Raw genomic sequence first — 72,089 nt, forward strand, 5'->3', positions numbered from 1 at the left:
GGTAAAAACCAGTGATGACATATATAGGCAATTTTTCTTCCATTTTTCAATCTAACGGAGAAGCTATCATCATTGCAAATTGGATATGTCAAATATCCTTTTGTGCTCCATTCAGATAAATTGTCATATGCTGAAAAATTATTAATTATCCATATTATCATCGCATGCAATCAATTTTTTTTTTTACTAACTGAATCATATGTTACAACACCAATCTCTTAAAGTTCTCTCAATTCATCGATTAAGGGTCACATATAAACATCTATCTCATTACCAGGAGCTATAGGTCTAGAAATAGGCAATGATAAAAATATAAATGATTCTTTCATATATTTTCATGATGCAACATTGTAGGCATTAGCATAATCGGCCATATACTATAAGCATTGCTCATGGTTCCGAATGAATCAAAACCATCAGATGCTAGGCCAAGACAAATGTTGCATCGATCATTAGCAAAATAAGGATATTGTTTGTCAAATTCTCTCCAAACTATAGAATCAGCTGGATGACTAATGATGTTATCCTCAGAAATTCTCATCTCATGATGCCATCTCATCACCTCGATAGTCCTCGATGACTGATAAAGTCTCTGAAGTCTTGGTGTTAATGAAAAGTATCTCAAAACCTTGTGAGACTGCTTCTTACATCTTTTGAAATCTTTAGCATATCTTGACTCACCACATTCTGGGCAACAATCCAAATGTTGATGCTCTTTATAAAATATTGCACAATCATTCTTGCATGCATGTATTGATGTATAACCCAGTCCAAGTTCATGTATATACTTTTTTGCCTCTGAATATGATTTTGAAAGTTTTTTACCATCCGATAATGCCTCCTTGATTAAGTTCAATGTACAATGGCTCCTTGGCATCTCTCATGAGTTTTTCAAAATATCTACTATTTGTATTATCCACACTGTCAGAAGAGTTGTCAGGAGGGTTTTCAAAATGTACCCCTTCATATAAATCATCTAACATCTCATTGATGCCAATTGATTCAAACTGTTGACCTGTATATTGGTCTTTTGTGTTTGTAGGTCTACATTCCTCATGCCAATCCCAAATAGTATACTTTGGGTCCATACCCTAATTTAACAAGTGCTCCAATGCTGTATCTGTAGGCTAAAAGTAATTGTTGTGACATCTCCGACAAGGACATCTGATTTTATTGGGATCATCAACTCTTTCTCATACAAATCTTATAAAATCCCTAACACCTTGTCAGTATTTAGGTAAGATGATGGAGTGAGCATTCATCCAATTCTTGTCGATATGTTTCATCTATTCATGAGAAATATACATCATTAAAATATGTGTTATAAAAAGATTTTAAAAATGCATGATCCTATCCATTTCTAATAACAATAATAAGATTAATGAATACTAATTCAACCAACTCTTTCCTAATAGGTGTGGTCCTATCCTTTTCAAAAATGCATCACTTTTATTGTTGCCACAGCTTTATTTTTTGTTCCATATCCATAGAAAATCTACCAGCATCTCCCTACAGTTCTCCAAATAGACGATATAGATGGATCATATTTTAACCACATCTAATATAAATTCGAAGAACAAATAAGATAACTGTGATGAAATTTTCCATAATAGAATAAAAAACACCATGACAACAATAAAAAATTGATGCATTTTTAAACTGCCCAAATCGAAACATTTAAGAGCCATTCACAGAGTCTATTTTGGGGACTTTGAGATCGACTCTTGAATGAAAGTCTAAGGTTACATCAATGCATGCATTAAATCATGACTGGATCAGGACTCAAATCCCGACCTAGATCCGAATCTATTATTTTATGCAATACAAATTTTGTAAAAATAAATATCTAATTAATCAATTAAATTAACAGATAATTATAAAATATAAATTCATCAATAACAACAGTTCATATACATTAAAAATTCACTGAAGGATTTGGCTAATTCTAGTTAAAATATTAAATCATAATTACAATAAAATACAAGAACTAAATAAGCAAAAATATTAAATTATAACAAACAAAAGCAATATGTATGAAACAACAGGGACTCAATATAACTTAATGAAGCAAATGAGGCTCAGATTTTGGGTTAAAACCCAAAATCCAAAGAAGCAGACATTGTGGAAAGAAAGCTATGGTATGAATATGAGGGTTTGCGACAATCACAGATATACCAGTATATTTACTTCTTCTATATAACTCACCCTTTCCTCTCCCTCTCACTTATCTCAATCATAATGAAACTATACAACCAATAATCCGAGCCATGAAAGCATTCAGTGAGGTAGTGATATGGAATGTTTTTAGGATAGTTTTATTGCTACTTTTCGATGGTATTAGTCGAGAAATGGCACATCCAATTGGTTGCGGACTGGCATCAGTGCCAACTGGTCCTCCGCCCCCAACCTCAACGGCCGTCTCCTCCCCCTCGGGCCCTGACGGTCCGCCCCTGGCCTCTGCACGACTAGCCCTCTGGATGTCGATGCTCCTCCCCCTGTCAGTACCCCCCTCACATTTTTTAAATTATTTTTTTAAAAATTATATTTTATCATTATTTTAAAAATATAATTTTTTTTATTACAAAAATTAATTTATTTTTAAATATTTTTAAATATTTTATTTTAACAACTTTATCATTATTATCTTTTAATATTATTATTATTTTTATTTATTATTATTAATATTATTTTATTAATAAATTATTAATTTTTAAAAAATAATTTAAAAAAATAATTCTTTTATTTTTTTCCTTCCCCTCCTTTCCCTGCATGCCACAACCCTCCCAAACCCAGTTGCTCCACCCCTGACCGTCCGCCCCCCGCCCCGACGACCGTCCCCTCCCCCTTGGGCCCCGACAGCCGTTCGCGGGAACACAAAACCCTCTGGGCCCTGGCGGTAGTCCATGGGAGCACAAAACCCCCCGCCTCCCATCCTCCACCCCTTGGCCACCTGCACAGCCCCTCGACCACCCACACCGTGTGCCTCCCCCCCTCGCTGTGCCCCCCCCCTCTCTCAGCCCGTGGCTTCACCCCCCTCCCTCTAGCTAGTTGAAATGAAATTAAAAAGAAGGAAAAAGGTCTTATCTTTGATTGGCATGGATCGAGGGTGAAGTCAAGCAAAGCTAGGGAGTGGGAGCAGTGGCAGCAGCAATGGCGGTCGAGGCAGCGATGGCAGCAGCAGCAGCGACGATGACAGTGAGGATTGATGGCGAGAGAGGGAGTGAGAGAGCTGAGGGAGAGGGAGGGGGAGAGGGAGCACGATCGGAGATGAAAATGGAGGAGAAAAAAATTAATAGGAGGGCGTGCATGGGTTCGACAGGAGATGAAAATGGAGGAGGGAAGTGGGGAACAGCCCATTTGGCTTTGCTTTTTTTATTATTATTTTTATAAATATTTATCGACATAGAATTTGCATAGGTAAAGAGCATAATTACCTATGCAAATATTTTGCATCGAAAAATGACCTATTTACCTACGCTAGTTTAGCATCGACAAATATTTTATGAAAATTAAAAAATTAATAAAAAATTTAATCATTTATCGATGCTAAGTTAGCATAGGCAATTAACCTAATTACCTATGCAAAAAGAAAGCATAGGTAATTAGGTTTATTGCCTATGCAAATTTAACATCGATAAATATTTTTTAATTAATTTTTTATTTTTATAAATAATTTATTATTATTTAAATAATTTATCAGTATAATTTTAGAATTTTAGGTTCATCTTCAGCATTCATTATCTAAATAATTATCGTTAAAGTATCATTATAAATGACCACCTCGATTTGGTTGCCTTAGCTATGTCGATCCATAATATTTGATTTCGATGTCCACGAATGACCGTATGATAATCTGATGGATAGAGATTATCGATGGATCTAAAAATTTATAATAATAATTTTGATGATATTTGTAGTATAATACCAAAATTTTACTTCAATTGGACATCATTATCATGGTCAATTTAGCATGAAATGATTTCAATCATTTAATAAAAATGAGTGCTCAAAAAGCTAAATAGCATCTGATTAAGATAATTTTTTAGATGAATAGTCTTTGCTACTACCTTCATCATTTCTACGGTGGTGATCGTAAAATCCAAACCACACATGTATGAACCATCCACGTTAAACATATCTTACAAAAGTACAAGTATAATTATCTAAGGACTTTAAAAATGAGTATCAAGAGACATATAATTTTGGATCATTCATATACGTACAGTTTAAATTTTATGATCACCACCATACAAATGATCAAAGTAATAGCAAAGATCATTTATCTAAAAGATCATCTTATAATCGGATGCTGTTTGACCTTTTGATCATTTATTTTTTATTTAACAGTCAAAATCATCTCATGCTAAATTGACATGATAATAATATCCGATTGAAATAAAATTTTGATAGTATACTATAAATATTATTGAGATCATCATTATAAATTTTTGAATCCATCAATGATCTCCACCTATCAGATCATCATACAGTCATTCATGACTATCGAGGTGAAATTTTATTGATCGACATAGCTAGGGCTATCGAATCGAGATAATCTTTTGTGATGATAGTCCAATGATAATTATTTAGATAATAAATGGTGAAGATGGACTTTAAATTTTAAAATTATAGCCATAAATTATTTAGATAATGGTAAATAGTTTGTTAAAATAAAAAATTAAGAAAAAATATTTGTCGATGCTAAGAAAGTGTAGGCAATTATGTTAATTACCTATGCTTCTATTTCACATAGGTAATTATCCTTATTGTCTATGGTTATTTAGCATCGATAAATATTTTGCCAAAATAAAAAAAAATATTTATTGATGCTAACAAAGCATAGGCAATTACACTTATTGCCTATGCTTACTTAGTATCGAAAAATAATTTATCAAAATAAAAAATAATAAAAAATTTATCGATGCTAAAAAAGCATAGAAAATTAGATTAATTACCTAGCTTCTAGTTTACATAGGCAATTACCATTATTGCCTACACTTATTTAGCATTGATAAATATTTTATCAAAATAAAAAATTAATAAAAAATAAAAATATTTATTGATGCTAAATAAATGTAGGCAATGACCTTAATTGCCTACGCTTCATGTTGCGCAGGTACTTATCCTTATTGCCTATACTTACTTAGCATCAAAAAATAATTTGCCAAAATAAAAAAAATTAATAAAAAAATATTTATTGATGTTAACAAAGCATAGGTAATTATGTTAATTGCTTACGCTTATATTTTATGTAGGTAATTACAAGTATTGTCTATGCTTACTTAGCATCAAAAAATAATTTATCAAAATAAAAAAATAATAAAAAAAAATACTTATCGACACTAAAAAGCATAGGAAATTAGACTAATTGCCTATTTTTATATTTTATGTAGGCAATTATCCTTATTTTTTATGTTTTTTTAACATCGATAAATAGCTTGCCAAAATTAAATAATTAATAAAAAAATATTTGTCGATGCTAAAAAAATGTTAGTACTTACATTAATTACCAATGGTTCTATTTTTTACAAAAAATAAGGATAATTGTTTACAAAAATTTAGCATCGACAAAGAGTTTACCATAATTAAAAAATTAATAAAAAAAAATATTTGTCGATGCTAAATAAATGTAGGTAATTAATTTAATTACCTATGATTTATTTTTTCATAGGCAATAAGCATAATTACCTATGCTTATTTAGCATTCATAAATAAAAAATTAAGACCACCTATTATCGATGCTTTGGTTTAAATACCGACATAATATTTGCATCGATAATTATTTTTTGCAATGTTTATTTTTAAGCATAGCTAATTAAGCCTCTTTTACCGATATTTAGAATTTTGCATAGCTAATTGCACTCTTTACCTATGCAAAATTTTGTGTAAGTAAATATTACGTTGGCAAATATCCTATTTCTTGTAGTGAGCATTAAGAATATGAAGAGATGCATACTTATGAGAAGCTAGTTGCCAAATTTATGAGACTTATAGGATCTTAACAACTAGGTCAACTATTAGGCAAAATAGTATTGATCCTCGTAGTCGATATATGCAGTAGCTAGAAATATTTATACCTATATTTTCTAGCTATTTTAAATTATTGAATCATGTTTGTAAATATGGTTATATATATGCATGTTTCCTTTTATGTTGTGTTGACACATGCATAGTTAAATTCTTTTATTAATGCAAGTTTAACTATTCAATTATATTTGATTAAGGGGGAGCAACTATTAATTGAATAACATATATGTTTATTTAAAAGTATTATTGATAGTAGATGATAAATAATGGTGTTCTAACATAAGATATGGAGGATGATCGAAAACATCATGAACTTTTGATTCCACTAATGCTAAGATTATCATTATTTATGCATGCTACCAAGTTAAATAAATATGTGTTTGGGGTGGAAATGTACCAGTATTCATTTTGTACTAAATGTCTATGTAGTTTGAGATGATATTAAAGAATATTATTGCTGACCTTAATAAAGGTAGAAAATTGGATGACAAGAACTATAATATCTAACAGACTAAGATCTACTATGTTCTTGACGAACAAAAGGCTTTGGAAGCCATCAACCATGCCATGGCTGATCCTGGTGAAGGGAATGGTGCTCAGAACTGGAGAGGTTAAAAGGCTTATCATGCCTGGAAGGCAAAAGATATAACCACACATAGTGTTCTGATAAACATAATGGTGTATGATCTTGTTGATGAGTGCAAAAAAAATTTCACTGCTTAAAAGATGTGGGTGCACCTGACAGAGAAATTTGGTGGAACAACTATGATCAAACTGAGACAACTAACCATTAAATTTGATACATAAAAGAAATGCCCTAATCATATAGTAAGTGAGCATCTGAATGAAATGTCAAAGATAATTAGAAAGCTGAAAATAGCAGGTCATGTCCTTATAGATGAGTAGCAAGTTCAGATAGTGATCTATTCTCTTCTTAATAGTTGAAAGTACATGAAGCTCAATATGACCCATAATAATAATGTCAAAACCTTCACAGATGTTATCTGACATGTTGAGCATGAGAAAGAGTGCCTTATATTTGAGAGAGGCACTGAGAGGGTCTTCCTAGTTAGATTAGGTTTGAAGGGAGCTTTGAGCTCCAAGAACAAGGGGAAGGGTCAAATTTGAAAGGAAAAGAACAAGAAAATAAAAGAAATTGCTCGTGGACCTAAGAAGAACTTCAAAGAAAACAAAAAAAGGCAAACAATATAAAGGAAAGGACAAACCCAAGATGATGCATTTTTAGTTGTAGAAAGATGGACCATTTTGCTTGTGAGCATAATGAGCAGAATAAGGTAGCACCTCATACTAATTTGAAAGGTAATGTTTGTATTTCCAATACAATATTACTCACTAATTCTTATCCTACATAGATTGTTGACTTAGGAACCATGGATCATGCAAGTGCAGATCGAGGAGTGTTCATGGAGTACCATCACATCCAAGCAGAGACAAGATAGATATATATAGATAATAATGCAAAACTGGAGGTCAAAGGCATTGGAACATGTAAGATGACTTCATATAATGAGAGAATCTTATACCTACATGATGTCTTCTATGCTTCGAGCATAAGGCACAATTTGGTCTCCGTGAAAGTTCTTCTTAGCTTAGGATATGTTTTATATTTTTATGGCGATGTTGTGGATATTTACCATGATGATATTTTAACTACTTCGAATATTGTGGATGCGAATGTATGACATGCTAGACTAGGTTATATTGAACAAGAGATAATGAAGAGATTAGCTAAAGAATGACTTTTGAGTCCAGTTGGCAAAATTGAATTAACCAATTGTGAACATTGTCTAGCTGAAAAAACAACTAAGAAGCCATTTGGTAAAGGAACAAAGGCCGACTATCCATTACAACTAGTCCATTCAGACATCTGTAGTCCAATGCTAGCTAAGACTAGACACGGTGCATATTATTTCACCACTTTTATGGATGACTATACCCAATTTGGATATATCTATTTGTTTTCTCATAAGTTAGAAGCATTGTATTGCTTCAAATATTATATCAACTTGGTTAAAAATCAATTAGACAAAAGAATTAAAACTTTGAGAACTAATTAGGGAAGAGAGTATCTATCAGAACAGTTCAATGAATTATGTGATGAAAAATGAATAGATAGATAGTTTACCATTCCTGAAACTCCATGGCAGAATGGAGTGGCTAAAAGAAGAAACATGATCCTATGGGAAATAATCAAATCTATGATAGCATATGCCAATCTTTCAATTTCTTATTGGGGAGATGCTTTATTAATGACTCTATATGTATTGAACCATGTGCCTTCTAAATCGATTATATCAACTCTATATGAGTTATGGACATATAAGAAACCTAACCTGTCTAATCTGAGACCCTAGGGATTTGTAGCATACGTTCATGATCCTTCTCACAAGTATGAAAAATTGGTCTAAGAAGGAAGAAATGTAACTTTATAAGATACCCTGAACACTTGAAAGGATATGTATTCATAGATGAACATTCAAATAAAGGAATAACTAAAATTAAATCATGAGATGTCACATTCTTAGAGAATGAGTTTCCAAACAGAGAAGAGATGGATCAAAAAAATCCAATAATATGACTTGAATGAGGCTGAAAAAAAGAAACCTAAATCTTTTGATCCGAGTGGAGCAGTTCTATGCCTCAAGATAAACTTTCTCAAAATCCTCAAATACAAAAGAGTGCTCGTTAGAGCATTCCTTGCAAACATTTTGAGATTGAGGGTGAGGCATTTATGTTGGCTTTACATAATGAAGCAGAACCAAAATCAGTTGATGAAGCCTTATCTAGCTCTGCTAAAGAAGAATGGAAGATTGTAATGGAAGAGAAAATGAAGTCAATGAATGCAATTTATATTTGGGACTTGGTTGATTTGCTATAAGGGCAAAAGGCCATTGGGAACAAATGAGTTCTCAAAATCAAAATAAAGGCAGATAGAATAATCAAGAGGTATAAGACATGATTGGTAGTGAAAGGTTATACCCAGCAAGAGGGTATAGACTATGAGAAAATCTTTTTTTTCAGTCATTAGGTTTCCCTCAATTCACTTAATACTGGCCATAATAGCTCCAATGGATATAGAGCTACATCAAATAGATGTTAAAATAGTTTTTCTCAATAGAGAATTGGATGAAGAAATCTACATTGAACAATCTATAGATTTGATGGCGAAAGATCAAGAGGACAGAGATTGTAACTTAAACATATCAATATATAGCCTGAAGCAGTTATCTAAATAGTGGTATTTGAAATTCTACAAAGTTGTATTATCCTATGATTTTGACATGATTAATGAAGATCATTATGTGTACATCAAACATGATGGAGGTAATTTTGTTTTCATATGTCTCACCGTATGTTGATGATATTTTATTGGCCGATAACAACAAGGAGTTTGTGAATACCATCAAGAGATGGTTAACATCAAATTTCGAGATAAAAGACATGGGAGAAGCTATATATATTTTGAAGGTCAAAATTCACAGGAATCATTTTAGGAGACTTTTAGCTCTCTCTCGAAAACTTTACATCAAGGAGGTTCTGAAATGATTCTACATGTAGTATTATAATCCCATTGATACTCCTGTAGCAAAAAGTGTAGGCTTTAGTCTCGATATGTGTCTTATAATTATAGAAGAAGAGAATGAGATGGCCAAGGTTCCTTACTCGAGTGTTGTTGGAAGCCTGATGTATGACACTATGTGCACTAGGACAGATATTTGTTTCATCGTTGGATTAATAAGTCACTATCAATCAAAGTCTGAAAGAAAATATTGAAAAGCAGCCAAGAGAATTATAAGATATCTCAAAGGTATCATCGACTATTTTCTATGTTATGAAGGAGATTGCTTGCATTTGGATAGATATTTAGATGTTGATTGGGCAGAAGATTTAGATGAATGTAGCTTAACATATGATTATGTTTTCTTACATAATGGCACCATATCATGGAGTAGCAAGAAATAAATCAGTATTGCACTATCAATCATGGAAGCTAGTTTATGGCTTACTCGTCAGTAGTACAAGAAACTATATAGTCAGAAAGATTTGTGTGAAGTCTAGAAATAATGAGTAACTTGACCAAACATGTAATAATGTACAGTGATAGTCAAGCTACAATAGCTTATGTCAAAGATCTAAAGTATCATGGAAGAATGAAATGCATAGATATTAAGAATAACTTTGTAAAAGAGATATTGGTACAAAATGAAGTAAATTTGAAATATATTTCTATGCAATGAATGTTAGCTGATTTCTTTACTAGGCCCATTTCAAGAGATGTATTTGTTACTCATGTAAATTCTATGGGACTATATAGAATATAAATTATTTTGTAATGCTATATTTTGTATAAACTTTAATATTATGAACGATGCATTTTCTTTCTAGTTGTGATGTTTTTGAATTATACTAGCACATGCACATATATGTTATGAGGAACAAAAATATGTCATCAGCTTGAAGGTTGGCTTTCTCATATGAGCGACTGCCTCTGATGTAAGAGTTGCAAACAGAGATAAGATGTATGTACACCTAAGATACACAGATGATTGAGAGTTAATTGCATATTTCTTATATATCATCTTGAACAAAGGGATCAAGATGATGTCCAATTTTATTATATGGATCAAACACTTTAATTCCACCAAAGTATTAGCCTGAAAGAGTATTGGATTTGAGTTTGGGCATAATAGCACTAAAAGAAGCGAATAGATGCTAAACTCAAGCTAGATATGAGAGAATATCTAGACTAAAAATCCGTATGGTAGTAATATATGAAATGATAATAATATACATTCTTTTCTGTTGTGAAAAGAAAGACTACCATCGCATATATTTCATACTACATGCGTAAAAATGACCAAAAGAAAAAGTGATATATATATATATATATATATATATATATATATATATATATATATATATATATATATATATATATATTAATAGTAGTAATAAATTTCTACAATCTCACTGTGTGAGTTTCCTAAGATAAATAAATTTTAGTCTCACTATCACCCTTATGGACTTTCGACTATGTCTTAAAGTGATAGGTCAATGTTTGCTATCTTAATATATTTTCGATGGTGATGAATATAATTAACCTTAAGAGACATGTTAGGAAAGTAGTTGATTTGAAACTAAGAGATATGAGTAGGAAAGGAAGGCCATTGGTTACATCAGCAATGTATATATATTCACCGATCAATCAGTCATTTTTACATTAGCTAAAGTTAGCTTCTTTTATATGATTACGAATATATATCATGGAAAGAAAATTTAAAATGACTTTTAAGGGATTGAATATGCATTAATTATTGATATATGTATTAATGCATGTAGGGCAAAAAATGACACTCAAAAAAATATCTCTGTATCAATTTCAACTAAATGGCAATTGTGATATCCCTAACAGGTGCATAACAATATGCCAAAAGTGTTCACTAATCCCATGACCTAATTGCCTATATGAATAATCACTAAAAAGATTATGTTTTGGGTTGAAAATATTGCTAAGCCCATCATTGTGCAAATGGGAGATGTAAGACATTATGCGCAATTATGGGCTAAAATAGAAAATAAAGAGGTGGGTAATTTCTAAACTATCCACACAAAAAAGTGGCGGGTGGTTGCTAACTCACCCATAAGACTATAACTTTCATACAAAAGGAAAAAATTTGATTTCAAGTGGATCTCTCTGAGACCCCTAAAAAACTATCTACAAAAGAAAAGCAACATTATTTCTGTACGCAATACCAAGAGGAGCCACAATAAGTGATTAAGAGGCTTTGAAGCTATGGTAATAATTTTCTTTCCATTTTGTGATCAAAAATGTGACTGGAATACCAAGAGAAATGATATTTAATCTATCAAAGTAATTTTCTTAGATCTAATGATTTGGGCCTACAAGAGATAAGTTAATTTTCACTATAATTCTCTAGTTTCTACAAAATCTATTCTATTTTTTGATTGAAGATAAAAAGTATGGAGGCATCATGGTTTAAGAAAGTTAGCATAAATATATACATTTATGTTATGTTTATTATGTATTACATACTTATATAATATATATGTTTGAAAATAAAAAAAATCATCCTTTTTTTTTTTATTATCTTGATTAGATGACTTATATGATCGATTATAGTTGTTTCTCATCCTTGTCATTTATATGTACTCTTATGATAGAATTAGTGGAGTTAGTATTGTTTGTAAAAGTTATCTTCAATAATATAGTTCAAATCTACACTAAGGTAGAAGTTCAGATATTGCCATATTTTTGATGTGTATAGTAATTAGAGAGGGCGAAAATATATACCTCTCACGTGTCTATAGCTGGTGGATATTAATTCCTTTGTACCCAATAAACATCATAATGTATGAATTTATATATTAATAGAATAGGGCATTTTCAATCTGGACTTGAACTCATGCCCTACTATGTCCAACCAATAGTTATGATTATGAGTTCTTTCATATTATTCAATTTTTATTTTATATATATAGAGAGAGAGAGAGACAGAGAGAGAGAGAGAGATTTGCCATATAATATTTGTTGGTATATTATTTGCATCATTCTACTAATTTTTTATATCTTTCTTCATATATATTTGGTTATCATATGTTTCATCTCTTCTAATTTAAATGTAGTTGTTGTACATCATGTCCACTAGTAGGATTACTGAAGTTGTAAATGATATAGCAGTTGACCCTATAAACAAAATGAATGGCAAAGAAAATAAAAAAGCTAAAATCTAGAGTTTGGCTTGATTTTACATAGTATGAAGAAGAAGAGGAAGTAGATGAAAAATTTGTTAAAAGTGAAGAAGCAAAATGTAATCATTTAATGGATCTAATAATTTGGGGACAACATATTTAAAAAATAATCTTATTAGTAGTTACAATTTTTTGAAGAAAGTAGATATTGAAAGCCAACTGTCGGGTTGCAAATCTGATTAGGTCATCCATTGATGGGCTAGTCTGATCATGATCATCTAAATTCAAATTTTAAAGAGATCAGTTAGAGGAGAGAAGAAACTATCAGATAGTTTCTCTTTCTTCCTCTCTCATATTATCATAATTCTTCTTTTAAAGAAAATTCACATAAAAAGACTCCCGAGAGAGAACATCTAAAAAATTTTTAAATACTCTTTTTTCATCTTATTCTTACAATTAAAGCACTTGAATGGTAGATTTCTTTGAAGTCTTTCAGAAATGAAAAATATATGATTTAATCCTACGGATCCTAAGAGTTTCAATTTTCACGAATTTTCCAAGATAACTTTCAAAAAATCCAAATTTACATCAAGTTTTATTTAACATTCATATTAGAGCCCCAAAGGTTGAATCTGTGATCCATGTTTGATTTATAGGTTGTTGTAGAAGTCTCATGGTTGAATGTTATATTATTTTTTCTATGATTTTTGCAATCATATATTTCTTGAAACCTAGTTAATGGCATTTGTTTGTATACTTGATGTTAGGTCAAGATCTTATAGAAATATGCTCTTCTATTTGTGTCCCTTTAATTTAGAAAATCTCGTAGCCTAACACCCTTTATGGAGGGAGAAATATTTTTCTTAGATTAAAAAGGCTAAATTTTTTTATTAGATATAACTTCTTATATAGTCATCATTTTGTCTAAATATCGGTATCATTGGAAAGCTCATAGAACAATCTTTCTAATGGTATATTATATGTATTTTTTGGATTTGCGTGAGGAGAGATTTTTTTTCTCTGAGAATTTTATTTTAAAACTCTATTTGAGGAGGAAGATGATCACATACACTAGTGTGATCGCATCACAAGTGTAGCCCTTCCATTAGTAGTTGACCATCATTTTATATGTTTTCCTCTTGGTTGACTGCTAGCTTGACCTCTTATTCCCTAACAACAACTCTTTTTAAAAATTATTTGGGGTTGCAAGTCAAAAGGATAAGGTTCGATCACTTGCCCTAATCCTTTATTTAGTATGATGGATGAATTGAAGAAAGGATAGATAGAGATGAAAGGATGGATGAGTGAGAGGACGGATGGATCTTCCATCCATACTTTCATATATTTGATTAAATATGGAAGAATGTATGAAAATAATCTTCTTTTTTATTTGGTATAAGAGAAATGAGAGGAAGGATGGATGATATTTATATAATATTTTTACTAGACTATATTTTAATTAAAATATCACTATTATTAATTTATAATACTTATTTATACTAAAAAAGTAAATAATATATATATAAATATATAATTATTATAATCTATAATTATATAAAAAATTATATAAATATTTAATTTTAATTTAATAAATGATTTATAAATTAAATATTAATGAATTAATTATATATAAATAAATAAATAATTTATAATTTAAGTTAAATAGTTAATCAATATTATGCAAATAGTTAATTAAAAAATAAAAAATAAAAATAAAAAATAGAAGATAATTTTACTTAATTAATTATAATTATTAAAATTATATATAAAATTAAAATAATTAGTAATAAAATTTAATAGTATATGATTAATAGTATATATAAAAATATATATAAATAATATGAATGGATGTGCATGATTTCATGCAAAGTTGTGCTATCACGCATTTTTTTTGTATCTTATTTATCCTATATTTGATTGAGATCATAAGAGGATGGATGGATGAGGTTGAAAGGATAGATGGCTTTCATCTACTATTTTATTCTAAAATTATAAAAAGTATGAATGAAAAAGGAAGAATTATCCATCCATCCTGATCTACCAATTTACATCCATCCATCCTGATCTATTAATTTGCATCCTTCCAAATTGAAAGAACATAAGGAAGGATAGATGGAGCATTGATGAGTAAATTTTTGTATTGATAAAATTATCCCTTATCCAGTCCTATGCTGCATAAACTTACACTCACGCATCAGTAGGCTAGATGTCCTGATCGTGCACATCCGCACATGATGGCACACACCTGAGCGTTTTGGTGTGCTATGTCTTGATCGCACATGATAGTGGGGCCCAAAAATAATAAAAAAAATCATGCATCAATTACTGGATACCCCAATCACCTGCACTCGCACCTAGGTGTCGCATGCTTGCATGGTGCACACACCCATGCCTAGGTGCAGCACGTCTGCATGGCATGTGTGCCAGAGCTTGGGTCGTTAGTTTTTTTAATTAAAGAAGGCATAAACCCTATTTTTATGAAAAATATGATTATGCATTGGATTAAATATAATAATAATAATATGACATACACCATGCATACTTTTTAATATATTTCTCTTATATGCATGTAGTGTAAATTGGATAATGGATCACAAACAAATTATGAAGAACACAGAAATTATAATATGCATTCGGAATACACTATACAAATGAACTTTGGAATATTGGATAATTTAATAAGATGTCTTAGATGTGATGGGAGCAATATTCCTATTCGAGAATAATTTATTACATTGTTCAACCTATATCAATAGAATGAGAAATTGTAACACTTACTTTGTAGGAAAATATAAGAAAAAAGAAATTAAATCTTTCTACGAAATGATCTATGAGTTTGAGTTGACTGAGGAGCACCGTATACTATCTGAGATTAGGTGAACTATAATACTATCTCAGTTTCTAAACTTTTGCAATGCAAGATACTTAGGTTATTACAGGCATAATAAGGATCATGGGGATCCATGGCTAGGTAGACTGGGACACAAGATTATCCTAGATTAGTTTTGTTTTCAACATAGAGAATGCATTGTCATATCAAGAGCATAGAAGACTTAGCATGAATTATACTTTGAAATGAAGGCTTAACTAGAATTATGCTTTATTTGGTTGTAAAGAATATATCTTAAATTTATTTATTAAGCTTTCTACTCTTGTAAATTGTCTCTTATTTATATGACTATGTTTTACTTCATTTGTGGTTCATTAATGGCATATTGTATATTATAGCTTATATTTGTTTATTCATTATTGTTATAACATGCTTGACTTTATATTGTTAAAGGGAGGTTCTAAGATTGGTAGAACTCGAAGAAAGTTCTCACCAAGAACTTAAAATTTTTGTGCAAATAGTTCTAAGTCAATAACAACTAGACATTTGAACGTTGAAGATGATTAGGAACATAGCGACCTATCAATTCTGTGTCTTATATTAGGTTATCATTGGTTCAGTCCATTTTTGCTTAAAAATAATATATATGTGTATATATTATGTTGGATATTATTTTGCACTAGTATTCATTGTGTACTGTGTCTCTATGACTATGTAGTAGTAGTGAGTATGGCATCTGCATCCAAGAATATTGTGGCTCAGTTAAATATGGATGATAAGCTGAACAGTGATAGTTATAATATTTGATACTGAAGAGTTTGGTATATCCTTGAGGAACAGAAGGTTATAGAGACAATCATACGATAGCTGAGTTTGAGTAAGATATTTTTGCTCAACATAAAAAAGATCAGGAGGCTTATTTAGCTTGGAAAAGAAAGAATAGCATTGCTCACATCATGTTGTTGAACATTATGCAAGATGATCTCATGTGTGAGTTTAAGGAGTATGACACAGCTTAGGAAATGTGGCTTGTCCTAAAAAAAAAGTTTGAGGGTACTTCAACTACTAAGCTAAGGAGGCCCACTATCAGGTTTAACTCCTATAAGAAGCCTCTAAATAATATTATGAGACAACATCTTAGGAAGATGTCAAACATGATAAGATAGTTGAAGGCAGTTGGCCATACCTCACTGATGAGCAACAGGTTCAGGCTATAATTAGATCCTTACCCAAAAGCTGGAAGCATATGATAATTATTATGATGCACAACGATAATGTAAAGACTTTTGATGATATGGTGTGTCATTTGGAGCTAGAAGATGAGTGCCTTGAGGTAGCTAAATTTTTCGAATTAGCTTTTGTGGTTGAATCTAGCTCAAGCAGGCTCTTGGTTTTAAGCATAAAAGAAGTTGAAAATTCTCCAAAATGGGCAAAGAAAAAGGATAAGTATTCAAATTTGGTAAGACTAACTGGTGCAATAGAGGCAAGTATGATGGTAAGAAGAAGGATAAGACTAAGATGTACTACTACAAATGTGGCAAATCGGACCACTTCATTTGTGAGTGCATTGTGCCGAAGGTATACTCTTGCTCCATTATACCAAATTTATTCTTCTATATTTAGCTGTCTTCTGCTTATCGAATCATGTCCTATGTAGACTATAGACTCAAGGAGTCATAGATCATATAGCTAGAGATAGTGAAGCCTTTGTGGAGTACTGTCGAATCAGTCTCGATATAAGGTGGATACGTGTAGGAGAAAATTCTAAAGCTAGAGTGAAAGGTTTCGACACTTGCAATTTAATGCTAAATGGTTGTCATATCTTGCTCCTACATGCAATCCTATATGCACCATATATTTGACAGAACTTAGTTTCTGTAATTGTTCATTTTGGTTTGAGATATAGTTTGAACTTCTATTGTACTAGTGTTGATATATATTTAGGGATAACTTTTTATAGCTCTAGACATTTATTAGATGATTTTATGGTACTGGATGTTGATTACAATTTTTTATTAATTATGATGATAACTATTTTTATTAATTGCATCATGAAATAATATGAATGATGATGTGAATGTATAGCATGATAGATTAAGTCATATCGAGCAAAAGAAAATAAATAGATTAGCTAGAGAAGATCTTTTGGGCTCACTCACTAAAATAGACTAGCCCATTTTTGAGCATTACTTGACAAGAAAAATAATCAAAAAACTATTTGGTAAGAAAACAAAGCAGAAGCTCCATAGCAATTAATTTACTTTGATATTTATGATCCAATAAATGTGAGCACTAGACATAGAGCCTTATATTTCATTACATATATAGATGACTGCATGTATTTTGATCATGTTTGCTTGATCTCCTATTAGTTAGAAGCATTAGATTGCTTTAGAAGATATTTAAGTTTGGTTGAAAATCAACTAGATAAAATAGTCAAAATTCTAAGAACTAAGTGAGGGTGTGAATATCTATATAAGTAGTTTAGGATGCTTTGTAATGAAAAAGGGATACATCGACAATTGATTGTTCCTGAAGCTCTGCAATGAAATAGCATTATAAGAAGAAGGAATAGAGCACTTTTAGAAATTATCAAAAAAATACGATTCCTTAATTATAGGCTAGAATATTTCTAAAAAATATTTCTAATTGACAACCATTTATTTTTCTATTTTTTTTATCCTTAATTGATCAATATAAATTATCAAATTTTTAGCATATTTTTCATGGAGACATAATCTTTGATTGTAGGCTAGAATCTCTAACTATAGGCTGGAAATAATTTTAATTGATAGCCATTTAGTTTTCTGATTTGTTGATCTTTAATTGATCAATATAAATTAGCATGATTGATAGTGATTTATTTTCCTAATTTGCTGGTCTTTAATTGACCAATAAACAAGCATTGATTATATTTTTTGTAATTACCATATTGGTGTACAAATCATATATATATATATATATGTATGTATGTATGTATGTATGTATGTATGTATGTATGTATGTATGTATGTATGTATGTATGTGTGTGTGTGTGTGTGTGTGTGTGTGTGTGTGTGTGTATATATGTATATATATATATATATATATATATATATATATATATATATATATATATATATATATATATATATATATATATGGCCTGAATTCTGACCTTGAGGTAGGTAATTCCAAAATTCTCCATAATTCTCTTTATGCGCTTAGTATTGACATGGTATCAGAGCAAAGTTCTTGTGATAATTTCAATTTTAAAATTTTTTAAGCAAATTTTTGCATTTGGATATTTTTTGGCCTGGTCTCTTGCCTGTTGTAAACCCAAACTATTCTGATTTGGATTCTTTATTTAGCCTGAATGATCATTCCTCTAAGTGTTGGTCCAAATCCTCAATTACAACTTTGCTAGATTGAATTAGTGAGTTTAATTTGGGATATTTTTGTCTGTGAAATTTTTTTTGGTCATTTATGCATCGATGATTTTTTGTCTACTATGATTATCTCTGTAACCAATCTAGCATAGGAAACCATCTCCAACAATCTCTAGCAACTGGTTCAGCATTCTCTGAAGCAAAGACTAAAATTCTTGGATTGGTTTATTCTCTTTTGCTCCTCACAGCAAGATTATACTCCATTCATTGGTTATTTGGGGTTATCTTGATTTGATTTAATCTTGGTTTAAATGGATTTTTAAAATAAATCTATTTTTATTTTTGTTTGTCTTAACAGAAAAACTTATTCGCTGTAGAAATTGACACTACGATGTTTTATTATGGGGCAAAAACTGTGGGGTTATGTAGATGATATTGAAATAAGGCCAAGAGAATCAGAGGTTGAAGAATTTAAAAAGTGAAAGAAAAAATAATACAAAAATTGAGTTGCATCATTAGCTCAGTAGAACTCCAAATTGGCATCAATTATACATGCATGACTCGGCCACTATATTGTGGGAATCTTTAAAAAATATCTATCAGCAAAATAATAATGCCAGGATATACAATCTCGCCATAGAAAGTAATAGATATACTTAATGAAGCAAGACTGTCCAAGAGTATTACTCTGGAGTTATGAATATGTGGCTTGAATATAATTCTATTAGATATAAGAATGTATCCCTAATAGCTCTTTTGCTATATGCGATTCACAAATATATATACATATATATATATATATATATATATATATATATATATATATATATATATATATATATATATATATATATATATATGAGGGATCAATTCATGATGAAGCTCATATATGAATTTGAGATAGTTTATGCTAATCTGATGAATTAAAAGCCAAATCCTAACATGGGAGATTGCTTTAAAGAAGTATTGTATGAAGAATTAAGAATTCTTTCTCAAGCTCATTAGGACAACCATGGAGAAACTTTAATGATTGCTTTCACAACTCGTGGTGCATCTAAATCATGTGATCCTCAGAATGTCCAATGTTACTCATGTAAGAAATTTGGACATATTGCAAAGGGATGCAAAAGTTTTTTTTTGCAACTATTATAAGAAAGAAGGGCACATCATCACTAAATGTCATTGGCGACCTTAGAATAAAGATGCAAGGGTTCTCCATATATATATACATAATTATCAAAGACTTTCTTATCTGGATCCTTCCTACAGACAACCAATCCTCTGTAACATTCTAGCCTTTAATCTCTATTGAGTCCATTCAATAAATGATTCAATTAGCCTTATTTGCCATAAAAATTTTAGGCAAATATTCCTCTAAGTTTTGGTATTTCGATTTTGCTGCATTCAACCATATGACTTCTTCATCCACTAGTTTCTGAACTTTATCTTCCTATAATGGTCTTTCTAAAGTTGACATTGCAAATAGAACAAGTCTTGATACTATCGGGATTGGTAATATTACTTCACACAATCTTAATCTAATAGATGCCTTTCTTATTCCTAAACTATCTAGTAGTTTACTCTCCATTGGTTAACTAGTCGAAAATAATTGTAAAATCTCATTCTTATCTACTAGTTGTTTGATATAGGACTTGGAGTTTGAGAAAGTGATCATGAGGGGGGTGTGAGGAGGGATGGCCTTTTACTTTGACTCAAGCCATTGCAAATAACTCTGCTTGTTCTATTTTTCATGAAAATAATTCAAATCAAGTATGGACATTATGGCATATGAAGTTAGGACATCCAAAATTTTAAAATTAACAGTATTTGGTTTTGATCTTTTAGGCAATAAAGTAACTCCTCCTAAGGAGTTTTTTTTGTTCTAGTTGTTATGTTGGAAAAGTAAGAAATTATCTTTCTCTAATAGTTCTTATACCTCTATTAAAGTTTTTGAACTAGTACATTTTGATGTTTGTTGTGCTCCTGTGATTTCTAGTTCAAGATACTTATACTTTGTTACATTTATTAATGACTATAGTCATTTTACATGATTATATTTGCTGAGAAATAAATTTGATATATTTTTTGCTTTTAAAGCCTTTGTTTCCACGATTGAAAATCAATTTGAAACTATATCAAAACTTTACATTCAGATTCAGGGGAGGAATATACCTCAAATGATTTTCAAATCTTTCTTCAAACCAAGGATATTTCTCTCAAAGATCATGTGCCTACACTCCTCAGCAAAATGAGATTGTTGAGCAAAAGAATCAACACATTCTTAATATTACTTATACTCTTATGCTTGATGCTTCCATCCCATCCACTTTCTGAGATTAAGTAGCATGGACTATTATTTACCTAATTAACAGACAGTTGTCCCCAAATCTTAACAATGAATGTCCTTATTTTTGCTTATTTCAAAAACAACCAAATTTTAGTATCTATATACATTTGGGTGTGTTTGCTTTGTTCACCTTCCTCCATTAGAATGAAATAAATTTTCTACACAAACAACATGATGTATTTTTCTTAGATGTTTAGCAAATCAAAAAGGTTTTTGATGTTATGATCTAGAGGTTAAACGGATCCCTATTTATCGACATGTGATTTTTTGTGAAAATCATTTTTTTTATGACACCCAGTATCTCCTAATACTTCTTCTTGTATTTCGCATCCTTCCCATTACTCTTCTATAGATTATTTTAAGCTCAGTTTGGTTTATAAGCAAAAGGCTCTACCTTCTCCCCTACTAACACTTTAATCGTCTAGGTCCCTACCTCTAGCCCTCCTACTTCTCATGTTCAAGAACCTATCATTCATCTATCATCTTGTGTAAGTCATCCACTTGATCATTATGATTTTCCATCTTTTACCATCCACTTGTCTATATTGTTATCTGTTTTTGTTCCTCACTCATATTCTCAAGCTATTAAAGAGGATTATTGAAAGTAGGCTATGGAAGAAGAGTTGAATGCTCAGATATCCAACAACACATGAAAGATAGTGCCATGTCCTCTTAATGTTAGGCCTATTGGTTGCAAATGGATTTATGGAGTGAAACTATAAAATCTAATGGCACTTTAAATAGATATAAGGCATAATTGATGGCCTTAGAAAACCATCAAGAATCTAGTATTGATTATTATGAGATATTTCCTCTAATTGCTAAAATGACTATGATCTGCACCAAGGTTCGCTGTACCGGTATCAGACGGTATGCCGGTGCCAGACCGATATGGTACGGTACCAGTACCGTACCGTACCAACATTCGGTATGCCCAAGCATACCGGTCCGGTCCGGTACTCTGCATTTAATTTCTTGTCGAGTGTCTGTGACACTCGTAGATGTCTAGATCATCAGCATAGTCTGAAGGGACGTCTGTCCAACCCTCTAGCCAAGCTGCATCGTACTCTCGAATATTCATTATCCCATAAGGCATCCTCTCTGGATTGTAAGACATCTCAGACCTCTCACTAAAATTCTGACTCTGAGAAGTATCCTCGAGATGATGGTACAGTTGTGGAGGAGCCCATCCAAATATGTCAGTAGCAAAATCTGATCCATAAGATGCTCCAGGCTGCATAGGATAGTAACCACTAGAAGATGATGCCTCGGATGCACCATATGCATATGGATCATAAGGTGGCTGTGGATAATAGGATTCATAATACGAGGATGATCCAGATACATTCATGGACCCTACTCCACGTGCAAGATCGTCCGTAGCTGCATCATATGCTGGATGACCTCTAAGAGCCCGTCATCTATATGAAATCAGCTCCCCATGATCTCTACCGACTCGTCCACCATGATCCCTATCTTGTGTGACATGCGTAAACTGAGACTCATCAGTGAATCAAATATCACCCTGTGACTGTGTCTTATAAACGGTGGTCTCCTATTTTTCAGTTCCTCTCTGATCATCAGATCCATGGCTACTACTATCAGTATCATCATCACTCTCCCTGGTGTCCGTATCTGAATCAGATAGCTCCTGTACTTTCGAGAGTGGTGCACGTACAACTATCTTTTTCTTCCCCCCCTTATGCCCCTCTGTGACTGAGTTTTCTATGATTGGGAAGATGGATGCCTTCTTGCTGACTGTTGGGAGGATCGTCTATACATCTCTCGCTCAAATCTCTGAAAAGATGTATCAGATAGCGAGTCATGTGATGAATGAGTCCCTTGTGTCCCTTCAGACTGTGGCTGATCAGCTGGAACCCTATGTGGAATATTTTTTTCTGCCCATTGCCCTGGATCCACCCTGATCTCCCTTGCCACCACACTGGCTGGTCGTAGAGGGGATCCTGGCTCATCAAGCTCTGGCTCCTGCTGCTGACCTGTAAGCCATCCGATGATCGGATCGTCATCCTCGTCGGCATAATCATCCAGCATCGGCATAATCATCCAGCATCGGATCAGTGTACTTCAACTGAACTTCCTCCTGAATATATTTTAGCCTCAACCTCAGATTGTAGTGAACATATACAAGATCGTCGAGATATTTTTATATCAGATGATTTCTCTGTTTGCTGTGGATAAGGACGAAAGTGGATCAATTATACTCACAGCCACTAGCAGAGACCATCTGAGAAAGAATACGGATAGCTATATGTCTTAAATTTTCTACTGAGGTTTCAAAATAAATCCATCATTCAGCTACAAAAACAAAATTACATATCAAATTTGATGATATTATTAAGCAAAATTATATATCAATCTAAATTGCTCATTATTGATATGTAATTTATCTGAATTCATCTGCTTTTTACTTATGACAGCTGATGGAACTCCAAAACTGTTTGATCCCTCTCTAAACTATTTCATCTGAAATAAAATATATTTATTATTTATAAATATATCAGATCGAATTCAGTTGAATAATTACATCTGTTTTAAACTAGCATACCTCTTGCAGACACAACGATGCGATTTCTGGATCGGACACCATCTTATATATGATATTGCGAAGAGCAGCAAGAAGCTCGCTATCCATATCTATCCCCGGAATAGTATACTGAAATCTCAAATTCAAGTAATAAGCTGCAGATAAATTTCAAGACTGATTAAGCATAATTTTATTTTCATGCTTCAAAAAAATATTTTAAAATATTTTTGAATCCAAACTTACCAGCTAGATGCAAATCTCTGCCCATCTAATAGTCCCAACGGTGCTCAATAATGTTAATGCTTGGGATCATTCTCACTGATCTGTTTCTTTGCCCTCTCCATCATGTAATATAGGAAGCCCATCTGGAGGTATCTCTCATTGTCCACGGTGCGAAGCACCTCATATAAAGGCTTGATAGCCTTCACTATCTTCTCAACTCGCTGCCAAAATGACTGACTCGTCACTAAGTTCTCCACATGATTTCCATCAGTGCCGGCCCTCGCATATCTGCTCTCCTGCCACTCGGCACTGACAAACATCTGACGTAGGGCTGTTTTCTTCTGAAGAAGACTATCAAGTGCTATGTAGTTGGTAGCAAACCGTGTGATATCCGGTCGTAAGATCTCCCCCCCAGTATACATCCACATCAATGAAAGAACCCATGTGTGGTTGTAAATGAATCTAGTAATGATCTGGGCAATGTCCACTACCTGCTGCACCCTGCGAATCTTTCCGATATCCATCAATATAAGATTAATGCAATGTGCAGCACATGGGGTCCAGTATATTTGCGGTCGCTACTCCATCAGCAACTCTCCGACAGCCTTATATTGTGGTCCATTATCTGTGATGACCTGCACGACATACTGCTCACCCACTGAATCAATCACCTCCTCCATCAGACCAAGGATATATGTGGCATCGTGCATCTTATCTAAAGCATCGATTGATTTGTGAAAAAATATTTTTCCATCACAGTATGTCAAAAAATTAATGATGCTCCGCCTAGTAGGACCTGTCCAACCATCATACATCACTGTCAGACCGTATGTAGGCCATTTATTTTTGTAAGAAGCAATCCATCTCTGCAGATCCTCCTTATTGCTGTCAAGAAGCTGACCATAGATGTCCTTAGGTCCTGGAGGATCTACACCCTGGCCGGCAGCCTCTATGGCTGAAATAGCAGATCGGTAGTAAGGATTGGCTACTGTATTTGCTGGAATATGGCTGAAATAAAATCATGATCCAATAGCTCGCCACATATCCTTCTTCTTATCTTTTTTCAGCATACTGTCAATTCTCTGCTGCTTTGAATCCTTGCTGGGCAAAGCATGTGGATCCAAATCCCGAATGCTGGCTCCTGTTGGAATATCTCTGGAGGACCTCCTCCTACTGTCAAAAGCTTCCAACAAAGAAGACATGCTGTGTCTGCTCCCTCTACCATCAGGCTCTCTGACTGAGGTAGTCCTCTTGAACTCAAATTCTCTCCTACCAGTCGCTGATCCAGATCCTGATTCATTGCATGATGGTTCGAATCGATCTCTGTACTGGACCATCTCCTCCTGCTGGTACTGATCCGCCAAGCTCGCATAAATGGCAGCCTCAATCTGTGCCTCCTCATCATCTGGAGCAGGAGCCTCCTCTGACTCTCTAAAGTGATAAGAAGGTGGCTCTGCAGCTCGACGGTCTACTTCGATCTTTTTCTGCTTTGCCCTTTCCTTTGCTGCTTTCGAATCAGCAAAGTACTTTTTCATCAATTGTCAGACCTCTTGCAGATATTTCCGACACATTGACACATCAGGATAACCACCAGCCAGATGCTGCTTCAACCTAGTCACTCCTCCTCCTTTGAACTCTGTGTTGCACCATTTGCATCTCCAATGATGCCGAGCCGAGAGCATCTCGCCATGATCCCAACCGATGTCATGCTCTTGATCTTTCTTCTTACTCATTTCTGCAGATATAACAAAATACTAATTATTTTGAATTATCTATAATATAATACTAATTACATATATTTTTTATTTGATAATATTTTTTACTATTTAAATATTTATAAAAAAAATTTCAAAAAAATTTCAAGTTAGATTCAAATATTTCAATTATTTTGAATCATTCTAAATATTATTCTCAATTTCAAAACTAACACTGATTTTTTATTTTTTTATTTTTTTAATAATTTTTATATAAATAAATATATACTATAAAATAGATGATTAATTAAAGTGAATGAACGTCATGCTCTAATTTTTTTCTTATAAATATATGCAAGTATAACAAAACATGATAGTTTAACGATAATTAAAATAATTATATATAATTTTAAAATAATTTTAATAATTATTTTAAAATTTATAAATTCAAAATAAATATGTTATATGCTTCAAATAATATTTTTAAATTAACTAAAATATAACACTATTTTTATATATTTTTTATTTTATAATTAAATTTTTTAATTTAAATAATTAAAAAAATAATTTTTTAATTTTAAATATTTGAAAAAAAATTTGAAATTAGATTTAAATAGCTTGAATCATTATAAACATGATTCTCAAACTCTGATTTTTTTTCCTAAAATTTAATTTTTTTTTAATTTTTAAATAAATAAATATTTAAAAATATTTAAAAAATATATAATTAATAAAAATTAATAATTTTGGTGTCATCATGTAGATCTTCCAAAGATCTATCACATATAATTAAATCTTTCCAAAATCATAAGATTTTGGTATGATTTTCTCTTATTTTCATTCTTTCTCATTCTTATCCTATTTTTAACAATAAAAATAAAAATAAAATATTTACTAAGAAAATAACATATTATCTTACCTCCGACCAAAGATCAACCTCTCCTCGAACCACTCCTATAATTTGATGGAGTTTTTTCCTTTTTTTCTAATTTTTCGGAGGTCTCAACGGTTTCGTTGAGACCTTCGCAACTTTCGGACCCTCGGGAGTTCTCTGAAACATCTCAGAGAACTCTAAACATGCTCCCTTTATGCATGTGGTCTCCAACCCCACCCTCTCCCCCCCTCCCCCCTCCTCACTTTATTCACATGGGACGATCGGTACGGTTCGGTTCACGCCGAATCGGATCGAAACGAACCATACCATCCGATTTTGGACGGTATGAAAACGAACCGGACTGAACCACTTGGTTTGGGATATTTCTCGAAAAAAAGATCCGAAGCAGACCGTTAAAGCACCGATCCGGTTCGGTACGCCCCGTATCGGGCGGTTCGAGTCGGTACGGTGAACCCTGATCTACACTATCATTATTTTAGCTACCTCATGCAGTTAGTCGATATATCAGATAGATGTTAAAAATATGTTTCTCAAAGGTGACTTAACAAAAGAAGTTTATATGAGACATTCAAGGATTAGATGTACCTTTCTCTAATTCTATTTGTCACCTACAACATCCACTTTGTGGCCTCAAACAAGCTCCACAAGCTTGATTTGCTAAATTCAAAGGTATTATTCTGGAAGCAGGATTTAATCAGAGCAAGTTTGATCCTTTAGTAATTTTTATAGAAATCTACACATGGAATCACTATTCTTCTTATTTATGTTAATGATATACTTATCATAAGAAATGATAACAGTGGCATTCATCACCTTCAATGGGTTTTGAAGCAGACATTTCATACGAAGGATCATGATCTATTTAGCTACTTTCTTAGATTGGAGGTCCATCAAACCCCAAAGGGAGTCTTCCTCAATCAACATAAGTATATACAAGATCTCATTGAGCTTGCCAGCATAACAAAAGTATCTTTCGTAAATACTCTATAGAAGTGAACCTCAAACTTTGAAATGGCAAGAGCAATCTACTCTTTGATCCTACTCTTTATAGGAGACTTGTTGGTTGTTTAATCTATCTCACCTTTACTCGTCCCCGATATTTCTTATGTAGACAACATTGTGAGTTAGTTTATGACCTCCCCTCATCACTTTCATCTAGCTGCTATTTATCACATTATTTGATATCTCAAGGGCACCCCAGATTATAGACTTTTTTTTTCAAGGTTTATCAATGTACTTATGTGCCTTTGCTGATGCGAACTGTAGTAGTTGTCCCAATACTCACAAATCTATATCTGATTGGTATGTTTATTTGGGATGAAGTCTTATCTCTTAAAAATATAAAAAACAAGAAAGGATCTCCAAACCCTCTATCGAAGCTAAGCACAGATCTATGTCTTCAGCATACTTTGAGGTTGAATGGTTACGTGGACTTATTATTGAACTTGAATGTTCTCAATCGGCACTTACTTCTTTATATAGTGATAATATAAGTGCCATTAAAATCAGAGAATCTAGTTTTTTATTAACGAATAAAGTATATTAAGCTTAATTGTCATTATATACATGATGCTTATGATCAGCAACTTATTTCGCTTCCACATATGCCTTTCAAAGATCAAGTTATCAATATCTTTACAAAGGCACTCTCACACAACCAACACCAATTTCTTATTAACAAATTACTACTGGTTGACTCCCTGGTATCAATTTAAGGGGGGTATCCAGAAAAATATGATTCCTTGATTATAGGCTAGAATATTTCTAAAAAATATTTTTGATTGACAACCATTTATTTTTCTAATTTTTTTATCTTTAATTGATCAATATAAATTATCAAATTTTCAATAAATTTGTCAAGGAGACATAATCTCTGATTTAGGCTAGAATCTCTAACTGTAGGTTGGAAATAATTCTGATTGACAGATATTTATTTTTTTGGATTTGTTAGTCTTTAATTGACCAATATAAATTAGCATGATTGATAATCATTTTTTTCTAATTTGATGATCTTTAATTTATCAGTGTAAATTAGCATTAATTATATTTTTTGTAATTCTCATATTGGTGTACAAATCATATCTATACATGTAGCCTGAATTCTCACCTTGAGGCATGCAATTTCAAAATTTTCTATAATTTTCTTTATGCCCTTGATATTGACAATTAGATCAATGATGGGACAAGCGAATCTTTCAGTTTCATATAGAAAGATGCTATTCTAATTGCTATTCATATACTTAACCGTGTGCCCTCCAAATCAGTCTCTTCTATACCTTATGAATTTTGGACACATAAGAAACCTAATTTGAGTAATTTACGATCATGCAAGTTTGTTGCCTATGTCCACGATCCCTCTTATAAGTATGAAAAGTGGATTCGAGAGGAAGAAGTATATATTTATAAGATACTATAAACACTCCAAAGGGTATATATTCATTAGTGAGTTTGCAAATAGAAATTGAATTGAAATTGAATCAGAGATGTCACATTTTTAGAGAATGATTTTTCTAGCAAGGATGAGAAAGATAAGAATTTCTAATTTTTTGAGATAGAAGATCCTAATATTAGTGGCACACTTGTACAACTAGTTGAGACGATTAAAGAATTATCTCAACCAAATGGACCTAGTAAAAGCGACACAATGTATTTGCATAACAGTGCTTGTAAAAACATGTCTCGTTGTTATTTTGACATCAAAAAAGAAGCTTTTATGATAGGTTCACATGATGATGCTAAGCCTAAAATAGTCAGAGGGGCTCTTTTATGCCTCGTAGAGAAAGAGTGGAAGAAGGCGATGGAGTCTATGAAAGCAAACTATGTCTGGGACTTGGTTGATCTTTTATTAAATTACAAGATAATTGGAAACAAATAGATTCTCAAGATTAAGTAGAAGGTGGATAGATCTATAAGATATAAGACTCGCCTAGTGGTGAAAAGTTATAATCAACAAGAGGGTATAGACTATGAAAAAATATTTTTTTTAATAATTAGGTTTGCCTCTATTCACCTTATCCTTGCGATCATTGTATATCTAGATTTAGAATTACATCAAATGAACATTAAGAGAATATTTCTCAATGAAGAACTGGTTGAGAGAATCTATACAGAGTAATCTACATGTTTTGTTATAAAAGGCCAGGAATACAAAGTCAGGAAGCTTCAATGATCAATTTATGGTCTAAAATAATCATCTAGATAATGATATTTGAGATTTCATCGAGCTATAATTTCTTATGAATTATGCTGATCGATAAAAACTATTGTGTATATGTCAAATATTTTGTAGATAAATTTATAATTCTATCATTATATATGGATGATATTATGTTGGCTGGGATTAATAAGAAGTTTGTTGTTGCCATAAAAGAATAACTATCTTTCTATTTTGAGATGAAAGATATTGGGGAAGCAGTTGATATGCTTGATATTAAAATCTATAGAGATCATTCAAAAAAGTTCTTGCATTGATGTAGAAATTTTATATTAAAAAGATCTCGCAGTAATTTAACATGTAAAACTGTAACCTTATAGACACTCCTATAGTAAGAGGTGAAGGCTTAAATCTTAAAATGTGTCTTAAGACTCTAGAGAGAAGAAATGGCTAATATTTCTTACTCCAATGCTATTGGATATCTAATGTATGTCAAAATGCATACACAGTCTGATATTTGCTCTGCTGTTAGATTGGTGAGTGGCTATCAAGCTAATCCTGAAAAGTTGTATTGGAAGGCAATCCAAAAAATCTTAAGATATCTCAAAGGCACTGCAGATTACTCTCTTATGTTTTTAGAGAAATAATTTATTTGAGTGGTTATTCCAATACTGATTAAGTAGGAGATTTGGATGAGTACAGATCGACTTCAGAATATGCATTCTTGCTTAACAATAGTGCTATCTCTTGGAGTAACAAAAAGCAAACATGCACAGCCTTGTCTATGATGGAGGTTGAGTTTATTGCTTGTTCATCTATGGTGCAAGAGACAATCTATCTTAGAAGATCTCTACAAAGCTTGGGTCTTGTAGCTAGTGCTGCAGAACCCATGATGGTTTATTATGATAGCCAAGCCATCATTGCATATGTGAAGGATGCTAAGTATCGTGGCAAGATGAAGCACATTAATACTAAAAATAATTTTGTTAGAGACATAGTAGCACAAAAGGAAGTAGTCCAAAAATATATTTCTATGCATTGAATGATTGTGGACTCTTTTACTAAACCGATTCCTAAAGATGTATTCTTATCTCATATTGAGTCTTTGAGATTGCATAGCATTTTACAAAAAATTGTATTATTGAGGATCATTATGACTTGATGTACAATATTTTATCATTAATGAATTGATATTTGTTTTATATTATTTTCTTTTATGATTGAATAAATTTCTTATAAAACTAGCACAGACATATATACATAAAAAGTATGTCATTGGTATAGATCAGCTTTCTCACATAAGTGACCATCTTAGGCACTATGAAAGCAAGCTGAGATGAGATACTATGATATCATATTTTGTGAATGTGATGTTACCAATATACTTGTTTGATATTAAAAGAGTATGTTACAATATGCAGAATGACCTTTTGGATCATAAGTGTCATCTTAACCTGAGTCAAGGTGAGGTCCACGTTTAACACACACATATATATATATATACACAATTCATGGACCAAATATGATAGACCCACAATCATGTCAGCCTAGATGAAAGCCTAATGTAAGTACTTGATTAGGTGTTGTGGATAGTAAGTTAATAAATAACTCAAACTAGTTGCTTGTGAATGTATAATATGAAGTTTCAACTAGGTCAAGATATGTATGGTGGTAATGATTAATAGATGGACATACATTCTTTCAGAGAAACTACCATAGTATATTATTCATAGTATATGTGCATGGTTCGACCTATATGAGAAGTGAGTAATTAAATATAGTAATCTTTGCATCCTCACTGTGTGAGTTCTTTTTTGAGATATAACATTCAAGACTAGTCTCGATTGGTGCCTTATGTGACTTTTAACTATGTTTTCAAAGTGACAGACCAATATTTGCTACTTTAGCATATTTTCAATGGTGATAAAATAATTTAACCTAATGGGATACATCTAGAAAAATAGTTGGTCTAAAACTAAGATGCATAAATATGAAAGGAAGATCATTATTGATTATACTTACCATACATATTCAATAGTCAACCACTTATATCATCTTTATATGGCTCAAACATAATTGTGGATATATAATAAAGAAAAAAGTTAAGCATAGTCTTAGAGAAATTGGATATACTTTAACCAATATAATAAAATGTGTCAGGAGCACAATGAGATGCAATTCTTCTAACTGTCATTTTTTCTTTTTAGATAGTAGTCACTATATTTTTCCCTAATAGATGTATAGTATTGAGCTCCCATGGTTCATTTGCTGAGGATAAATGACATTGAATTTAAATGAAAATTGAGAGTTGTTCTTGTATAGATGTTTTCATAACTTGTTTAGCACATCACATGCGAGTAGGAGATGTTGGGTTTTAGATCTAGTTTAGCTATCTATGATGGGCTAGTCTCCTTCTCTCTCTCTCTCTCTCTCATATTGTCAAAATTTTTGTTTCAGACAAAATTCATATAAAAAGACTCCCAAGAGACAATATCTGAAAAATTTTTAAATACTCTCTTTTCATTTTATTCTTGCAATCAAAGCATTTGAACGGTAAATTTTTTTGTGCGCTTTCGCATACATGACTTGAAGAGCCTTTCAAAAGAGAGAAACACATGATTCAATCCTATGGATCCTAAGAGTTTCAATTTTCACGGATTTTCCAAAATAACTCTCCAAAAATCTAGGCTCACATCAAGTTTTATTTAACACCAACAAATCTTATAATTATTATTAAACAAAGAGAATGGCACTTGTTCTTTAGATACCATATAGTTTCTTCTCATTATCAAATGTTATAATTATCTTTCCATATCATTACCAAATGTTATAATTATCATTAAACTAGCATATGTTTGCTCTCCCTAACATCCGACAAACCATGTGGCTAGGGGCCTTCGTGAGGCCAAATGACACCCGGCTTGCAACATCCACCAAACCTTCTCTTCTTCTCTCTACAATTTTGTGAAGGTCTCAGAGATAAAATTCTAGAACTTCTCTTATAAGACCTAGGAGCTAATGCACAAGGTGCTACTTCACTGCCCATAAACACTAGTCAATGAAGCAAAGTAAAAGCTATGTGGAGTTTTGACTGGAAGTTCATCTTGAAGCACAGGAAGAGGTCCATATTTTCGGTCCATTGGACATCATCCTCATGGAGAAATTCTTTGTACATCACCTGCGGTGTAGAAAATCAGATGTAGTGCATCCGATTAGACCACGTAGCTATCATTTTTTAATGCATATTTAATACTCACAGTTTTATTTTTTCGTTTGAAATTTTGAATGACAAAAATATCTTTTTTCTTTTAAAAAAATTATGGCATCCTATGCCGATAATATGACATCCTGCATTGAAATTATAACTTTTTAGGATATCATAATTTTTTCACAAGATGTCATAAAGAGAGAAGGGTATTTTCATTATTAAAAAAATTCATATAAATTTTTTAATGATAAAAATATCCCAATCAAAATTATAACATCCTGTGAAAAATTATGACATTCTGTGCAAAAAGTTATAATTTCAAAATAGGATGTCATAATATCGGCACAGGATGTCATAATTTTCTCAGAAGGGAAGAGATATTTTTGTTATTCAAAATTTCAAACGAAAAAGTAGAACTCCGGATATTAAATGCGTATTGAAAAGTGGTGGCTACGTGGTCCAATCAGACGAGGCGGTATACTCTATATCGGATTTTTTACACTACAGGCGGTGTACAAAGAATTTCGCCATCTTCATGAGATGCCCTATTGCATGCTTAAGCCCAAATCATCACCCAAAATATATACTCTAGATATCGCCATTTATTCTCAAGCATATGTCCCATGCAATGTCGTTATTAGAGGATGGATGGCCATCAAATAATGCATGCACAAGCACGGACTGTGGCATGCATACTACACATTGTTTAACGACCCCTTCTAATGACGACCATCCACATTTGCACCATACTGCAGTGCATGTGCAACACTACAGAGAATCCTTGCTCTTTATTCTCACTCCTTTGGTATCATTTGGGCATTCAAAGGCTCTGAAAATGTAATTTTCCCACTTCTTTGGTTTCGAAGCCAAGTTTTCTTGCATCTAAAAGCTCCGACACCACCATCTTAGTATCATAATCGAATTTCAAATTTCCGCACCCAAGAATATTTTGTTTCCAGAACACCAGCCGTTTGGCTTTTGGACTGTTTGGTGCTGACCTTTCGGTGTTTGATGTTGGATGCTTGGAACAGTCTCTTAGATGCCCATTTTTTAGCATATGAAACAAGGCATTAGAACCACCTTTGTTTCATACGCTCTACTTCTGGCAGAACTGGGAACTTGAGGGGTGGATAAGCCAAGCTTATCCATCATTTTGGGCGTCTATAATCCGCTCCTCCCTTCTCCACGCAACACAACAGAGAAGAGAAGGGCCAGTCACTTGCATTTCACTGCAATTAGGGCTGAACAAAAAACCGAAATCCGAAGAAACCCACCCAATCCGACCCAATAAATATTGGTTGCAGTCGGTTGAAAGACATAAATCGGGTGGAATCGGGTTGGAGTTTGTAAAAAATTGATTATTTATGATTGGGTTTGGTTTCTATACTTTTAAACCATATGAAATCGAACCCAACCGATGTAGTATTTTACAAACTTTCATCTTAGGACGATGTCGTTTAGACTTTAATACTTCATTTTAAAAAATACCATGCCATCTATTTGGATTCAGGGGAATATTAATATTGAACTGTTGATAGAAGCACATCAATTTGAAACAATCTTAAAGTGAAAACTTTCATATGTAGTTACTTTTAGATGAATAATTTTTTTTTGTTTCTATTTTATTTTGCACAGGTTCAAAAATAAGTCTAATTTTGTAACTTATAAGGTTTAAATCTTTTTTGTATTAAATTAATTAAAAAAATAAATAAGCTTAAGTAAGTCAATATTGGACTTAAAATCAATATTGGATCAATATTAAAGCCCAAACCAACACAACCTATCCAAACTTGCTATAAACCGTTCACTTCGGTTTCAAACGGTTTATACACGATAAATAGTCGACAACGAGTTGAATTTTCTTCAATCCAGTTAGGTTCGGTTGGATAAAATTTTTCTCTCAACTCGTCCTAATCTGTACTCAGCCCTAACTACAATCCTTGAGTGGTGAGAAGCTTTGAGAGGGTCATGCTATATTGTGAGGTGGAGAAGCTGGAGAAGCCTGCAGAGGCTCTCAAGGATTCTACAAGATTTGGCATCCGGGCTCCTCTCTCTCTCTCTCTCTCTCTCTCTCTCTCCATCTCCAGATTCTTTTAGCCAAAAGACATTTATTCATTTAAACCATTTGTTAAGAACCCTCATCACAAAGATTGCCGTAATCGTTTATTCATACCTTTGGAATATGGAGAATCTTTCCAACGAATAACAGTTGCAAACTCTTCTTGAATAAAACATCTATTAAAGAAATACTAATGATACAGTAAAAATAAAAAAATGCAACTAGTATTAGCAAAGGATAAGAAATCATTTTTTTATCTGGAAGAAAAACAGAATTGCTACCTCCATTCAAATTGAGAATGTTGATGGCTGCTTCTTGTGGAACAGCGGTTCTTCCCTCTTCAATTCTTTGAATGATGTTAACATAGTGCATTTTACTCTTGCTATTTAATTATCGACTCTTGTTTAGTCCATATTTACAAAAATATTGCTCTCTATATTTAATCAATTAAAAGTATATCTATTCTGACTCATCACATTTAAGTTTATACACTGAATGCTGAGATAGTTCTAAAATAATAAGAATAAAGTTGACCTCTGAACCCTACATAAGTTCAAATACATTTTTTTGACAAGAGTTAAACACATTTATATTTGAAAAAGCTATATATAAGTTGTTTATTAAAAAAAAAAAAAAAAAGTCCTGCTCACCAACTTGGCCTTCTTTTGTGGTTGTTTATGTTTGCTTTCGGGTCCCCCTTTTTTTTTTGGTAAGATGCTTTCGGGTCCCTTTGCTATACAAATATGGTATGAAGCGAGGAAAAAACATCCCACGATACCTGTTTTCGATACAATGCAAGATTGCAAGATTTACTTGACCGATGCTCAGATTACTTGATGTCTCGGTATGACAGAACTGTAATCTGTTATACTGGATGGGCAATATGGAATGCAAGGAACGAACAGCTGTTCCAGAGGAAACAGAGCAATCCCGTCCAGGTTTCACAGCTTGCCCAACGTCTTGCTGTTGAATCTTATGAGAAAATTTCAGAGGACACTGGATCTACAAATCTGCAGCACTAGGGTACCAACAGCTTTATGAGCTCTTCAACCCACCTTTATAGGATTGTCTCCTGGGTACCTCCTCCTTCCAGTGTGATGAAAGTGGATTTTGATGCACCTTGGAAAGACGGCAAGGCAGGGACAAGATGCATCATTCAGGATGAAACTGGTTTTGTATTGCATGCAGGAACAACAAAATTCAAAGCTTGCTCTGTTCCAATAGCAGAACTCAAGATGGCCTGGGGAGGCCTGATTACCGCTACTCAGCAGCTTAATCTTACTAAGATTTGGCTTGACGGGGACTCATTCACCACCATCGAAAGGATTAAAAAACATTGGAGAATTTCCTCAATGTACATAGCCTCAATGCATCCCCTGCTCTCAACCATCCTACAATGTGCAGCACCATTGGACTTCTTCGTATCAACAGCCTTGCAGGTTTTAGGGGTAACTGGGGTTAACGCTGCGTTCAGTTCAGGATCATCTCCACCTTAAGAAGTCTGCTGGTGACAGCAGATGCAGCTGGAATAAGTTTCATTTGGATAATATTTTGTCCTACCGTCTCTTCTCTCTTTCTTTTACCTGGGGTCTTAAACGACCCTCCAAGAAAAACAGGGAAAAGCCCATGATTTTAAATTTCAGCGCATAATCCCAAACAGTCAGCCAGAATGGTGCTGCCACATTGCTAACAATCCGAGGATGAGGTCGCTATAAAAGCCAAAATGGCTGGTTGTATTTTTTGCCGGACATGTATTCAATCAGACTCAAAATGTTGATCTGACTTCGCACTTTCCACTCCCTAAAGATTGGAAACATTAAGGTCAATCGCAAAAACCTTGATGAGAAGCTACTTACAAGGCAAGAGAGTTTTGGAGGAAACGGACTCTTTTGATTAAACATGTGGCAAGCCTATGTAAGTTTAAGGACATCAATTATAACTAACATAAATTAGCAGTTTAGCACTTTTATCAGTGCATCCAGGGATTCAATGGCGGCCGCTCCAAGCTTCCGAGAATAATTGAAATTTCATAAAAGGCATGCTCGCACAGAAAAATGGCATCAAGCATATCACTCTACCTATACAGTATTTGGAACAATTTGATGCAAATTTCATCCATCAAATCTAACGCACGGTGATTTTTTTCAAGTCTCCTAAAGTTAAAAGGAATGATGAATGATAACGATTATAGACCTGGTCAAAATATACTCAGGCCATATAGACACAGGAAACAAACAAGGTGCCAAAATAGAAAACAGTATATTATCAGGGCATATTAAAATATAGAAGAGGAAGATCTGGGGAGAAACATGTCTACGGTATATCAAGAGGCATCAACAAGAAAAATGCATTTGAACTATCAGATTGTTCACTTGCCACTGTAAGGAGATCCTAGAGGGTAACAAGGCTTCAAGGTAAATGTACAAGAAAGAAAGGCTCATGGATCTGAGAATTATACCCAACCTCTCTGGCCCCGGTGGGGGTTGGGGGGTTGGGGGAGGGGGGGGTGCGACCTTTGGCGGCATTTTCTCCTTCAAGTATTCCACAGACAACTGACGTGCTTTTGCATTATTGTTGGCAGCTATCTCAACATAGGCAGACAAGAAAGCTTCCATCAAGAGTAGAAATTCACTCAGGCCAAGTATCTGTACAAGTTGGGGTTGTCCTTGTCTCTCTCTAGATAGTCCCTGGTAATCAAATCTTCTATTCTTTTCTTTATTGCCCTGAAGTCAGGCTGCACATAGAACAAATCAAATATTAAAGATCACAAGATAAAGAACCATCAAAAAAGGAATAAGGTTTCACCTTGAAATAAGTGTCATTAAGTCCTCGTTCATCATTTATCAATTAAATAGATTTAGTGAATCTAGAATCTAAACCAAAGGCATCATTCATAACGATCATAATCATGCGAACACATTCCACATTACAAAAGGCATCTATATCATAATGACATTCAACTGTACTCTCAAAAAGACAGTTATCTAAACATGTCGGTGAAAAAAGGTACCTTAAACATGCGATTAAGCTGCTCAACACATTCCATCACTAACTGCTGATGACCCAATGTTTTACGACTCTTCATTATGCGAACTATGGAGGCATCAATCGCATATCTTCTATCTTTGTCCACATCTTCAACTACCTTCTTCTTCTCATCCACCGGCGGTAGGGGTATCTGCAGATAAGTCATCTCATCTCAAGCAATAAAGGCAAATGAAATAAACAGCAGCAACATAAGAAATATCAACTTTACCTTGATCCTTCTCATTTTATCAGTGAACTTGGAATTGAACTCAAAATAGTCAGTTGGAGAAATAGTTTTGGTATTTGGCTCCTTGTTAAGAATTTTGTATTTAGCACAGGAAAGTGAGTGAAGCAATCTGATTACATCATCATCCGTCAAGTTCAGTTGTGACATGATTTCAGAATAACTCAGTCTATCAGAAGCATTAAAAAGCAGCAAAGCTGAGGCCTGTAAACCAGAATGGCATGTAAGAACATTTGATGAATATCAATCATATATTCAATTATATGACAGCACAAAGGATTTAAACGAGACCTGATAAGTAGTCACAATCAGCTCCATGGTTTTCGGTTCAAACTTTCCATTGATATTGCAGGTACCCAATGAATATATCCATGTAAGCTTCCGATGTTTGGTTTTTGTCTGATAAAATTCTTTGAAAACCTCTACACATTTAACCTATACAGCATCCACCACAACAATAAAATCAGTATTGAAAAGCCTTATCTCAATGGGACAAGAAACTTCCATCATATTTTATTATAAACTTCCTAACAAAATAAGGTTAGTCACTCGTACTGGCATCACCAAAAGCCAAAAGTATTACCGACTTAACCATACTGTATAGGAAAGAAAAAAACAATGAAAAACATATCATGTTTCTTACCATCTCAGCAGGAAGATTGAGATCGAAGGATTTGTAACTTGGCCAGAATCCCGTAGTTAGAACAGTAACCGTTAAGTCAATTCCAGGATTCGCCTGGGGATTACTGTTAAGATACTCTTCAAAGCCCGATTGGTTTTCTCTTGCAAGTGTTAAATCAGTGACCTTTTAAAAAAAAAAAAAAAAAAAAATTCAGAAAGCATATTTATAGTCATAAGGTCCTAATGCAACATAATTAAAGCAGCTGACCATGCCCTCCATTTTTGAGGTGAACTGCCCACCACATTGCTGCTTCAGCTTTGTTAAGATACTCCTCTCATGATCATCATTAGCACTTTTGTCAAAGAGCAGTCTTCGAGCAAGCTTTTTCCTGAAAATATAACAGAAACTATCAACAAAATTAAGCAGTATGGAAAGGAAAAACACCAACTAGAACAAAAGTGTATAACAACTAGTTTAAACACAAGATAATAGGGTAAGCAAAAATCTTCTACCTATAAAATTCAGCAAAAAGGTCCTTGTCACTAATATATGCGAGTAACTTCACAACCTGAGAAAAATTTATCAATTCTTTAATAAGAGGCAGTCTCTAAATTCAATAAGCCTTAGTTATTGAAGACAGGAAGATCATCCAGCAGTAAACAGGGAAGAAGTTACCTTCTCAAGTGTCTCCTCAATAGCTTCATCACTCAGTTTCTCACTTCCACCTTTTTTAAGAATATTATCACAAAATGTGGCCAGAAGTTCAGCACTTGAGCTTCCTGCAACACCCTTGTTACAGAAAACCTCAAAGGCTTCTTTTAAAGCCTGCCAAGAACAGAAATATTGAATAAAGAACATGAAAATTTAGCTCAAATAACAATGTTTTTCTGGTTCAACCTTATGAAAAAGGGAATGATTCTGGAAGCAGTCAGTCACATATGCCAAGTACTTGTCATGCAGCTCAATAACTTTTCTGACAAAAACCTGAAGATCAAAATAAAAACTTCAGTACATTTCCACTTATTATCTGATCCAGGTAATGTCCAAGATATGGGATCTACCTGCTCTTGCAAACCAACTACATCCTTTTTCTCTGCCTGTAAAAACATATCATTAATCAATTATACATTGCAATCTGAAATTTGATGGCGATATGCAAGGCTAGGAAAGATATATAAATGGCTAGAAGATGATGAGCAAATTGTACACCCATTTGATTCACAACATGCTGCTAAAATATGGCTACAACAGACAAAGTATATCAAGCAATCAAGCATAGAATAAAAAGATGTGAAGAAGGGGTGGAAAACCCATCAGCACTATAATTACCCAGGTCCAGATTTTCCGGATGCACCGCCCAGAAATAGAACCAGAATAGTAGATTTGCTAAAGAGAGGGGCGTTACTACTTGGGGAATCCCTACTTCACACAAGTCAACTGAATATGACAAAGAGGGTCTTCAATGAGATTAAGAACATTCTGCCTCATCAGGGTCTGCAGATCCCCAACAACATAGTAGCACAAATCCAGTGCTGACATACAAATTGAACAGCAACAGCTAATAATGCAAACATGTTCTTTATTTATATTTAAAAATATACTTTAAACATTTTTACACAACAGCTAATAATGCAAATATGTTCTTTATTTATATTTAAAAATATACTTTAAACATTTTTACACAACATAATTCCTTCAGGTGTTACTCAGCCAATTTATTCAACATTATGAAATTAGTGAATTACCAGACCATATGGAATAATTACTAGAACCAAGGTCCAGCAAACCAGGACCAGCATCCGTATCACTCAGTGACCAGTATGGAAGATACCAGCTCATAAGGAATTGATACTCGGTAAGATCTAACATACTTGTTCAGGATCCATACACCTTTTTTGATGCAGACATCCTGGCTGATCGGTACCTAGATTTGAGGGACAGGACCCGAAAGAGTCGAAATCTAGTTGACCGCATCCTGACTCAACCGATTCGACACGCCGAGCTAGAACGGCCATAACTTTCTCATCCGGTGTCAAAATCACTATTATGACCCTATTTTGAAAAGCTCTTTTTGAGCTCTACGAGGCTGATAGCTTCGCCGTCACTGCGAATTTCGAAGCCTAATTCAATTATTGGACAGGTCAACAGGAGTACACAAAAGTCCTAGTACGACATGAAGTCTAATTTTGACTTATTCTTTGTTTTATTTTGCTTCGAATTTCTTTTTTTAGTTGAATCAAGACTTTTAGTCTATAAATAAGGCCCCCGGCCAATGTCATAATCAATTTTATTTGAGTTATTGAATTAAAATTCCAAAGAAGAGAGTTTCCTCTTCCTTTTGCCGTTTTCCTTTGTTTCGTGCATCTTCTTCCTCCCTTCCATCGAAATGTGGCTCTAAGCTACGCCAATTGGTATCAAAGCCCAGCAGATCCGTAAGCGGAGTTCTTCCCTGCAGTCCAGATGGCAGATAGTGATCGCAAGAACCAACCTGCAAATCAGACGACAGCAGCCCATGATAAAATCACGCAACGAAAACGAGACCTGATGTTGGAGTGCGAAGGTTTGAGGAGACAGGTGGTAGATATGACTGCGCGTCTTACGCAGTTAGAAATTCGGGATGCAATTTTCGAGATGGAACCTGATGATCACAGATCTGAAGGGGAGCTTTCAGATTTCGAAAACCCCTTTCATAAGGGTCTTCCCACATGCTGACGAGAAGGTCGTGGTGACTTGTTCCAATGATCAACCTGCTGGTTTGATTCCATAAGAGTAGATCTACTTGAATATTCAGATGGTCTACAGACGGAGGTGTTCTTTGATTGGCTAGATCAAATCAAGTGCATCTTTGAATACAAGGAGGTACCTAATGATAAAAAGATAAAACTTGTTGCTTTAAAATGGACAAATCAAGCTTCTGCATGGTGGCAATAGTTGAAAAAAATCAAGGAGCACAGGGCAAACCAAAAATCTAGGACTGAGAAAAAATGAAGAAGGTATTGAGGGAGCAATTTGTATCCTTCAACTACATGCAGTCTTTGTACCAGCGCCTGCAGAACCTGCGACAAGATCCTAGATTGGTGGATAATTATACGAAAGAGTTTTACCAATTCATGGCTAGGAACAACCTCGTGGAGAATGAGGAACAGATGATGGTGAGGTACTTGGATAGACTACAGTAGCAGATTCAGGATGCCTTGAGGCTCCACACCCTATGGACCGTCAAAGAGGCATACCACCGTGCTGTTGTTGCTGAGGAGCAGCTGTGGCATAGACCTATACCCAGATCTGATCCACCCCAATGAAGTAATCAAATGATAGAAAACCAAGGGGACGTGCGGCACAATACTACAAACCCTCCTATTCGTATTGCAGATACAAGATCCTCAAATCCAAGCTCGACTGGATCATCAAATCTGCGATGTTACAATTGCGATGAGATTGGACACATGCGGAACAATTGTAAAAAATTCGTTGCACGATCGGGGAAGCAACTACCGATTGAAGAAGGGAAACCATCTAAGACCCAAGAACCTATCTATGATGGAGACGAGAAGGATGATTCTATGCTATGTGGAGATGAGGTGAGGCTCTAGTAGTTCAAAAGAGCATGCTTGCTCTGAAGGAGGAAGATCGAAGGCAGACAAATATTTTTCATACCTGCTGTACCATTACGAAAAAGATCTGCAAAATGATCATCAATGGCGGTAGTTGACAGAACGTCATCTCTCAGGAAGCCATCACAAAATTGAACTTGTTCACAGAAAAACATCCTCGGCCCTACAAGCTATCGTGGTTCAGAAAAAAGAGCGAAGTCATTGTCGATAGTCGCTGCCTTGTATATTTTTCCATCGGACAGAAGTACTTCGACAGCATTTGGTGCGATGTCGTAGCCATGGATGCCTGTCATCTACTCCTATGGAGGCCGTGGCAATATGACCGCAGTGTTACACATGATGGACATCGGAACACCTACATATTTTGGAAGGATAATCAGAAGATCACCCTGGTACCGATAAAGGAAGAAGATCTACCTAAACCAAAATCAAAGACCAGCATAAATCTTCTGACAAAGCATGCATGTCTAAAGGAAGCAACGGAGGCTGGCTACCTGCTAGTAGTCGTAGAGAAGGGCAAGCTGGCTAAGCGAGACATTCCACCGCTGGTACGTCCTATCCTTCGAGAGTTTTCTGATGTTTTTTCTAAAAAATTGCCCACAGAACTACTCCCTGAATGAGATATTCAGCATCACATTGATCTTGCTCCGAGCTCGAACCTACCGAACAAACCAGCTTATCGCATGAGCCCTGCTGAACATCAGGAATTACAGCGGCAAGTCCAGGAGTTGCTGGATAAAGGTTACATCAAACCAAACATGAGTCCATGCGCGGTACCTACCTTGCTGGTTCTAAGGATGGATCGTGACGCATATGCATAGACAGCAGAGCCATCAATCGAATCACCATCAAGTACTGATTTCCAATTTCGAGGCTGGACAACATGCTTGATCAACTTGCTGGAACCAAGGTATTCACCAAAATCGACCTAAAAAGTGGCTACCATCGATTGCGGATTCGACTTGGAGACAAGTGAAAAACAGCCTTCAACATGAGGGAGGACCTGTACGAATGGTTGGTGATGCCGTTCGAGCTTTCCAACACGCCGAGCACCTTCATGAGGCTGATAAACCACATGCTGCAGCCATTCATCGATAAATTTGTTGTGGTTTATTTTGATGATATCTAATCTAATCCTATTTTGGAAGCTCTCATGCAGCACCTTAAGAAAGTGCTTGGTACCTTGCGGAGAGATTATTTGCCAACACCAAGAAGTGCAGCTTCATGGCAAATAGTCTAACCTTCTTGGGCTATATCATCTCTTGTGAGGGGCTACGAGCAAATTCGTCCAAGGTGCAAGCCATCCAGGATTATTCAGTTCCATGCAACATCACCAAAGTACGGAGTTTTCATGGTTTGGTGTCCTATTGCAGATTCATCCGAGGATTTAGCTCCATCATGTCTTTCGTTACAGACTTGCATGAAAAGAAGGCATTTCCAATGGACCCCTGAAGCACAAATGCCTTCAAAACGATCAAAGCAAAAATTACGTCTGCAAATGTTCTTTCTCTACCATATTTTTTCAAGGTCTTCAAGGTGGAGTGTGACGCATCTTCTACAGACGTTGGTGGAGTTCTCAGCCAAGAAGGGCGACTTATTTGCTTCCACAACGAGAAGTTATCAAGTTCGAAATTAAATTACTCCACTTATGATGTTGAATTTTATGCTGTGGTTAGCACGCTTTTGTAATGGTGGCACTACCCGATCCAGGAGTTCATCCTTTACACTGACCATGAGGCCCTGAAATACATCAGTGGTCAAGAAAAGCTGAGCCACAGGCACGCGAAGTGGGTAAATTATTTGCAAGAATTTCACTTTGTTCTAAAGCACAAGTCTGGTAATCAGAATCGAGTGACAGATGCACTAAGCAGAACAGCCAAGCTTCTGGATATTCTTCGGATGGAGATAGTTGGCTTTGATGCGCTGAAGGACCTTTATGTTAATGACCTAGATTTTGCTAATATTTTTAAGGAGGTCCAGGCTAATACTCGAGTTGATTACCAGGTGTAGGATGGATTTTTATTTCGTGGTGTGTAGCTTTGTGCTCTTGATTGTTCCTTATGAGAGAAGATTGTACAGGAGCTTCATGTAGAAGGCCACTTCAGCAAAGACAAAACCCTTACGCTGATCCATAGTAAATACTACTGGCCAAAGATGAAACGTGATGTGTTCTGACATGTGCAGCAATGCCGAGTGTACCAGGTGTTAAAAGGTATGGCGATTAATGCTGGATTATATTCTCCTTTGTCTGCTCCTAATCATCCTTGGAAGGAGGTCAGTATGGACTTTGTATTGGGGCTTCCGATGATGCAGAGGCAATATGACTCTATGCTCGTGATGGTGAATCGATTTTCAAAGATGGCGCACTTCATAGCCTATTGCAAAACAATGAATGCTTCTAATATTGCCCAACTATTCTTTAAAGAGATTGTGCGCCTACACGGAGTACCCAAAACCATTACATCTGACCAAGATACCAAATTTATAAGTCATTTTTGGAGGAGCTTATAGAAAAAGTTGGGCACATCTCTGTAATTCAGTTCAGCCTATCATCCTCAAACAGATGGACAGACCAAAGCTGTTAACATAAGCTTGAGAAATCTGTTAAAGAGCCTTGCTGGTGATCATCCAAAGCAGTGGGACTTGACCTTGACACAGGCTGAATTCGCTTTCAATCATTCAGTGAACCGAAGCACAGGCTACAGTCCGTTTCAGGTGGTTTACGGGTCAAACCCGAGTAGTGTTTTAGACTTGACGCCAATCACTTCCAGAGGGAGATCCAATAAAAAGGTTGAAAATTTTGCTGAAGAAATCCAAGCCATCCATCGATCAGTTAAAGAATAAATTGAGGTCAGCAATGCCAAGTATAAAGAGGCCGCCGACAAACATCGAAAGAAGCTCACCTTTGCAATTGATGATTATGGGCTATTCTGACCAAGGATCGGTCCCAATTGGAGAATACAATAAGTTGAGTCAGCGCAAAATAGATCCCCTCGAGATAATCAAGAAGATCAATGACAATGCCTATCAATTGAAGCTGCCCAGCCATCTTCGAATCTTTGAATCTTTGATGTATTCAATGTAAAGCATCTAATTCCTTACATAGGTGATTCATTAGATAAGGAGGCTTCTAACTCGAGAACTCGACCTGGGGAGGATGACGCAGACGTACTGACTGATCGATACCTGGATCGAGGGACAAGACCCAAAAGGATCCAAAATCTAGCTGATCGCATCCTAACTCAGCCGATTCGACACTATCGAGCTAGAACAGCTATAACTTTCTTATCCAGTGTCAGAATCGCTATTATGACCCCATTTCGGAAAGCTCTTCTCGAGCTCTACAAGGCTGGCACTTCACCGCCACTGTGGATTTTGGAGCCTAATTTAATTATTTGACAGACCAACGGGAGCGCGCAAGAGTCCTAATCTGACATGGAATCTAATTTTGATTTATTCTTTATTTTATTTTATTTCGAACTTTTTTTTAGTTGAATCAGGACTTTTAGTCTATAAATAAAGCCCCTAGCCAATGTTGTAATCAGTTTTATTCGAGTTATTGAATTAAAATTTCAGAGAAGAGAATTTTCTCTTCCTTTTGTCATTTTCTTTTGTTTCATACATCTTCTTCCTCCCTTCCATCGAAACGTGGCCCTAAGCTGCATCATTTTTTCACTTTTTTTTATTTTTTGAGGAATTATTTTAATATTTCTGGTTGTTAGAACAATATTTTTTTGTTATTTTATGTTACGTTGATCTCCATAGACCATATGATCAATGAATGAATGCAATTGTCATTTACTTAACTAACATTTTAGATCTTGAAAATACAAAATATCAAATTAATTTGAACTACAAAATATGCACCAGTACAAACTATGCACCAATTTGAACTACAAAATGCATATGCCAATTTTCAGAAATTATTTGACAATATTTTATTTATTATTATTTTTATTCCAGAAATATATTTTTAATCTAAAAACTACAAGATCAATAAAAAATCATGATTTCATAGTCAATGCATAGATCATCCTTCAGCCTATAGTATAGCATGAAATCATGCCAAAATTTTTGGCATGATTCCCCCTCATTTTCCCAACTTTTGCCTATTTTAGATAGTGAAAAAGGGAAAAAAGAGAGCAACAGGAAGAATGGAGGAGATTATACTTGATTTTGCAGGATCCGGCCTCAAATCCAGCAAAAACTTCCTCTTCTCTTTTTTATCCAGGATTTTTTATTTGGAAGTAAAGGTTGATAAGATACGAGAGGCCTTCTCTGCCTCTCCCTAATAATTAGGGTGGTAAGTGGCCGAACCACCCAAAACTGAGTGGAACAAAGCAGTTGGTACCAACTAGTTTGATAGGGAGGCTGATCGTCACCATCAATACCTCACTTTATTGACACTTGGGATGGCCCAACATCTCGATAATTCACCGAGATGCCAATTTTTCTCTTGTTTGTTGTTTTAGTATTTTTTTTAAACTTCCTAGCATTTTCTTAATCATAATTATATTTAACTAGCACTCAACCCCTGCATTGCAGGGATTTTATTGATAATAATGATAACATTTTACATTAAAGGTTGCTCTCACCAATTAATCCCATGATGAGATCAAAAAGATCTCTGAAAGTTCTTCTTTCCAAAGATGGCCTTCCAAACCAGTGAAGGTTGCTGCATTTGGTAAACATCCAACATCTCCATGTAGTACTCAACATAATCCTCCAATTTTTTCCTTTTGCACAAGCACTGAATCAGAATTATATAGCTAAAAGCATTCGACATATCCCATTTTTCTGCATCTTTCTTGAAAATTCTTTTTGCATCGTCAAACTTTGCTGTCTTGCAGAAGCCTTCCACAACCACTGTGTAAATCACAACCTCGCGAAATGCCACTCGTAATACCCATGTATCACTTTACTATTATTATATAGATAGATATATATATATATATTTAAAATATTTTTATTTTTTTATTATGCTATTTGTACTTTTATTTTTTATTTAAAAAATATAAAAATAAAAAAATAAAACTTAACACATGACATTGCAGAAGATTATCCTATAATCTTATATGTCAACACAGGCCACCCCTAAAACCCATGTATCGCTTTACTATTATTATATAGATTTAAAATATTCTTTATTTTTTATCATACTATTTGTACTTTTATTTTTTATTTAAAAACTAAAAAAATAAAAAAATAAACTTTGACACATGATGTTGTAGGAGATTATCTTATAATCTTACGTGTCAATATGGAATGCCACTTCTAATACCCGTGTATCGCTTTACTATTATTATATAGATAATGCTTTTAAGGGAGTGATTTGGGATTTAGTTTTAGCCCTCGGGATAAAGGCCCCTTGGTGCCAATCCATCCCCTAAGTACAAGGCATGACAAGAGAGAGGAAAAAGAGAGAAAGGAGAAAGAGCTTGAACATGGGCACCACAAATACCAAATTGTTTTAGCACCAACACTGGCATTATGAATCCAAATCGGCTCAAAATCCATTCTTGATCCTAAATTATGACAAACAAATACTAGAAACCCTCTAAAATCCATCCCTCATCCTAAACTATGACAAACAAATACCAAGAACCCTCTAAGCAATAATTCAAAAAAGCAAACAACAATAAGAAACAAAGATTCAACTCAACAAGCCTTATTCCCAAGCTAGTTAGGGTCGACTCTGTGAATCCATTTCCTCCATTTTTCTCTGTTTAGGACCATCCTTTCTAAAAGATGTAACGGCATCAAGTCCTTCCTTATTATATCCTTATGATTTTTGGTCAACTTCTACCTCTCTTTCCTTCTATATGCATCAAGTCACTCTTTCGTACTAGTACCTCCATCAACCTATATTGTATATATCCAAACCATCCAAGTCATCCTCTCAATTGTCCTAAACTGGAGCTACATCTAACTTTTTATGAATTACTTCATTTCTTACTCTATCTTTTCCTATATTACCACACATCCATCTCAACATACTTATGTTGGCCATACTTATCTTGTGCACATATTGTTCTCTAACTGCCCACTATTTTGTATCATAAAATATTGTTGGTTGTATGGTTGTCCTATAAAATTTTTCTTTCAACTTACTAGATATCCTATGATCACATAATATTTCCATTTTATCCTTCCTACTTTAATTCTATGTTAACATCCTCTTTAATCTTTCCTTATGAATAATTGATCCTAAATAGCGAAAATAATCACTCTTAGAAATTTTAGGATCCTCAATTTTCACTCTACCTTCATCTATATTTGTAATTTTACTAAAACTACATTCCATATATACCATCTTGGCCCCACTTATCCTCAAATCCTTATATACTCCATATAATTCCGACTTATGACTAACTTCAACCTTATTTTCATCTATTAAGACCATATCATCTGCAGAAATCATGCACCAAAGAATATCATCCTAAATATGCCTAGCAAGCACATCTACTACTAGCACAAAAAGATAGGTACCTAGAGCAGATCCTCGGTGCAGATTGTGATCAGAAACTTGCTAGTATTACCACAAGTAGTTCTCACACTAGTAACCGCTCCATTACACATGTCTTAATCAGACTAATACAACTAATAGAAACCCCTTTCTTTTCTAACACCCACCATAGGACTTCGCTAAGAACTCTATTATATGCTTTTTTAAACCGATAAAAACCATATGAAATAAGAAACAAAGAAACAGAAAATAAAGAGCATCCTAATGGATCACCAACATGCCAACCTGTTCCAAGTATCAAGATGGTAACCACCTAGTACCATCCTAGCCTGATCCTTGATGATACCAAATTTAGGTGTAGGATTTGTAACTTGGATGATAACAGCCTTTTTGTGAGATAAACCATCTATTCTCTTTCAATAAAATTTTTAAGAAAAATAATGAAAGGAAAATGCATCTTCACAATGCAAATTTTGATTTGCTGCGATTTTTTTGTGTCTATTTGTGTTAATTGTCTTGAACTAAACTTCATGGCCCATTTTTTGAAAAAAGATTATGGTCATATATATCAAGGATTAAGAATACAGCCTGAGTCAACCTAAGCAACATGCCCATTCACTCAAGTTCCAAGACCACTAAGCCCACGGATAACCAATGGCTTAGATCATCTTGCAATACAAACAATGATGCTAATAATAATCTGAGCGGCAATGCAACTAATGGCCAAGAAGGTAGTAGTGGGCATGGCGAGGGCACATATGACTCAGCCAAGGTTCGCCAAACACGATGGAACCACCTATTTCATGGCGTGCTGAACTGTACTAGTAGTTGACTGAGATAGTTTTAGCATTTGAAACGAGATATAGACAGACGGAGGAGAGGGAGAAGGAAAGAGAGGAAAAGAGAGAGGAAGGGAAGGAGAAGAAAAGGCCGGGAAGGTTGCTAGAGGGCCATAGAGGCCACCTAAGCTCCATTGTCCTCCAGAGAGGAAAAGAGAGGGAGGAGAGGAGAGGGTGGGAGGCCAGTGGTGGCCATCGGAGGGCCACAAATGGTCAGATCTCCCTCCCCGCCCTACTACAGATCGAACAATTGGCTTTTATTTTTTTATTTTTTTGCTGACTTAACTTCCACTAGAGGATAGAAAGGAAAGGGGCAATCCGAGGACCTCTGCAGCCCTCCAACGGCCACCATAGGCCTCCCTGCCCTTTCCCGCTCCCTCCCTCCCCCCTCTCTCTCTCTTTCCTCTCTCAGTTCTTCCTTTTCCCTGCTCCAATCATCCAAGGACCTTTGTGGCCCCCCGATGGCCACCACTAGCCTCCCCTCTCTCTCCTTCTCTCCCTCTCTCTTTTTTCCTCTCTCTAGTTCTCCCTCTCACTCTTTCTACTATGTCGGTTCAAGCCCGACACAAAATGGCATGGGGGCGTACCAATCCATGCCGCTGGCTAATCAATACGAGCCCAATACCAACACAACCAACCTTGCTCATAGCCATATGCTCTACGTCCATTCATTCACCAGTCTCATTTCATTTATGCCACACAAGATGCGGACCACGACACATGATGTAAAGCCCATGAATATACAATAGCTAAACAAGAAAGGCCGCTTGAGATGGTTCAAGATCTGGCACTGCTATAGCTGATAATACCAAACGCAAAGTAGGGTCCCTAACAGTTTTGGATTCTCATCATATGCTAGATCCTATCTGCAATATATGACTCATATGCATATCCTTCATCTGAGATATCGCACTCGAGTGCTACTATCCTCCAAAACATCAACCAAACCATGGGTCAAATTTCGCTACATGATCTTCCCTCAAATAGGAGGGCCATCCTAGTATCAGATAGAATTGAAAATTTCATACAAAAGTGTTTTCTCAATAAGATGCATTAAATCTAATTTTTCTTATATTAGTATTTTGATATGCGAGGACCCATGCATGCATGTGCTCAATCCTACATTGGTCACATGCAGGGAGACATTGAGTACTTATACAAAATTGAGAAAACCAAATAACACCTTCCAGCTAACCTTTTTAGGTGAGGTCCTAATTGTTTATAAATAGTATCAAAGCAGATCCAACTCAAGACCTATATGGACCAAGGGACACTGCAGCACAGGCCTTTTGTGATTGGATTGGTGCTATTTGTGACTAGATTTAGACTCTTAGCCTGCCGAGGACGTCAAGGCTTAAATGGGAGAAGTATGTGAGGATCCATGCATGCGTGTTTGGTCTAACATCTGTTATGCACCGGTAGATATTGAATACTTATATATAAGGCAAGGAATCCTAATAATAGCTTCTAGCTACCATTTTGGGTGAGATATCAGGTAGTTACAAGACCACCCATCAGAAAAAATTGGGGCAAAGAAACAGGATTAGGATCATAGTTATAATGTGTAAGTTTACTTTTAAATAGATTAGCAAGTTGTGCCCAAAATCTTTATGTAAACTATCGAAGATACCTATAGATTATAGAGCTGGAGTAAGATTGCTGAAATATTCTAGTTTAAGGATTTCAGAAATTTGGCATGAGTGCAGAATGAAAAAGACATTGAAAATTTCTAATAATCCATCAGCAAAAGAAGTATTCACTCATGACCATGGTAACAATAGTCCGAGTATTTTTATGGCTTAAATTAGTCACCACCATCCAAGACTAATTTTCTACATATCCTAGTATGAGACCTCTGAGTAAGGCATGCTAATGCAATGCAATGTTTGCGAAAGCACATTATGGAATTTACTAGAACAAGAAAAAAAATTTTGATTTGAGAGCAAAAAAAAGACTTGGTAAAGTGAGAAAGGGATTTAATGGAATAATTTTCACCTTCTTATTACTTGCCGCATCTTCTGCTTGTTTTACCAACGCTGTGCCTTCAGCAGTAATATGCTTAATCAATGAAAATCAAGCGAAACAAAAAACGTCAGATAAGCTCCCAATTAAATAGTTGATGATGCATATTATAGGACTTTCCTAACCTGTTTAAAAATCTGAGAAACAGGGTCTAGCCCACGAGGAATTCTGCAGAATAGCCTATACATCCTTGATAGATCATCCACCTAATTAGCATATAATGACAAGATATCTTGGTTGTCAGATAACAGTAAAAAAACAGTAATTTCATTCCAAAAAGTTGTATCTGTCCTGAGCATAGACCTTGTCATCACGGAGCAAGGCATGGCATCCAGAGTGCTCCTTTTCGAGAAGTTGGCTTGCATATACGAAGAGTAGTTCATGTTGCACTTTCTACCAACAGAGCAATGAAGACAACCAAAACAAGTTAAATTTGAGAATTCAACTTTAATGACATACATCATTCTAGTTTTGAAAACTAAGACATATACTGAGACACAAAGCATCATTACAGGACCACTTATCAAAGGTTTGAAATTATAAGGATACATCACAAATTACAAGCAAAACTGGAACAAACCTCCAACAACTTCTGTTCACTGCTTGAATGCAAGTAATGAGAAACTCTATCTTTCTCTCGTTTTAAGCATTCCTCAGCCTAAAAATAGTCAGGAAGTCTCAGCAATCATGCTCAAAGACAAACTGCATGCATTTATTGAAGCAACTTTCAGAAAATACACCTTTAACATGTAATCTGGACATGAATCCTCTAAAATCCAGTTTGAAGCCTTCCGAGAATAATATGCAGCAGTATCCTTAAGCATGGCAGCTTCAAAGTCATTTTCATAACACTCCATGCTCCCTAAACCAATTTCAACAAAAATATCCAGGACATTCTTCAACAAGGCTCTATCTATCTGCTCCCCTTCACGCTCTTGATCAATCTGTTAAAGAAGTAAAGTTGACAATGCTAACATAATAACAAGCAGGAATCCAATACATGCTGCAAAATACTGTATCCACATACCAAAGAGATCACAGCATCTCTCACTTTGCCATTAATCTCACTATAGACCTGAAATCAAAAAACAACACCACCCAAAAGTGATTCCAAGAAACATGAGGACCTTCCAGAACTCATTCAAAGAAAACTTGACAAAGCAAAAATCGGCATTGATGACCATAGACTATCCACAAATTGTATGCCTAATTCAACAGGCATCTGCAATTTGATCTTTAAACACCAAAATTATGACAAAAAGCTAGGATGATAATGTACCAGATTACGGAAGCAAGTAAGTCCAACTTCATTAAGTGAAGGAAGTGACCTCCGAGCAATGAAATAGCGATCAAGATAGTGAAAAAAACGTGAAAGCCATCTAACCATAACTTTGTGATTTGACCATCTTTTCACGAGTTCCCTCAACATAAATTCATCATGCTTCTCTCTTAAAGATGGCAATACCTGAGTGAGAAAAGAACATTTGATTGTAAGAGGATGGTACATCAAAAATGTTATTGAATAGATAACTGATTACTTCAAAAAATAAAAGAGATAACTAATAAGCCTTAGGAATGGGGAAAGGCCTGCACATTAAAGGTAAAAGAAATGACAATCAAGGGTCAATTCCATCCTGATTTTTATGGTTTAAAGACTAATTTGCCTATGCACTCATGAACAATGGCCATTCACCTTTATTGGAGAAACTGGCACAAACTAAAACACACACACACACACACACACACACGTATAGCAAGTGGAGGAATGTACCAAATTACCCAAAATACTACAAACCTATCAAGAAAATTACAAGCAGTCAGATGCTGAAGTCTACAGTACTTTAGCAATCATCTGTAAAGCTTACTCAAACCAAGCATGGATGCATTGAGTACCAGTGACATGCTGGCCAGGCACTGGTACAGTATGTGCCATGCAGTGCTTGGTGCATGCAGGCATGGCTGCACAATGTAGCACAAAGCCAGTACCATGTCAATGACCCATGTGCTTTTCTTTAAGTGCAATGTCAATAAGGCACAGGCATGATATGTATGGTGCCATGTCATATCATGTGTTTTGACTGGCATCTGAGTCCCTCACTCTAGTTATTTCCCCCACACAACTCAGATGTGCATAGCATCAACATGTGAGCTATTCCCCATTTTCTTCCTAAAATTTGTCTTTCATTGTCTTTTCATAGCATCAACATGTCACTATGATTTATGCTTTGAAAAACAATTATAGACATATGAATTCTCTCAACTTATTCCTGAACCTTTCCAATATGGGGGAAAATTGCATTGCATACTTAAAGAGGGTATATTGGTAAATCAAGGAACCAAAAACTCATTTTAAGTTTCAACATTATTAAAGTGTCTTCAAATACTTCACATACAAGACAAATTCACAAAGCACGAAACATTGGTCACATGATATTTAAAAATTGTAAAATTTCTCATAGAACTTGTAGTCATCCATTCATTAAGACTCTCCAATATCAAAATTACAAATAATTAATCATAATCCTAACTCATGAACAGGTCATTTGGCTTTCTCTCCTATAAGCTTTACCTTGTTAACATCTATACACTAAGTATTTTCCAACTCTTAGTTGAACTATATTATCTAAAAAAATTAATAAGCAAATAAGCTTTGTTACATGAAATTAAATTGATGCACTAAACTTCATATCATAAACCAAAAGACCATACGTAATTTATCATGATGCTGCCAAATTGATCTCAAAACATGACTGCACATAGTATACTAGACTGAAACAAAAAAAATGCACTGACAAATATTATCAAAACAAACAAATAAAGATTAAAAACACAATATGCTGCATATTTTGTTTTTAAACATACTCATAATCAGTTAATCACAATAGAATGCACAAACTAGTTTAATTGAACACAAAAAATGTGCTACAGCTCATCAACCTTCATGCTAAAAATGCATAAATGAAAATAAAAAGAATAAGTGACAAAAAAAGATAAGATCGCTCAGGTGATGGAGTGTACATTGAGTATAAATTATGAACTTTCAATAATAAAATAAAAATTCAAGTGAAAATCACAGCATGATCTAGAATAATGATTCAACATGCTTGGTGGCTCCCTAAGATCTTATGAAATTCAACCAATGATAACATTCTGAACACAAATCCTCATTCCCAGGTTGAAGACCGAAGAGTTTAAAAAGCCAGTGTTGTTCTTTCCTAAGAACGTTGTAAAGGTACTAGGGTGCAAGAGAAACATGAGCACAGCAGCCATGACATTGCATACTCTTTTTCGTATTCTTTCACTGTACTGCACTCCCACATCTTGGAAAGAATTTAAGTTGTGTTTGGTGCATTGCCAGACAATCTTAGAAGATAATATGGATTACCTTCAAGATAGATTGCCACTATTAAATTGCCAGTAACGTTGATTACTGTATTTAGTACACAAATAATGTTGCAGTAAAATTACTGAAAATCTTGATTGATATGTTTGGTATGACAATCAGATTACCGATAATGTGAAATCAAATTTTCAAAATATCCCTAAGTTAAACTACTGTGTTTGGTACAAATAAAGGCTGCAATGGCCCTCGCTCGATCCAATGGCGATGTGCACACAGAAGTAAACCTCACACCTGGAACATGGCCAAAACCCTGACATAGTTCTCCCCCTTAGAGTTCAGCCCTGCCACTGCCCACCGACCAGATCTGGCTGCAGGTCAGCCTCGCACTCCTCATGGACAATAAGGAGCACCTCCGTGGCCCAATCCATTGGGCCTCCAGACGAGATCACAGACGCAGGCAGAGGCGGGGGGAGAAGGACGTTGCAGGGGTCTCAAATCCGGACGGAGGGGCCAAGAAGACGCGGGGTGCCAATGATGGAGAGCTAGGGGGAGAGTAAAGAGGCAACGACATGGCATGGCTGGACCTCGAGCTCTTGCTTAAGGAACTTCTCATTAGAGGTCTTGGAGTTCGCGAGGAGCCCACGCTCTTCGTCATTGTCGCCATCTCTGTAAACGTGGGAGGAATGGAAGGAGCCCATTGGGCTAGAGAGAGGGGGAGGCAGCGGGAGGGCTAGCCTCCGCTAATAGCACCACCGCGGTCAGAGAGACGAGTTTTATGTGATTTTTTTGAGAGATAACTTTATCCAAAAATTTTTTTGTAATATTGCCAAAGAAGTGGTAATCTAGATAGCCAACCCTCTCCAACACTATTTAGATTGCCTCTTGGGAGGCAATGTAGATTGCCAAGGCAATTTGGATTGCCACCCAAAAAGCATACCCAACAGAGTAATCTAGTGGGCCTACTTTAAATTGCCGGCAATCTAGATAGATTGCCAGCTACCAAATGCAACCTTAGGATCCTTTTCCTTAGTTTGATATGCAATTCTAAACCTAATAATTCATATTGAATTATAATTTAAGGTTTCCATTTAAATGTGTAAACTCCTAGACGGAATCTAATTACATGCCTTGGTTCATGAATTGCTCAAGTTTGATATAATTAATAATTTGAAATAAATCCCTAACCAGGAAGTCTGATTTTAGAACCACCCTCTCAAAACCTAGCCTCTCTATTTAACTTACATTTGAGACAACCCTTGGCAAAAGTGGTAATATCTACTTAACTGTCCACTGGAAGCTTTATGGCAACTATTAAATCCATGAAAACCTCAATGCAACCTTAGTCCCGTGACATCCTCCATCTCCTCTCAACTCTTATCTTATTTCCAAGGAATAAATATGCTTAAGTTGGCAACCTAGTCCCTCATCCAAGATGAACAACAAGATTTATCCTCCTTAAAACAGTGAAGGCAATCTAGATGGATCCAACCCAAATTGATTGGAATAATCTTAAATGTGATGGAAACCTTAAGCTTCATGTATCATAAAATTGGCCTATATTGTAAGAAATGTAATTAATTTTCACTCTTACATTTTTTTGAATTTGATGACCTAAAATCTACCTGTAAGACTTCTTTCCTTTCTGTCTATCATCCATCATCATCTCCATTACCATTTCAAGATGATCTTCCCCTTTCCTTCCCTACCATTGAAAGCCCCTCTTAGATCAGCCATCACCATCATCAAGGTCATCTTCCAACTCCATCACCCCCATAACTTCCTCTCCTTCAAGGTCTCCTAAATCTCAACCATGGCATATCTAGTAATCATCATCATCATAAAGCCATAGTCATCCATGGGCTCCATCCTTCCCAGTCTTAATTATAGGCCTTCACCCTCCATTGTTGTCAAGCCATGGTGACCAATCTCAATCCCTCTCACAACCCAACTAAAGCTTATACATTTAGAAAGTAATAATCATTAGAAGATGTTGCCTATTACCGTGATATCACATCGACCAATAAATCAGGATAGATGAATCTCTATTTACTGAAATAACAATGGCTAATATTACAAAATTATAGTATTATTGTGCGCCCAATACCCTTAAGCAGTGTTACTGGCATGGTATGCTGTATTGGTTGATACCAATGCATACCAACCACACCATACTAGTATTGAATTGGTATGCAATACAAGTAGTGTACCGAGTGTCCGTATGCTGAACTAACTCCCTGCATTGGGTCTACTGACACTGTACCATAATGGTACTAGTAAGAAGTCCGATACCAGGACAGGAAACCTTAGTTATTGGCACTTCAAAATTTAGGTTTTCTGATGTGTTGGTCACATGGATATAGGGACACTTCACATCACGCTTTGAAACACTTCAAGACACTCCTTGACACCATGTAACGCAGCCGTCCCGATCCGAACGGTTCATGGCGTTCTTAGCCATCCCGACAGCAAACCAGGATAGTTGGGTCGAGAAAAACGGACACCGAAGGAGGGACAAGGAGAGAGAGAAAAAGAGAGAGGAGGGGAGGGTGAGATGGCACGACACTGCCAAAGGCTGGTGATGGCCTGTTGAGGCCATCGAAGGGCCGCGGAGGCCTCTACGGCTCGACATCATTCGATAGGACATTTAATCGAATAAAAAGAGAGAGAGAGGGAGCGACCAACAGGAGGAAGGAGCAACTGGCGGAGGGGCTGCAGGATGCCCGCCGTGGTCATCAGATGGCAGAAAATATGCGGACGGAGCTGCGACCAAGAAACAAGGACGACCATCTTTGTTCATTCGTCGGATTTTTTAAAAAAAGATGAAGAAAAGCTAACAAAATCATTGCCGGCTTCACTGTAATCGAGATTTAAAAAAAAAATCATGAAACAGGGATGATCGCCTCTATTTCATGCTCGTGGTGCCGGAGGCCGCGATTGCACCGTTCGATGGCCATGGCGACCAGCCAGAGGCCCTCCAACTGCCTCTGCAATGGCTTCTCTTCCCTTTCTTTTCCTCCCCCCTCTCTCTATCTCTCAATCGAGAATCAGCGAATGAAGCGAAGCCTTGGCAGCCCTTTGAGTGGCGGCCCGCCTATGGCCATCACTAGCGTCTCTTCCGGCCACACTCTTCCTCCCTCCCCCTTCTCCCTCGCTCTCCTCTTTCTCTCTTTTCCTCCTCCCAATTCACTTCTTTTCCTCTATGTCAGTTCGCACCAATTCGATCCGATATGGATCCGTACCATCAGTCAATCGACACAGATTCTGATATCGAGTCCGTGAACCTTGCTTGACACCACCATTAAATCATAATATCATTGTCATTATGTGTGTACTTTTGGCACTATTCTATGTAAGTTATCGAGTTTAACATAACAATTAGCAATCATTTTATCCAATTTTATTAACATAAGAAACATTGCTTATTATTCATCATATGCACACATCAATACATATTTACACACATATATATACATATATAAGATAGAGATGTTCCTATGTCATTATTTTTTTTTTGAAAATCTCCATGTTAGATTCTTCTAGACACTTGGACAATTGATGGTCGATAGCTCTGTCACATGTCAAAGCAACATTACCATTTATATATGGGCCAAGAAATTAAGCAACAAAAAAGAAAAAAAAAAGATTCCAATAAAAAAACTTACTAATCTTACTCGAAGTGGGTTGGGCCTACCAACTCTGTCCCATTTAAATGGGTAAAAGGGCAGTATTTACATCAAAATATAAGCAGCTTACACCAGCATGTTCTACGTCAGGTTTGCATGCTAACTCATTGGATAATGCCCTTTATAGCACAACTATGGGTGGTCATTAACAGCTTAAAGTATATAATGACAACCAAAAAACCAGGCCAATGGTAGTCTGAGATATCAAAACCAGATAAAAAACAGTCAACACAACTAAGAATAGTGTAGCCTAGACAGGCTTAACCTAAACTCTGGGCATAACTTGAGTTTGTAAATTTTAGCAGCTAAATCACCAAAAGCAAAGGAAAAAGAAATACACCAATACTTCATATCAGTAACTCTAATATTAAATTCCATCAAAAGATGTCAGAAATTCAGATTTGGATATGGAATTTTAAAAAAATCAAGACAAGAAACATTTATTGATGGTCCCTTCATAATTAAAAAGCAAGAGAAAAGAAAAACATAGAGATGATAACAACTCATCATTTGTATTTCATCATTCCTATGAATGCTGTCTTATGTACATGCACATGTAAAAGAAATTGTCCTCACCGTTAAATTGATATACTCTTCAAATGACTCCCGGTATTTGTCATACAGCTGCTGCGAGTAATCATGAGGAGGTTTCTGAGTGCACATATTATAGATGGTTCTGGTCCAACAGTTAAGGCAACGAACGCATTGAAACCACAATAACAGTACGGTAAACAGAAAAGCCTCGAAGAAGAATCAATAAAAGCAGAGAGAAAGGATACGTGTAGAGCATCATATAATCCTCCGAGCTGAATTGCGTCTCAGGGATCCCTTCTAAGATGTTCTTCAACTTTGTTATACCCTTCTGCATGAAATCCCATCCCTGCTCCAAATCTATAGTCTTTCTTTCATGCAACGCCATACTTTCCCACCACAAGCGCTCCTCCCCGGTGCAAGCCCTACACAACTAAGACACCCCAATAATCCACTTACAGTATATTCGATTCCGGACCTAAATCAACCCCTAGGGCAGCATCAAAACAGCCCGAAATCAAACCCTAACCCCAATTCCGAGCATTGATTCGAGCAGAAACAAGAAAACACCCCCTAGACATCGATCCAGAAGCCGAATCCCAAGTCATGCCGAACAGATAATTGAAACCAACGGAGAACAAGAAATTGAGAATAGAAAAGGATAGAAATCCAACGCATGTACCTGATTCCGGATGGCAGAGGAAGGAGACGAATTGAATCGATCCCCGGCAACACAAAAACCTAACACTAACGCTAGAAATCGAAGGGGATGGAGGAGAGGACGAGAGACGAGGGCGCGCACGGTAGGCGCTGGCGCTGATGACGATCAAGAAAATGGAGAGGTTTCGGAGAATAAGAGCTCCGAATTTAGGAGGTGGGGATAAAAGAAAATGATTAGGGGTATATTGGTCATTTTAAATTTGGGTACGCTGTTGCCTGGGGTCAACGACGTTTCCTGATCTGGATTAGACTGGAGGGTTCGATGATCGGGACAAATCGGGTCCAATGATTGGACGGTCTTAATTGAAGGACCATTCCCGGGGCCCAAACTAATATCTGTGTGACGCCATTGCCCTCACTGTAGATGGGGTATCTGGGTAAGTTGTTATTCAGTAATTCTTTCTTTTTCTTTTTTTTGGTTAGGAACAAGGAGCACAAGCTGTATTAAATGATGCCAGAGTGTTTACAATGAAGGAGACGTAGAAGATGTGGCCCTCACAAAAGTAGAGAGGAAGATAAAAGAACAGAGAAAGACACAGCATTGTACCCGAAGTTAAGAAAGTTAATACATAGTAAAGATTTAGTACATAGATCAGGGAAGAAGAAAGGATCAGGAAAAACCCACAGATAAGCTTGACATTGAAGAGAAGCCGAAGAAGATACCCGGAGTAAGTAAAAGGTAATACACAGAAGAGAATCATAAGAACGGACGCCTGCTGAGGCAAGAGATAGTAATAAGCGGCCGAGCGGAAGTCCAGAAGAAGCACACCTGCACCGTGCAGCATAGAAGGATTGAAACAATGAAGCATAGCCTTGTGAACAGCAATGAATAATGAAGCGTGGTCTTGGACCCATGGTAAATAGTGTAGCCAGGACAGGTTGATAGAGAATGTGGGAACCAGCAATAAACAATGAAACATAGTCCTGGATACTGAGAGCTGATACATCCTGATCAATGAAGAGTAAAGGAGAAGCAAAAGAGAAAAGCAGCACAAATGCCAAATTGTAAGCATTGAAGCGTCCATAGAAAAGAAGCGGTGCAGCATCCAAGTGAGAGATGGGTGAACCACAGCCAAGCAAAAGTTGAAATAGTCGCCGTAACCTACGGAAGAAGAAGGAAAACGAGGAATAGAACAGCAAATGCAGCGGATCATGTTAGTCTCGATGATAGAAAGTACTGGCCACATCAGCCGCAAAAGATATTGCAACTCGATGAGACTAGATGATAGGGATCAAAAGGAATATTATGGTCCCAAGCACGCCTAGCAATCCAATCAACAATTATATTAGCTTCATAAAATATGAAGCACCCTAAGATGGACAGTTCACTGTAGCACTAAAGATCTGGTGATGGCCCAACACGTGCCCTTGGTAGAAGGTGACAGAGCGATCATCCAACCTCTGCCACCTGATTTTTTACGACCATGTTAGAGAAGTTTCAGAGTCTTCTACCTGCAAGATGACAAGCAGCTTGTACGCTCACTACTCTACTTCCTCCGCTACCAAATAAGATTCGTACTTTCAACAATCCTAAATATACAAGTCATTATTCCTTGACAGTCGAAGCACATCTCCACGATCTCTACTCCTTGATAAACGGTGCACATCCTCGAAGGCGACAGGTATCTTCCTTCGTTCATAAAATCTTTCTTCAAGACCCTCCAAATAAGGAATACCTACCTTGCATGCCTTCTCCCAGAGATGGACTCTATATGAATTGGAATCTGACTCTTCCAAAGAACTCTGAGCTTCCCTTCTCCATCTTCGAGATCTCTATCCTCCATATGGCATCCTCCATCTCCCATTCTCCATCCTCCTACAACGATCTTCCATTCTTCATACTCAATAACACTACTAATCTCCATCTACAGCTCAAACCTCTTCTATTTGCTTTCATGAAAGAATGACTTCGATATCGAAGAATCCACTGCTGGAGAGCCTCCCATTGTGAGGACTTTTTTGTCTTTAGTGATTTTATAGAGCCGACTTAGGGTTCGATCGAGAATCTAACTTCAATGCCCTGCTCCAAAGGACCTGACCACCTATCCTGTGACCACACTCTCTTCCGACTCTGTCTCAGTGGCCTAAGCTAGCTTGACTTTTCAGCGGCAACAAATTGATGCTAAAGGAAGGGCTCTAAACTACAATAGAGGTCTAAAATTTTTTCTTTATTTATCATTCAAGTATGAAGAATAAGAAGACTTTGGCGGCCGCCGCCACCGCCGTCCCAAAAGTCCCTATGCAATCCATTGACCCAGACCAGGGTTAATGGGATCTAAGCATCTTGGAGTTATCAACTACCCCAACTGTCATCATCGAGCAATTCTGGTAGCTCCTATAACAGGTCCAAACACTGACTACTATAGTGCAAGGCCTATAGCAGGTGGCTTATCATCCAGCTCCGATGTCAAGCAATCATCCAACTCTAGTGCATCTTGATCTTCTCCTCCTTTAAAAAGCATGAGACAAAGTAACCAGTCCCACCCCATCAGCCTAGAAGAAGCTCTTCGGATTTTTCGATCTACCCATCGGAACCCCGAGCAATCTTCCTTTCATCATCTCCATTAATCATCTAATTCGAGAGAGATAATCTACATCCCTCAGCCTCACCTAAGGGATAGTGAGTGAGGTAACGAGTGTGAATCTGCTGCCCCTTCTCTTTCACTCTCTTCTTCCTCATAAGACTCCTCCGCAAGTGGATTTATGAGTTGCCAACCAAGAAGGAGATCTGAACGGCATGACAAGTTGGATCAAAAGCTCCAAGAGGTGGACCACTATCTCGAAGCCCTCCACCAGTATCAATTGGCTCTAGGGGGAGAGTTCTTGTTCACCACTTGCCCTCTCTTCGCAAAGCATATCATGAAGGAGCCGATCCCTGCCGCTTCAAAGCACCTTCGATGGGGGTCTGTGATGGCAGCACTAACCTCTACAACCATCTGGAGAGCTTCAAGGCCCTCATGATGTCGTAAGGGGCCTCGGATGCTTTGCTATATAAGTCCTTTCCTACTACTCTTTAAGGTATTGCTCGAGTCTAGTACACTAAGCTCTAGCTGAACTTCATCTGTTCCTTCGAGGAGTTCAATCGCTTGTTCGTAACTTAGTTTCAAAGTAGCAAGAAGCCAAGAAAATGCACCAACACTTTCTTCTCTATCAAATAGGAGGACGAAGAATCTCTCAAAAGTTACATGAGTCACATCAAAGCAGTCATGTTGGAACTCCATAATCTGGACTATTCGATCGTGATGTCAGCCCTTAAGAAGAGGCAGAAGGTGAACACTTTACTTTCTCTCAAAGAGATTTTCTCGTTACTTCATCGAGCTCCTCGCCATGCTGACAAGTACATCAATGTCGAGGAGGAAATGGTGAAGAAGCAGAAGGAGAAGGCTGAGTAGAAAGGGTTAGGGAGGATAACCCTACTCCCTAATTAAAGAAGTAGAAGTGCGACAGAAAGCCTCCCCATCAGTTTTGGAGTCCTCAATGTTTCAACGACTTCATGCCTCTGAATGCTCCTTGGAGGTAGATTTTGATGGAAATGAAGAACCATGACATAGTTCAATAACCTAAGAAGATAAGCTGGTGGTCCCAATATGACTTGAAGAAGTACTGCCACCTCTATCGGGAACATGATCATGATATTAAGAACTGTCTCGAACTGAAGAAGGAGATCGAGGCCCTAATCTAGTGAGGTTTACTTGCAGGCCTATGTCGATCATTTGAAGGATATCAAAGCCTCAAGCTGCGAGCTCCAACCAATGCCCAAGCCTTCGATCGATAATAGATCCATCACTGAGGTCATCCACACCATTATAGGACTCATAACTAGAGGCAAAAGCTCATCCTCAAGAAAGACCTATGCCAGTGCAGTCCAGGTAGGACCCCCTGCAATGAAGAGGCAGAGATCAAATGAGGTTAGCTCTTTCTCGGATGTCGATGCAGAAGGCGCCCAGACCCTCCATGGCAATGCTGTAGTTGTTTTCATGACCATAACAAACTATAATACAAAAAATATTTTGATGGATAATAGAAGCTCTGCAGACATATTATTTTATGATGTCTTTTATAAAATGAATCTGCCCATAGATCAAATCCAGAAGATCAATTCTTCTTTAATTGATTATTTGGGGGATGCTGTCTACATTGAAGGTGTATTAACCCTACTAGTGACCACAATGCAAGCATCGAGATAAGTCATGGTCATGCTTGACTTTCTAATGGTGAAGGTAGCCTCGGCTTACAATATGATTTTGAGGAGGTCTAGTTTGAATGCTCTCCGAGCTATCGTCTCCACTTACCATCTGCTAATGAGGTTTCCTACCATCTATGGGGTGGGTGAGCTTCAGGGCAACCAAGCTCTGGACAGACATTGCTATATTGCCACTCTCAAGGATAAGAAGCCAAAGGAGGCCCTCCCTATCGAAAGATGCCTGTGATGAGCGAAAACAGCAGTGCGGGAAGCCGACCAAGCAGCTTATCTCAGTCCCCCTGCATGAGTCTGGCCTGAGCAAGATGGTCCAGATTGGATCACGGCATGACAAAGCCTCTCGAGCCTAGGTCCTGAGCTTCCTGTGGGCCAATGTCAATGTCTTCACATGGTCACCCATGGACATGTCTGGTATAGATCAAGAGGTTATGGTGCATCATCTGCACATCAACCGATGCAGCAAAAGAAGTAAAGCTTCACCCCTTAGCACCAGCAAGCCATCAAGTAGGAGGTGGATAAGCTCCTGGCAGTAGGCTTCATCTGTGAGATGGACTATCCTGAATGGGTGACAAATGTTGTCCTTATCAAAAAGACAAATATAAATAACAGGTATGTATAAATTTTACTGATTTGAACAAAACTTGTTCGAAAGATAGTTTTTCTTTGTCTAGGATAGATTGGCTCGTTGATGCCACTATGAGGCACCCAATGCTCATCTTCATAGATACTTTCTCCAGATATAACTAAAATCAGATGACGTCCGAGGATGAAGAGAAGCATTCTTCATCATAGACCAGGGGTTATATTATTACAAAGTTATATCCTTCGGCTTGAAAAATGTAGGAGCCACCTATCAGCATCTCATCAATAAGATTTTTAAGGATTAGAATGGTCACAACATGGACGTTTACATTAATGACATATTGGTAAAAACTGTCAGATAGAGTAGCACATAACGGATCTCAAGAAAACCTTCTAAACCTTGAAGAAGTATCCAATGAAGCTCAATCTAAGCAAATATACCTTCCAGATAGCTTCAAAAAAAATTTTCAATTTTTTGGTTACCCACCACGAGATCGAGACGAATCCAAAGAAAATTCGGGCCATCTTGAAGATGTCACCACCAAGGACTCAAAAAGAAATGTAGTGCCTTATAGGATGAGTGGCTACACTAAGCTGATTTGTAGCTAGGTCAGTGGAGAAGTGCTTACCGTTCTTTAGATCCCGAGGCATATCAAGGATTTTCAATGGACGGTCGAGTGCCAGGCCACCTTAGATCAACTTTGGGAGTACTTTGTCTCAACTCTGCTCCTAACCAGGCCATCTACTGAGGAGATGCTATACTTGTAACTCTCCATCTCCCCTATAGCTGCAAACTCGATCCTCATCCAAGAAGAAGGTGGTGTGTAGCAAAGTATTGCAGGGCGCAGAGACCAAATACCCCAAGATGGAGAAGATCGCCTATGCTTTGATAATCTCGATATGAAAGCTCTAACCCTACTTCCATGCACACTCCATCACCATGCTGACCGATTAACACCTGAGGTAGGTCTTATAAAGGCTTGATACCTCGAAAAGGTTGACCAAGTGGGTTGTAGAGCTCGAAGAGTTTGATATTTACTATCAAACCTGACCATTCACTAAGGTCGAGATCCTAGTAGATTTTTTTATGGAGAGTACACTCTCAGAGGAGATCAAGTCTATACCAAAATCTTCTGACTCTACATCAATAAGCCTTAGATACTGCTTGTCGACGGATTATCTAATATCGGAGGGCTGGGGCTGAATTGATCCTCGCCAATCCTGGTGGTGTTATGGTAGAGCAAGTCCTCTGTTTTAGTTTTAGGACTTCAAATAATGAAGTGAGTATTAAGTACTTTTGGCTGGGCTAAGGGTCGCTTGGGAGCTCGAGGTTCCACACCTTCAGGTCCTTAGCGACTCCTAACTGGTGGTTGGCCAGGTTCTAGAGGAGTACAAGCTGAAGGCACCCTCTATGAGGAAGTATATACAGAAGGTATAAGAAATAATTTCTTCTTTCAATAAAAAATTTGAGATTTTTCAAATATCTAGATAAGAGAATACCCAAGCAGACATGTTGCCGAAGCTGGCGGCCTCAGAATATGCTAATATTCGGTGACCGGCTTATGTGAAGATCCTTGACAAACCTAGCATCAAGGAGAAGCCAACACAAATAATGCAAGTGGCCCATGAATCAAGTTGGATGGATCTACTAGTCAAGTACCTGTAGGAAGGATTACTATCGGAGGATCGGGCCAAAGCTCGAAGAGTCAAATTTTAGTCCATGCGATACGTGATGCTTGAGGGAAAGCTCTACAAGTAATCCTTATCCATGCCTCTTCTTCGCTATCTCCAATCCTTCGAGGTTGAGTATGCCCTGCATGAAGTCTATGAAAATATCCACGGCAACTACTTGGGGGTCAGAACTTTGGTGTACAAAGTCTTGCAGTAAAGATAATACTAATTGAGCATTTGTAAGGACACAATCGAGTTCATGAAGTGTTGTGACCATGCCAGTGATACTCCAACATCTAGCACCCATCGGTGGCTTTGCCCGCTCCAATCAGCTCTCTTTGACCATTCGCTCATTGGGAGATGGACATCCTCGGTCCTTTTCTATAAGCCATCGAATAAAAAAAAAATTTTATCATGGTGATCAACTACTTCACCAAGTGGATCGAGGCTGAGCCACTTATCTAGATCACTGAGAAGAATGCCTGCGATTTTGACTGAAAATATATCATTTATCGCTTTAACTTGCCTAAGGTCGTCATAACCAACAATGATCGATATTTAGATAATGCCACCTCCAGAGAGTTCTATCAAGAGCTCCACATTGACCACCATTGCACCTCAGTCGGATATCTCCAAGAAAATAGAGAAGCCAAGGTGAGCAATTGGACTATTCTTTAGGGCTTGAAGATATAGATGGACGAGGCCAAAGGACTCTAGATAGATGAGCTACATAGTATTCTTTAGGCCTATCGTACCACACACTGGCTTTCAACGAGCAAGACACTATTCAATCTCATCTTCAGAACTGAAGCAATCATTCTTTAGAGATAGATCTACCCTCATACTGGATGGAGTCCTTCAATGCTTAAAAGAATTCAGATGACCTGTAAACGAACCTATATCTTCTTAAGAAAGTCAGAGGGAAGGCATGGATTCAGATGGCAGCATACTAGTAGTGTGTTGCATGCTACTAGAACTCTAAGGTGGAGGAGAAGCACTTTCGACCTGAACACCTAGTGCTCAGAAGGGTTGAAGTCAGTTAGCCAATAGAATGAGGAAGCTTTCACCCAACTGGGAAGCATCTTACTGTATTGCTAACATAATACACTTCAAAACCTATCATCTGGAGCAGTTGGATAGGATGCCCTTCCCTCGCACCTAAAATTTTGTCAATCTTCAGCCTTCTTGTTAGTAAGGTGCATCATGTAAAACTAATCCTATAATAAAACTCCAATCTTTTCTTTCTGCAAAAGAAATGTTGTCGAGTGATGCTGTTCAGAGATGCAAAGTCTTAAGCTAAGCCGACCCAGAAGGGCAGAGCATGCAAGAAGTCATTTTTCATCTAAATGAGGTCGAAGGGCTGGATGAGAAAATCTGAATGAGCTGCACGCCCAAGGCCATGCTATCACATTTGCCAAAAAGTTTGAATGAGCTACCATGCCCTAGGTCGAATTGCCATGCTCGCAAGCATTGACTGTTTGGTACTCCTTCGATAGTAGAAGACTCCAAGCCTTCGGGGTAGAGTAAGCCCATGCAGGATAGAAACTCCAAAGAAGCCCTAGGTGAGCTACGCACCTCAGGCTAGGCCGCCATACCTACTTGAAAGTCTAGGATGAGCTACCATGCCCTAGGCCTGGTTGCCATGCTCGCAAAGCTTCAGTTGTCTGGTATGCCTCCAATGATGGAAGACTCCAAGCCTCGGGGCTAGAGTAGGCTTACGTAGTTTGAAAACTCTGAGAAAGTCCTAGATGAGCTACGTGCCTCGGGTCAAGTAGCCATACCTATCAGAAAGTCCTGAGAATGCTTGCTACATCTCATGCCAGGTCACCATGCCCGCAAAGCCTCGGCTGCCTCATATGCCTCTGATGGTGAAAAGCTTCGAGCCTCAAGGCTAAAGTAAGCTCATGTAGATCCAAAACTCTGAGAAAATTTGGATGAGCTATGCGCCCAAAGCTAAACTATCGTACTTACTGAAAAGCTCTGGATGAGTTATGCCCCAGACCTAGTCACCATGCCTATCTTCTGTAGATCCCAGAGGCCTTGACATACTTTAGCTCTAAGATGAGTACCCATCAAGCCTTGAAGCAAGATGGAGTTTAGTCAAGAACTATCAAGCTTTGGATAATCGAGCCTCGGGAAGGCACCTTCCTTTGAGTCTGCAACTCCGAGGGGTGTAGGAATAGCACCTTTGCTGCCTCTCGTCGATACTGGGAGGCAAGGTCTCGGATGACCATCCCCAAAGTTACAGATCTAGGATTTGAGAGAAGCAAAGCCCCAGATCTCAGCACAATCATTCAAGACACCTACAGCAAAACACAAAGAAGGATCAAAGCAAAATCTTTCTTTATTAATAGTTATATAGTACAAAGTTTGGCTCAATGGCCAAGTTATAGTACATATGGACTCAAAGTATAAGAGAGGATGCTGAGGGGTGACCCCCGCCTTGCATGGAAGGAAGCTTTATCCAAAGAAGACTCCCTTGGCGGTCACTAGACCACACTAAAGGATATTGAGGATGGCATGATTCTATTAGGTCGGCTTTTCTTTAGGACCTATCCATCTTCCTAATATTTCTCTTCGGAGGACTAGGAAGCTTGCTCAAGGGGGAATGGCAGCCCCCACGAAAAGGTCCAAGACCTTCTCAGAGAGCTCGATGCTAAGAAGGCCCCCTTAAAATGTTGCTCGCTCCTCGTTGAACCAACAGCTAATGCAGTTTAGTTAGGAATGCTACTACACTCTCTATATAGTTCGCATCGGGGGCGATAAAATTTTAACAACAAGTGTCGTGAGGTGGTCAATCTCCAGTAACCATCTAGATTAACAAAGGCCGTAGTTCCACATCCTCTACAGCAGCGATGATTTCTAATACCTCCTATACCAAGCTAGAAATCTACAAGTGCACCCCTTCAGGCATCTGGCAGCTAGTTCGAGCATAGAAGAGAAATTAGAGTTGAAATTGGATTGGACACGGATCAGATACCAGTATATTCATATCCATATTTGTTTTGTGTGAGATTACAAATATAAATATGGATATTATTCAGATGCAAAAATTCATATCTATTTTAAATGGATATAAATATAATTCGGATACTGAAAGTATGTATATAATTACAGATATAACTTAGATAATTAAACTTTATGACTATAGAATCAAAGATATTACTAAATAAATAATAAATCAAGCTAATAATATATTTATATTATTGTATATTTTTAAAAAAAATTAATAAGTACTATATAAAATTTTATAAGATTATATGTAAATTCGGAATATGAATCGAATGGTTGTCTATCCATGTCCATATCCATTTTTCTTTGATGGATATGAATATTAGTTGGATCCTCAAATTTTTATTATATTCAAATTGATTTGGATATGAAATAGGTTCAAATAAATAATATCCATATTACTTTCACCTTTAAGAGAAATCCTCCATGGTGCAACAAACACGATGACCATTATGCTCTTGATGGAAGACTATAGCAACAATATCTTCTCTGACATTTTCACAGTTATGGCAGCAGGGGAAAGTGGGCTTGATCATGAGTGATGGCCCTTCAATTTATAGAAAATTCAGGTGGGGAAGCACCTCTTTATCACTCAGGTCAGTGTGCTAGATGTGACAACCCCAACCACGCCTTCCAGAAAAAGGTGCCCAAATGCCCCTTTTCAGTGAAATGCTATTTTAGGGACTACAGTATTAAAGATCACATATTCTTTCAAGAGGAAGCTATATTGATTAGCAAAGCAATAAATATTTCAGGGATTGCCAGACAATGCCAACATTGAATTCGTAGGAGGCAAGACCAATGGTTGGTGTTAATACAGGGGTATGATGTCCTACACGATTCGGGGCAGATTGCTTTGGTAGAATTCCAAATCAGTACAAGGCAGGTGCTGAAGAGTCATTCATCTTATGCTATCGAAAGATTGAAATAAAAGCTCACGCAAAGAAATGCAAAAAGGAGAAAAGGCTAGGTTCTTTTATTTCTAAAAGAAAAAAGTACAATCTCTAAGGGCATAAGAGAAGTAGCCAGATCTTGAATCCTCTTCTTCCTGTCCTCTCGAGCCTTTGCTGCTTCCTCAAGGAAACTAGTTGTTGGATAAGGAAGTCTAGAGTAGACTCCCAGTATTGAGAGATGCCACAAAGGATCATCTAGCAGCACTCAAAAGCCTTGCCTGAATACGAATACTGCAACTCCTCTAACTTCTCTAGTCCAAGGAACCTGCCCACTGTAGCAACCATGGAAGCTGAGGCTAGCTTTGGTCCCTGCTCTCGAAGGCCTCCTCCTCGATGATAGCAAGGTCAGCACTGGTTTAGCGATGAGCCTCATCTCCAGAGGCCTACCAGGCTAGGTCAAGTCTGAGAGTTCTCTAGAGAAGGCCGACCATCTCTACTCCTAGGGTGGGTCGATCTTCCTCTGATCCTGACCAGCTCATTAACCTTTGCCTCGTTATGACTTGATGAAGGGTGTGGACTTTATCAACTCGAGCAATAGAAATTTTGCCCCTCACTGCCTGAAGCTCTCTTTGAGGTTCACAATCTCACATTGGAGGTCAGCCTCTTTCGGACAGCCCTCAGAAGGGATCATCTTCCTCATCTCCATATCGATCTAGTTTTTCATTTGTAAGAAGTGAGATGAAGAAGCTCCAGAATGATTGAAAATCTCTTCCTCAACTTGGCAACTTCCCACTGAGAAGCTTCCAGAATGTTCTTCAACTCTCTGTTTATGGCAAAGATGCTATCAAGTTGCCTCTAGAGGTTCTCTCAGGCTTTCTCGATGGTGCTCCACCCCAGCTCTGCAAGGCTCAATCATGCTTGGCGATCATTTTTGATAGTTGGCATAAGATACTCTTTCCTCAGTTGCTCTTGCATGATCACATAATATTACTAGTTGAGCGCCCAATGCTTGAATGCTGAAACCCGCCTACAAAGTTGGCCGATCAATCAATGAAGGGCGTAAGAGCAAGCATCAAGTGAGAAAGAAAAAATTTACCATAAGGGCACTATGATATGAGCTCAAGAGCACCTCTTCATTGGTCATGCCAAGGAGATACTCTTCATCTCAGGGAGGTATCAATCCCTTGATTATCTTCCAAGCTTGATTATACTCAAAGATCCCAGTTTTGTCCTCTTGGATCATCCATTTGGGAGCTAAAGGATGAGGAGCTTACTCAGGAGGAGCAAACAAGGAAGGCCCAGCCAGTGGAAGTGAAGATGATGCCTTGACTGCATGTAAGGAAGATCCCATAACCTCTCCCACAGTCCACTACTGCGATGGCCATTTCTTTCTCGACCTCCCTAACTTTGATTGGAATCTACTATGATCGTTGGAGTCACCCTTATAGGCTGACCTCCAGTTCCATACAAATAGCTCAAGATACTGCGATCACCACATCCATGCCTCGATGATGGCTTTGGACAAAGCCTCGATCGCA

General features: G+C 36.4%; 1 protein-coding gene and 1 pseudogene across 2 annotated transcripts; both read right to left on the minus strand.

Moving 5' to 3' along the window:
* Positions 1-24,145: 24,145 nt before the first annotated feature.
* Positions 24,146-25,829, minus strand: LOC140857975 (uncharacterized; annotated as a pseudogene).
* An 11,492-nt stretch (positions 25,830-37,321) lies between these two features.
* Positions 37,322-60,291, minus strand: LOC105045249 (cullin-1). 2 transcript variants are annotated; one of them, XM_010923468.4, is made up of 20 exons: positions 60,155-60,287; positions 59,721-59,905; positions 59,518-59,617; positions 53,195-53,380; positions 52,943-52,990; positions 52,656-52,859; positions 52,496-52,573; positions 52,219-52,308; positions 52,041-52,121; positions 51,889-51,951; positions 40,036-40,071; positions 39,872-39,958; positions 39,650-39,799; positions 39,487-39,542; positions 39,242-39,362; positions 38,996-39,157; positions 38,644-38,787; positions 38,338-38,556; positions 38,092-38,259; positions 37,322-37,815 (listed from the first exon to the last, which is right to left on the minus strand). In XM_010923468.4, the coding sequence occupies exons 2-20, from the start codon at positions 59,858-59,860 to the stop codon at positions 37,714-37,716; spliced, it is 2,235 nt and encodes a 744-aa protein (XP_010921770.1). In that variant the 5' UTR covers positions 59,861-59,905; positions 60,155-60,287; the 3' UTR covers positions 37,322-37,713. The 2 variants fall into 2 exon arrangements, with proteins under 2 accessions (XP_010921770.1, XP_010921771.1); XM_010923469.4 differs by having other exon boundaries at positions 37,567-37,815; positions 59,721-59,897; positions 60,155-60,291.
* Positions 60,292-72,089: the final 11,798 nt, after the last annotated feature.

This window comes from Elaeis guineensis, chromosome 5, assembly GCF_000442705.2.
Source record: "Elaeis guineensis isolate ETL-2024a chromosome 5, EG11, whole genome shotgun sequence".
Classification (NCBI taxonomy): Eukaryota; Viridiplantae; Streptophyta; class Magnoliopsida; order Arecales; family Arecaceae; genus Elaeis; species Elaeis guineensis.

Excerpts from the sequence above, each read along its gene's own strand:
- LOC105045249 (XM_010923468.4), bottom strand. The coding sequence starts at position 59,860 with ATGGCGTTGCATGAAAGAAAGACTATAGATTTGGAGCAGGGATGGGAT. Across the intron at positions 52,574-52,655 it reads GTCCAGATTACATGTTAAAG|GCTGAGGAATGCTTAAAACG; the intron begins GTGTATTTTCTG and ends GACTATTTTTAG. Across the intron at positions 51,952-52,040 it reads TTTCTCAGATTTTTAAACAG|CATATTACTGCTGAAGGCAC; the intron begins GTTAGGAAAGTC and ends TCATTGATTAAG.